At 33.0% G+C, this 72,089-nt stretch overlaps 3 protein-coding genes across 3 annotated transcripts; 2 read left to right on the forward strand and 1 right to left on the reverse strand.

The window, feature by feature from the left end:
• Window positions 1-22,664: 22,664 nt before the first annotated feature.
• LOC133338638 (growth arrest and DNA damage-inducible protein GADD45 alpha) lies at window positions 22,665-23,329 on the reverse strand. The gene has a single exon (XM_061546809.1). The coding sequence runs from the start codon at window positions 23,237-23,239 to the stop codon at window positions 22,745-22,747; it is 495 nt and encodes a 164-aa protein (XP_061402793.1). The 5' UTR covers window positions 23,240-23,329; the 3' UTR covers window positions 22,665-22,744.
• Window positions 23,330-31,495: 8,166 nt separating this feature from the next.
• On the forward strand, window positions 31,496-32,100 carry LOC133338658 (uncharacterized). The gene is made up of 3 exons (XM_061546829.1): window positions 31,496-31,657; window positions 31,709-31,882; window positions 31,954-32,100. Exons 1-3 carry the CDS (start codon window positions 31,496-31,498, stop codon window positions 32,098-32,100), a joined length of 483 nt encoding a protein of 160 aa, XP_061402813.1.
• Window positions 32,101-60,923: 28,823 nt separating this feature from the next.
• LOC133338647 (adenosine kinase) lies at window positions 60,924-71,064 on the forward strand. The gene is given in 4 exon segments (XM_061546817.1): window positions 60,924-61,086; window positions 61,282-61,447; window positions 61,529-61,674; window positions 70,347-71,064. Coding segments are annotated over 4 exon segments (1,188 nt in total). The 5' UTR covers window positions 60,924-60,928.
• Window positions 71,065-72,089: the final 1,025 nt, after the last annotated feature.

Raw genomic sequence — 72,089 nt, forward strand, 5'->3', positions numbered from 1 at the left:
TTACTAAGGAAAGGTGGGGAATACTCCGGTGACATGACATCTCGTCACCCTCGGTAAGTATTTGGATCCCGGGAATTGCTTAAATGGAAATTTGAACTTTTTCTATCAAGAATTATATGGTGAAATAATGGCATGATGATTCTTTTGCTATGTATATGTGCTCCAGGTACTTTACACCAAAGAACCTCGCCTATCCGACAAGAGCTAGTCGAAGAAAATCTAGCATGCCACCCTAGGTGTAAAGTACATGGTGATTCCAAAAACGCACGTAACATAGATGGCGCCCAACGAACAAATTTTAAATAAATTTTCCAATTATCTGAAAACCTTTAAGTAATTCCCATCCAAATACTTTAAGAGAAACTTTTTCAGTTCCATATTAACCAGAATCTTTACTTGATCCATGAACATATATGAGTCCAAGAAGCAACTCCTTAAAGAGTTCTACTAAGTGACCTTATTTTTCCTGGACCAAAGTATAAGAATTTTCACAGCAAACGTCAACTTTGTAAGTCCCATAAATTATATTAAATTGTAATTCATGGTGTTACAAAATTGAAGTAAGCAATGATAATATTTATTAACAAATGTGGTCTTAAAACATTCTCAATATAAAATATAAATATTGGCCATATAATCGGATTAGTAACCGACATATATGCAAATATATGATTCAACTAGCTAGAGAAAATTATACAAAAGCTGAGCGTTAAAATGTTCAATTTTCCTTGCTAGTATGAATTAAAAAGAATTATCATTATTTTGGCATCTTGGCAGGGATTTTAAACATTATTCCTTGTGAAAATTGCTAAAGTTATCTATTAACTTAATCTCTCGCAAAAATTAAATAGTTTTAGTTGTCTTAGTATTATGATAACCAGGTCAGAGTCCAGGAAAAAAAGTACCTTAAACAAAAATTCCCCTTCTATGCGTGGAAGAGGCAAACATATAGTGAGCAACATACATAATAGTTCCTTAGGTACCACAGAAGAAGCTTTTAGGTCAATGCCTCTCTTAGCATACTCGCCGCCACGTACATTTTCTAGTAGTCAACAGAATATTGTTGATACATTCCCAATTAACCCCTCTCCAGCTAAATCATCCACTTCAGTACGTAGGAGTAATCAGGAATTAATATCATTGGAACAATCCCTAGATCCACAAATAGTAAATACGGAAGAAACTAATCGTCCTAGTACATCTTCATCAGTTAATAATTCTGAAGCAGTAATCCCATTAGACACCGAGGAAAGTTTTCACCCTCGAACACCAACTCAAGATCAAGCAAGTGGAGTAAATCTTTTAGAAACGTCAATAGCAAACTTAACACATTCTGATTTAGAAAATTTTCTTCCGCCTACTGGTTTTATTGAGAAACACCATAGGTTGCAGGCACAATTAAATATGGCTTCTAACGGCAGTGACAGTACTGGCCCCTCTGCCACCCCTGCAATCCGCCAGAATGTCCCAGAAGTTGACGCACTTTTGTCATCTTTGCATCAAACTATTCTCGCCTCTCAAGCTGAATTTCGTTCAGAAATTAATGCTTTAAAAGATACCTTATCAAACCTGTCGATTGGTAGTTCAAGGAACATTCCGTCGACAACACTGGAAACCAGTTCCAACTCTCAGCCGTTGCTAAATAATGTTAGAAAAACTCCAGAACTCAAAGACTGGAAGGTGAATTTCGATGGAACAGGGAGTGTATCCGACTTTTTATTCAAGCTGGAAACTCTTTCCCAGCGAAATCAATGTAGCAATGACTTTTTATTAAGCAACTTTCAGGTATTTTTAAGTGGAAAAGCTGAAACATGGTATTGGCTTTTCGTGAAACAAAACAGAGAATACACATATCCATACCTATGCCATTCTATCACTAAAGAGTTCGGTAATTTAGAATCAGATCACGAGGTGATGATGAGGATTTCACTAAGAAAACAGCACCCCAGAGAATCTTACGATGAGTTCCATTCCTGTGTAGTTGCAATGAACATACGCATGCAAGACCCCATATCTGAAAGATCTCTGATAAAAATAATTAAAAACAATGTGAATCCCAACCTTAAGCTTATGCTTTTTAGTTCAGAACCGAAAGGACTTGAAGATTTGAGAGATATAGCTAGGAAGGCCGAAAAATTAATACGGGAAAATAAGGGTCAGACTAATTTACCAGCAGGAGCTAAACATTTAAATGAAATTGATCTTAGTACAAAAGATGAAGAACTTCTAGCTGAAGATATTGACCCTCAAATCGAGGCTGTAAAATTGTCAAGAACAACTCAAAATCCAGACTATTCCAAAATTAAATGCTGGAATTGCTTGCATTTTGGGCATTCTTATATATATTGCCCGGATGAAACCCGAAATAAGTTCTGCTACAAATGTGGCCAACAAGGGGTTCTCACAACTAATTGCCCCAATTCACATACGGGAAACATGAGACGGAGCGAGATGGCTACCGGGGACTCTCGTTACCAAAAATAAACCCCGAGTTGTTTGACAATTTAAGCTGCTATCTCCCACAGGAAGATACAGCTATCTTGCACATTGATGCAAAACATACAACCACTTCCAATATTCCATTCGTTAAAAGCAAAATTTTAAAATGTAGGAGACGTTTTTATGAAAGGAAAAAGTATAGGAAAATAATAGAATCGACCAAACTTAGTGAAAATGCAGATGACAGGCCTTTTGTCAGAGTTAAAATTTTAGATGATGAATTAACAGCTCTATTGGATTCAGGAGCCAGCGTTTCAGTAATGGGTAAACACTGTAAAGAATTTTTACTTAGAAACAATATTGATTTAAGACCCTTTAGGTCTCATGTGTCCACTGCGGACGGCTCAAGAAAGGAAGTTATTGGGCATTGTAAATTGCCAATAACATTTAAGAACGTAACCAAGGAAGTAAATTTTTATATGGTTCCTTCACTTTCTCAGGAAGTATACCTTGGTGTCGATTTCTGGCGGGCTTTTGCTCTTGCTCCAGAAATAATTCCGCAAATAGCGTCCATTGACGAGTCTGACATAGACCAGGAAGAATTGTTTTTTCACGATTTGAATCCTGAGCAAAAACTACAACTCGAAGGCGTTATTTTAAAGTTCTTCTCATACGAAAAACACGGTTTAGGATGTACCAATCTACTAGAACACCACATTGAAACGGGTGACGCGGTGCCAATTAAGTCAAAACACTATCCCCTATCTCCTCCTCGACAAAAGGAAGTTTATGAAGAGCTCGACAGGCTTCTTAAGCTAGGTGTTATCGAAGAGTCGAATTCTCCGTGGTGTAGCCCAGTGGTCACAGTTCGTAAGCCTGGCAAAGTAAGACTGTGCCTCGACTCTCGAAAAGTAAATGCCGTGACGAAAAAGGACTCATATCCTTTACCTCACATCAATGGTCTCCTTAGCAGGCTTAAAGACACATTTTTTATAAGTGGTATTGATTTAAAGGATGCCTTCTTTCAAATAAACTTAACTGAATCATCCAAAGAGAAAACAGCTTTCGCTGTACCAGGAAGGCCTTTATATCAATACCGAGTCATGCCTTTCGGACTCTGCAATGGTCCGCAAACCATGAGCAGACTTATGGATAAGGTTATACCATCCAGATTGAGAGAAAATGTGTTTATTTACTTAGACGACTTGTTGGTATGTAGTTCTACATTCGATGAGCACATCAAAATGCTCGAGGACGTGAGCAACTGCTTGCGAAATGCAAATTTGTCTATCAATGTAGGCAAAAGTAAGTTTTGCCAGAAGGAAATTAAATATTTAGGTTACCGCATAGGAAATGGGTGCCTGAAGGTAGACCCCGACAAAGTCGCAGCTATTAAGGACTTCCCTATTCCCAAATCCCCTCGTCAACTCAGAAGATTTGTAGGTATGGCAAATTGGTACAGAGGTTTCATAAACAATTTTGCCGATCTGTCAGGACCTCTAACCGACTGCTTGAAAAAGAATGGGAAACCATTCCAGTTGACTAGCGAAGCCATAACCGCCTTTGACAAACTTAAAGAAGCTCTTAGTAGAGCACCCGTCTTGGCCCAACCTGACTTTGCAAAAGAATTTATCATCCAATGCGACGCCTCTCGCGTTGGGGTGGGTGGTGTTTTGTTCCAGTACACCGATGATGGCAAAGAAAAACCAATTGCTTTTGTTTCAAAAAAATTAAACAAATCACAGCGCAATTACACGGTTACGGAATTGGAATGCCTTGCGGCAGTAGTGTCAGTTCAACGATTCAGACCATATGTTGAAGGCTTACCTTTTCGCATAATAACTGACCACTCAAGCTTAAAATGGCTCATGACCCAAAAAGACTTAAGCGGACGTCTTGCCAGGTGGAGTCTCAAACTCCAACGATACGATTTCACTATCGAACATCGAAAAGGTTCACTGAATGTTGTACCCGATACTCTGTCTCGCTTCGATGTGGATGAGATAGATTTGTCAACAGCTTTCCCTGAAATCGATATGGATTGTGATGAGTTTAATTCTCACGAGTACAACTCATTAAAAACGGAAATTATGAACAACAAATCCTCCCTTCCCGATTTGTATGTTTCTGGAAACCAAATATACCGCCGCGTTAAGTTTAGGGCAGGAAATGAAGATGATGAAGGTAGTCTCTGGCGCATTTGGCTTCCGAAAGCTTTGACGCAAAAAGCCATTGAAAATGCTCACGCCTCTACTTGCCATGGTGGCTATTTCAAAACTATGGCAAGAGTAAGACAATTCTATTTCTGGCCTAAAATGGCTAAAGAAATTCGCAAGTATGTCCAAGAATGCGAAGAGTGTAAAGAGATAAAACCTACAAATAGAGTTTTAAGACCCCCGATGGGAGAACAATTCAAAACCTACCGACCCTTCCAACGTCTTTATTGCGATTTCTTAGGACCATATCCCTGCTCTAAGCAAAGAAACACCCAGCTTTTAATAGTACTCGACCATTATTCAAAGTTCATATTCCTTAATCCAATGAGATCAGCTACTTCAATAAACACGATTGATTTTCTACAGAATCAAATATTTTCCACTTTTGGTGTTCCGCAATACGTCCACACCGACAACGGTAAACAATTTGTCTCAAACGAAATGCGTGAATTCCTTCAATTATACGGAATCACTCATATTAAAACTGGCCTTTACTCACCACAGGCAAATGCCTCCGAGCGAGCCAATCGCGAAATCGTTTCCAAAATTCGTCTCCTGCTCAAAGAGGAAAGTGATCACACTAATTGGGACAAATGTATTCCAAAAATATTAACTGTTTTAAGGAGTGATTATCACACCTCCATAGGGTTCAGTCCTTATTACGCATTATTCGGCCAAAACATGTGCTTACATGGAACTGCTTACTCCATTCTGGAAAGGTTGAATATGCTTGAAGATGACGTTATTGTTACACATACGGATCGGCTTAGCAAGGTTCGGGAGAAAATATCCCAGAATTTAGATCTTGCACATCAAAAAGCAAACAAAGTTTATAATCTTCGGTCTCGTGATATAATTTTCAAACCAGGACAAATTGTATTTCGGAAAAACCATACTTTAAGTAACATGCAAAAAGGGATAAATTCAAAGATGTTACCAAAATTTATAAAATGCAGAATTAAAAAAAGAATTGGGAACTGTTTATACCTAGTAGAAAATCTGGACGGAAAATACGTGGGTACATTCCATGGAAGCGATTTAAGAAGCTAACAGTAATATGCTTCCAAAAAGAAAAGCTATTGCCCGGCTTCGTGGGTCGAGCCACACGATTGGGCCTCGAAAAAAAAAAACATTTTTTTTCTGTTCGTTTACTCGAAATATTTCGATAAACGAAGCAGATTTGTTATGATGTTTTTTTTTGTTTTGCAATAAAAATATAAATCTTGGAAATTCTATCACTATTTCCCGGCTTTCCAGAAATTAGAGATTTAGATATTATAAAAATGTTTTAGATACATTTTCTTTCCAATTTCCACCAAATTTTCCAGTTGGATCCAGATGTATATTTTGAATGTACAGATTAAAAACAAACTCATTTTACCGGTCTGTTCTAAAATATACAGTGAATTTCAAACTGTAAATTCAACCATATGGTAACCAATTTGTTTACAAACAAATCGCCTTCCAAATAAACGTCAATAGAAATTACCATTTCCGCCCTAACTTCTGTAAAAGTAAAATTCTTTCTTTCTCATCTGGAACTCGTGGTGTAAAGACTTAATCAGTAGTATATACTACCTATACAAATATTTAACTAAGCCTTTAATAATAGTGCAGATTCTTAAAAACCTTCTAACAGAGTTGCTAAAAGAACACTCATTGTTGAGATATTATTTAATAAAAACGGCGAACATTTGTACTCCAAACTTAAAACTGGTAAGAAAAGTGAATTTCAAGACTAATATACATATTCGTCAGATAGGTCGCGTCAAAGTGCAAAATTATATATATTTTTCTTACTTTAATTAAAGTGGTCGGTGATTTGGATGGTGTCCAGAGAATTAAATTTGGAATCTCTCCTACTAGAGTTGTCCTGCCAACCACAGGCTGAGTAGGCGCAACCCATAACTGATTCACCATCCATATGTCCTATACAAATGTCTACAGATAGGTTTTCTTAGTGGAAATTTAACATCAAAGCAGGAAAGATACAGAATCCACTCACCTTAACACTCCAATATATGGGAATACGAAGATAAAGCAAAAAATCATTAATTCTTCCATTTGAGGAAATATTCCAGATATACAGGACGCATTAAATTCCCGAGAAATAGTTGGTAAAACACCCCAAAGTTTGTAGCACAAAGAGCACTCAGGTACATAATACTTTATTAATTCGCTTTAACAACAACAACACAATACCGAAACAATTAAGTTTGAAGACACGTCGCTTCAATCATAAAAAAACAACAACCGTAATTTTTTTTTTATTTCACGCAATTACTCCGAAATTTAATATATCAAGAAATACTAGTTAAATATTGTAATTTGTAATCACTAAATTTTTCCAAATTTGTAAAAAAGAACTGTTTTACTTTTATTATATTCTTTGCCATCTGCTTTCTTTATTACTATTTTGCATTCCTTTCCACATATTCCATTTGAGAATGATCAAACTTTATATGTAAAAAGAAGAAGAAGATAATCGATTGGCAAAGAATATAGTAATCAAAACAAACCAATATAATAATTAAGAATCACCAATAAGTTGACCTACATTTGAAAGAAGGAGAGTTGTAAGAGAATTATAAATAACTCGCATGCGATATTTTTTGTCTTGTATTAATATTAGTCCTGTTCCTACATACATACATTATTGCCTTATATTTATATATTCACCTTTGTAATGTATTTTTATAACTTATAATAAGCATTAGTTTATAATCAAAATGAATTACTAAATTTATAATAATCAAAGGAATATATGATTAAATGAACTGTCAAATGCCTAAAAAATGATAATTTATGGAGGGAGTAATCTGTTCCATGGAGTAAAGAGATTACTAAGGAAAGGTGGGGAATACTCCGGTGACATGACATCTCGTCACCCTCGGTAAGTATTTGGATCCCGGGAATTGCTTAAATGGAAATTTGAACTTTCTCTATCAAGAATTATATGGTGACATAATGGCATGATGATTCTTTTGCTATGTATATGTGCTCCAGGTACTTTACACCAAAGAACCTCGCCTATCCGACAAGAGCTAGTCGAAGAAAATCTAGCATGCCACCCTAGGTGTAAAGTACATGGTGATTCCAAAAACGCACGTAACAAAATATAGGCCCCTGTATCTACAATTTCTCATTTCAAGTACTTAAAAGATCTGGTCGTATTTATACCCTACACAACTATGTTGTCAGGGTATTATAGCTTTGTGCAGCCCCAAGAGTTTGTAACACCGCGAAATATTGGTGCTAGACCCACCTTTAAGTATACCGATCGTCATATCTGGACTATCTGAGTCGATCTAGACATCTGTGTCGGTCCGTCCGTCTTTGTAAACACGATACAGGCCACAGTTATGGACAAATCTTTACAAAATTTTGAATGTAGGATGGGTTCTGCCCTATGAAGACCCCAATTGTTTTTAGCAAAGATCGGTCAATATTTAGGATGAGATGGACCAAATATTTAATTTTTGTCGGTTTTTCTGGTCGCTCCAGAGGCCGCAATTATGGCACGCCTGTTTTTATAAAGATTGGTTACCATTTAGCGGGTCAAATGGACCCTGACTTTTGTGTAAAAAATTACAAAAATTGTATTCTATGACATATATATTTACCCGGGCCCGGGCAGTTGATAGTATATCCAAGAGGAGTGGTTGATCTTTAAATTGAAACAAATTATATTGTCGTATGCACTTGGATGTGGGAGTTACACATAAACATTTACAGGTGCTAACGATTCATATATTATTTAGTAACCCATTACCACACCAGAGGGCGGAAATATAGCGCTGATCGCTCTGAAATTTTCCATGATGTTCCAGTTATGGTCAAGAACAACGCCTATCATTTTGGGATGAAGTGGACCGAAAACATAATTTTCTATGTTTTTTCGAGATGATCTATAGGCCACAATTATAAGCCGAACATCACAACACAATCCACGGTGAAGGGAATCTGGACAAGTAATTATTAGTAATATTCGGAAAACATGTCAGTGTACGAAAGAGGTGCTGTTGACCTCTAAGCGGGCAAGAGGGTGCAAATTACGAAATATTGCCCAGGCCCAGAATAAACTTCGGCAGAAAGTTAGAGTTCCATGGTATTTGTGTCGGGTATCGTATGGTCAGCACAAACCTTTTTTACGGAAGTTTTTTGGTGAAAAAAAACTGTTTTTTCCTGTGTTTTACATTTGATCCTCCATAGGAATTTTCCGTCCTCTAAACAGTGAACATTTTAAATTATATAAAAAAATATTGATTTAAAAAATTCTATTATTTGTAAAAGCAATAAATTTTTTTGGTATCGTACAAAATTCCTCTATTTCATCCTAATCTTGGCAAATATATCCACTTTAATTCAGTGTAATCCGGATAGATATACGACATAGATAACGCAAAAGAGAGTTAGAAAATGTTGATTTATTTCATTTTAACATAGACTGCACTACTACACACAAACCAACTTACATATGTATGTTAATCATACGCAATATTTCACAGACAATTTATATGTATTATTTATTATCTTGAAACAATTATTCGGAAATTTTCCAAAAATTAAGTTAAATATGCGATAACATATTTTTGTGAAAACAATTAATGATTGTTTAGGTTTGTAAATGGGGTTTATAATCATTGGATATTTGTAAAGAAAAATTAAAATTGTAGATAAAAAATTTCAACATTAGAGGCATGCGCTATTCTGTGCGCTTTTACACCCAAACATTTTTAGTTGGATTTGATTTTTTAATACTTTTTCGAACTAATTCAGATTAGCGACTGATTCTATATTCTCTTGAATATATCGCATCCCATATTTGCCCAACTATGGTATTCGTGACAATAGGATGATATACTTATTCCCATTATGACCTCGAGAGTTGTTATCTAAGTCAAGTTTACTTTCTTACTGTACATACATGTATATGTATGTATATAAATCTATGTAAATAGAAAGAACAAATTAACACCAACTGAAACTGTACAGAAAATTGTCATAATTATTAAGGGAAATATGCCAATTGTGAATCTAAACAACAATCAGAATTTTCCATATGACTGACCACCTGCAATACCCCGCACAGCCGCTTCGAACATCTTTTATACGATTTTATAATCTGCGCTAATGAAACCGACTGTCGCATTTTACAATGTAAGTCAAACATTTCAAAATCACGTTTCAATCATACAATTGTTACACAAAAGAAAAAAAAAACAAATACGAAGGCGGTCAGGTAACTCGTGCATTGTTTATTAACTCGTTTAAACCAGACACATGTATACTACGAACATTCTATTGTCCACTAAGTTAACTTAGTTTATTAGAAGTGTGTTGCTGAACGTGCAAGAATTTACTAGTTTTACACATTTTTACAACATGTTAGTACTTTTGAAAAAGGGCGGTAAAGTAGCTACAGAAATTTATGAGGGAGAGGAAATCAAATTGATGTACTCTTGGCAGGGTGAATAGACCTTGATTTTTTTGTATACGTAAGAGGAATACTCACAAAGCGCATTGGTACAGGGTATAATGACTCTATGATTTGATATGTAATATGGAAACATGATAGACCCCTAGTTACTTCTGAGAATTTGATTCGATTTAAGCATGTCTATGGATCCGGCTTTACATTGAAGAATTAGCAAATTTTGATGCTATTTAAATTTAAAATACCTCTCATATATATTATTCATTATTAAAAAAATGATTTGTTTCATGTTAATTTAATCGGTACAGGTATACGTATACCATCCAAATATAATTTTGATCGATCTCATGTAAATGGTACATATACACGGTTACATGTTGGCAATCAATATCAGCTTTCGCACTGGCGACCCAGACACATTTGTGTGAAAAATATTTGAGAATATAATGGCGTGTTTAAATCGGATGTGTATGTAGTTCTCATATATGATTATGGGTTATAGCATGAATCTTTACATCATCTCCTGCGTATGCCCAAAGTAGTAGTGTATAGTCATTCCATTCGAATATATACATTTCCACTCGAATATATACAATTATGAACAGTATGGTTTTACGTACAACCAGGTGTTATTCATGTTACCGTAAAGAAAAAATCAAACTGCAAAAAATGGAATTAACTTGTGAATAGTGGATAAGAGTGCATCGATGAACTTAACTGAACCAACATATGACACTGTGAAAAACTGGCTTATGAACTCAATCATTACTGAAGATTAAAGATGTTCAGAACATTGATGGCCTAAATATTAAAAGATCTTTATTAAATATAGGTGTCATCGTCGACAGAATCGAATCTACATGAAAAATCTGCCTACGAAAAATTATCAATATTGGCTTATGTTTCGGGGTAACCCCTATATCGGTACCCCCAATATTCGGTATTTAGGGGATTTGTAAACATTTTTTACCGAATTTGCTCTAATTTGATTTTTCTGGTTATCATAGGGTGTCAAATCATCCTACTAGAAAATTATCAATATTGGTTGACTTTTTAGGGAATCTCTCATATAACGCTACATCCCATATTTGGGGATCTTGGGCACGTGCTTCAACCAAATTAGCTTCAATTTTACATTCTGTATTTTCATTGACCAAAAATGATAAATATTGGCCGAAGATTCCGGGTAGCCCCCATTCAATGGTATTTTGGGGGGTTTTCCTCAAATTCATTCTAATTTGATTTTTCAAATTCCTATGGGGTATACAATCTTCCTTCGCAATACATTATCAATGTCAGTTTACGTTTTGGTACAGCTCCCTAGAACTGTACCATCAAATATTTGGTATTTTGAAGACTTGAACCGCATTTTCCCACCGATGTGGCTGTAATTTGTTATAACTTATATACTTATATAGAAAATGATCAATATAAGCCCATGTGTTGAGGGGTAAAATAAATGTTGTGCGAAAATAGTCTACGTAGGTCCAAGATTTGATATTCCCACATAAAAGTTCCAACCCTTTTTTTGGTATTCGGTACTACCACATAAAGCAATAACATAGTCCCATATAAATGTCCCGACCGACTTAAGGCATTTTAATGTTGTTTAAAATGTTCGGCCCGTCCGAACTTAACGACTTTTATACTTGTTTTGTTCAGGTATGTTCAGTGTCTATTCTTTTACGAGTTAGATATGGCAGTCCTATTCTCTGCGTCTGTGGCCGAAACAGAACAGCTATCGGCCGTACAGGTATTCGAAGACTAGCCAAATCCAACATAGTTGATCGCGAATGAATCACTTCTACGTTTGCCCAAAGTCTTCGGAGAAATTGGAAAAAAATGTATTAATTGTGTTGGAGAATTATTGTAAATATTTGTAGCGTCCTCGTCTATCCGTGTATTTTTGTAAACAATGTACGCATTCAAATAGGAAATTGATAAATGGTTCATATTTGTGTCCAATATATGGTAAACGCACCTAATTCCGGCATGTACCAATAGTCGGCATCTGTTTTATATAACTTCAAATAACTACAATCTTCAATGACACCGCAATATATCTCTGTATAATATTTAATCGAGCCAAGTTAATTTATTCAGTCAAAAATTGGCATTTGGTCAATGAGGTTTGTTAAAACTAGCGATAATTCATGTTTCTTAAGAAAAAAATAGTGGGCATGACGATTTCAAAAGACTTGTAACTATATTAAAATTATATTTTTTCACAAGGATCTTCTTCATATTTGTAAAGGACATAGAGGAGAATACTTGAAAATTTAAAATCATTAAAAAATATTTCTAATAATAATATTTTTATCGATGCCGACCTTAGGAACAACAAATTTTAAGGTTTTCCTATAGTCGGCATATGGGTGAATAATAAGCACCTTTTCGATCATTTTGGCTCAAAATGGTGGAAAAAAAATGTTAAATAAGTACTCTTAATAACGATTATCTTATAAAAAAATTAGTTTTGAGTGTTTTATATAATAGAAGACACGATTTTAATCTCAAATACTTTTAACCTCTGAAATGCCTTATTTAGCCATGCCGAGAATTGGATAACAGGTTCCCAATGTCGCACCATGTTTTATAATTGTAATATTTTAATAAATAATATTATTTTATATAACTTTTTAAATACAGAATAGCAGAAAAATCAATTAAATATATATTTTTTGTTTAACTAAAATGTGACGTGCCGACTATTGGAACATAACATGCCGACAATTGGAAAAATGTGCCGACTATTGGCACAAAGGCACTATTTTGCATAATTATTAATTTAATCTACTTTAGTACAAGTTAATTAAAGAACTTTGTATTTGTATATTCCATCGGGGAGTAAACAAAATTTCGAAACAGATGAACCTAAATACAATATCGTGGAAAAGATGCACTTGGAATGGTGAAACGTTTAAAAATTCTTAAAGTGCCGACTATTGGTGCACTTACTCTATAACATGATTTTGTTGTTATATATCTTACATACGGGTAAGCAAGTATTCCAAGAAAATTGGCTTTAATTTTATTGTCTTGTGCCCAATGTATTAGAAAATCGGATTGGAAAATATTTATTGGTATGGGTTCTATTTCTTGGAAGTTTTATCCACTTTTTCCTACATATGGCGGAAAGTACTTAACGACTTTTTTCTTGTTGATAAACTGGAATAGATTTAAAATAAAACCAGTAACTTCCACTTTGTCGTATTTTCCATTTTTTGCAATAATTTCAAATTAACTAAATAATTTATTCCCAGTTCCTATTAAATAATAATTAAACATTCAACACTTCGATTAAGAGCCCTTCAACTCTACTGCCCCCAATTATATAATTGATTTGTATAACTATTGAACTCGAATTGGCACTGCCAGTCGTAAATAATGAGACAACAGATAGAAAAAATAATAATAATAACAACAACAAAACAAAATCACTGGAAATTCCTTGAACATGCCTATTCACAGTCGCGTGCTGGCCAGTGCCGGGGTTTTTTTTACTCTTGAAACTGTCTGCGGTTTTGTTTTTGTGTGTTTTTTCATGAATGAGCGAGATACGACACTTGTTATTTGGAAAATTGTGTTTGTTTGATGGTGCGCTTTTATTATTTTTCAATTATTACGATTTCGACATAAAAAGGCGTATATTTTCTGGCTGTAGCGTCCTTATCTCGATGGAATACTTGGGAACCGTCTGCTTTCTCTATAGAATATATAATCCATACGAAGAAAAACAAACAATGTTGTAAAATAATAATTATGAAAATGTAAATACTGACTAGAAAACAAAAAATGTTATAATGTAACAACACTTGTCACATTGCTGCCCCTTTGCAAATTAATTAGTGGAAGTGATTAACGCCACTTAATAGGTAAATAAAAAATTAAAACAAAAAACTTTTTTTCCCTCTTTACTGTATTCACACCTTGAACAGCTGGTTATATGACGATACACACATAGATATTTTGTTTCACCTATTTTGTAAGTGATGTGTGCTGAAAAGCAAAGTCTAAAGGGCAGATTGGTTTGTGCGGGCTATGAATTACCTGTCATGCGGGTTTTAATGTGACAACTGATAGGGCGAGTGACAAAAGGTATTCCACATCACCATCATATCGAGGGGTTTAAACTAGGGATTGTTTAATAACAATTTATCATGTGTTCTAAAACCTGTGAGAAATCTTATTTTTTCGAATTAGAAATGCAATGAGATGTCGAATGCACATTTGACACTCTCTGTATATACATGTGGAAGTATAATTATTACTCGTATACTAAACGGTATTAAGAAATTATAACCATGACTAGGTAAGTAAATGGAATTGGATATTCAGACAAAGGTTATTCAAGTGCAATCGTTTGATTCGTCTGATTGAGTTGATAGATGACTGGCTGATTTGTCTGTCTGTCTGACTGACTGGCTGATTGACTTATTTGCATGTTAATTGCATGTCGCTGTTTAGGTAGGTCTTAGCCATTTAGCGGAATTGAAACATTATACAGAAAATTCCATCAGAATATAAGAACAGAAATTTAATGGAAAATAAATTTCTATGAATACTTGTTTCTATCTCAGAGATTTGATACATGTCTAATGAGCATTATAAATGGAAATTATTTAATAAAACAGAAACCGGTTTGACAAGGAAAACTAAATGTTGGAAAATGTGTAAAGTTCCATTGTAATAACAACATTGGATATACACCAATTGATAACAAATGTTGTTTATTTTTCAGGGGATCATGTCATTCCAAATTTTGGGAGGTCATGAGAAACATGGTCTTATATTGAAGATTTTCTCGGAAGAAGTGGTTTACCCACCAAGATGCCAGAATGTCAAATTGCAGCCACTTCGTTGTCCTAGGGGCTATATCAAATTTTGGACCAATAATTAATGGCTTATTGGTTCAAGATTTAATATAACTTGATAAGCGCTTTACTATATTACTATTACTTTTTTACTATTACTATTTAATGTTTAGAAAATTAAATTTTTTTTCAAATGGAGATTCTTTAAGCATCGCATTGAACTGATAATTAACTTATATTAACTGAAATTCTTGAAAAATCATAAATGAGTTGATTGTAAACCTGCTATTACATCTTTCTTAGTCAGATTTATTTACATGCACGGTAGCATGAGATATTCATGGTTAATAAAAAAAACATTATCGTTGTTGCCACAAGATCATCAACTTCCTTGCTATAAATAATGCTGTTAATTGCATGAAGAGTTCAAACTCGAATTTTTTCGAATATTTATTTTCGGTTAAAACAAATAATTTTGTTTATAGAAATACGCACGCACACTCTTAATGCGATTATAACGATAACGAACAAAGAAGGAATTCAGACAATCATTTTTTTTTTGTTTTGTTTTTAAATTTGAGTCTTTTGACATTAACCGAAGGCATGCTTCCCCCAATGGGGAAGTAAGTGTTTAACGAATGAAATACAAACAACAAAAAATACAAACAAATTTGATTAACACAAAATTAAGATGGGACAACGAGTTCATTACCACCCCGAATATATCTTCTCACATAAATCTTGATAGGATAGTACCAAAAACACATGAGTTTGGGTGTGTGTGTGTTTTGCAATTATTATTTTGTTTATAAAGATTTGTGTTGTTGAAACTAATTGAGTTGTTGAACAGATATTCATAAGCATAATAATTTCAAAAACAAAACAAACTTTAAAATATTGAACCTGTTCAAACGACATTGTAATGGTGGAGATGTTTTTGAGATTTTCAAAAATTTCTAGAAATAACTGCTAATAGATGTTTATAAAGCAAAATATCTGTATTTCGATTATTCAAGTATTTTATATATAAAACATATGGACCTATATCGAAATACGGCACAATCTTACAACGGATGGAAAAAAAATGTTGGAACATTTATAATATTTCGTCGGAGCGGCATTACTTTCCGGAACACTGTGACGTGTACTAAATGGAGATAAAGTGTGCATTTCCGACAAGGAAAGCTCTCTAACAATGGATTTTCAACGGATTTATAGATTTCTGTTCTACCAAACAGTTTGCAGGGTGTATGAGCTTGTTCCTAAGGAGAGGGGATAGATATTCTGTCTAATAAAACACAGATTACGTCACGTTTTCCCTTGGCCTATTTTCGTCTTCATTAAATGACCTTTCGACACTATAATCACAGAGCAATGTATTTTACTGAACCATTAGGAAGCTGACCAAATCGAATATAAGCCCGAAATTAGGCCCCGATAAACCCCACAAACTAAACGTCTGATGTTTTACATCTGCACTCAAAGCTCGCACAAAAAAAAAAAAAACAACAATTTAATGCTTCGGAATGTCATACGACGTTAGTTTTAAATTCAAATCGAAAACGGTTCAATAGTTTTAATTTTCATTCCCTACAGACTTCCAACAAATTTCGGTATACAAATCCCGAAAAAAAAACATCAGATTATTACAGGACTTTTGGATCGCACTCGTTCGGAATCGTAAATTACCAGATCGATCACTAAGAGTACTGTCAAATATATTTTATTGATTTCTTATAAACTTTGGTATGCAAATGTTAGCGTCAGCAATGTGGCCGATAAATATGTACCCTTAACCCATGGTTTGCGTAGGTCTTTGGAATTACACACAGTCTCATATTCGGACTTGATCTAAGCATGGTAAAGGTGGTAGTTTTGAGCAAAGTTTGGTTAAGATCGGACATTCCATTCCAATCTAATGATTGTTAAATATTTAAAATTTTGAATATTTGTGGGGAGGGAGTGGACCAATAGGTCCCATTTTGAATTTTTTTTACCATTTTGTGTGGGGAGGTAGGAGAAGGTACCCCATCATATTCTATGACAATGGTCCGATATTAATAATTTGTAGCCTGACTAAACCAAAATTTCGTCACTGTTGATTCCATTGGAAAATATGGCCACAGCTGTTAAAATACCAATATTCGGGCTGTGTTTGATATATTCCAGGTCATGTCTTTGCTCATACGTCCTTGTTAAATTTGTGTAAGTATTTTGAAACAATGTTTGAAAACAATTCAACCATAGTCGTACAAGGTGTCTAACTGAATCCAGTTATAATCGCATTTACTAAAATTTTTCGAAATTAAATTTAAAACAGATCTGATTAACACATTTGGTATCTGTCAAAACCTGTTTGGTACATTTCACGTTTTTGACACATTTGAAATATATATTTTTAATTTGTTTAATTAAATAATAGTGTGACGCCGATATTTTTATGTTTTATTGCTGGTTTTATTAAGAATCAAATCTCAATTCCGCTTGGCACAACATTTTAATACACATTATACCTCACTAAAATATGGTTTTTCAAATATTGTGACGTCACAAATTAAGTAATAAATTATTTATTTTTTGGGATTTACTCAATTCGCCGGAACAAATTTTACGTTTACCACATGTTTAAGAAGAGCGCGAATGAAATCCAGTATTTCTTTGTAATTTTGAAAATTCGACATTTTGATAAAAATCCTAATTTACATATTTAAGTAATATTCTGGTCTCTTGCAATTCTCTGGTAATAAAAACTTTATGTCTATATTTAACCATGTTTAAAAACTGTCGAAGGGTTTGAATATCCCTTCTTAATATAACTACTTATATTAGATACCTATCATGCAAATAAATATCCTAAGAATATTCATCATTTTAAAAATATAACAACTTAACGACAGTTGTATCAAAAAAGAATTAATTCTTTGTTGGTTCTGTCGCCACAATTGGTCATCTGTTGGGGGAGTACCCCGAGACATGCTTAAACAGACTGAGCGTAAATTACGGAATATTTATTGTTGTCAATATTTTTTTTTTGCATGCAAATAGAATAGTTAAATAAAAAGCCGGCATAAAGAATACTCAGGCTTGAACGGTTGACTATTAAGCCAGTGCTTATTTTTGAATTTAAAAATTTCATTTTGCTTGGTGAACAGAAAACCATAAATGCACTGCATGCTGGCCACGATATTGAACATGGCTTGGGTTTTTATTAAGTTCATAAAAAATCCCCACAAAAAGTGTTTTTGGTATATATATTTTTGAAAATGGAGGTCAAATTGTTTTAGACTTTGAATCAAGTGTAAACAAATGCATATTGCAAAATTGTTGGCGATCAGCTAGGGCGGGGGATTAAATTCTATATTATTAACATATTACATGAGTGATTTTTCGAATTTTTCAACATGTTGAAATAAATAACTTCGTATGCTTAATCTTTGCCTACCACAACTGGGATTTTCACTGCTAGTTGCGGTTAGTAATATAATACACATACTTACATATTGCAATTTATGTATGTTTCTTTATGGGTTTTCCGCACAAACGAATACGTATACGACACACTTATCTAATAATAAATGTGAGAAAGTTGGCCACTATGCTGATGTAAAACGCACATTATGTTTGAGTATGTGAAAATAGAAATTAATTGAGAGCGAAACAAAAATTGCGTTATAAAAATGTTAATTATCTTATCAGTTGTGCTTCTATTTACTAATTCTAATAATACACCCACTAGAATGGGAAACGAAGAAGAAACTAAACCTTGACCGCCAATGAAAATAATTACGTATTAAATTTTATTTGAAAAAGTAAATAAAAAACATTTTGTAATATAAAAATTTAATAAGCAAAATATTAATGAAGGGATCGAAATTGAACAAGTCCTCAAGATAATAAGATACCCTGCACCTCCTAGGTTATATTTATAAATATGGGATCATTTGTATAGCTTAAATGTAAATTCAGGCATTAAATCTATCGGTAGAAGCTTTAAATTCCGAATCAATTTCATTAATTTATGTCAAATCATGGAAATATATCTGTAAAACTTTGTTTAATAGCTCTGGTTTGAACTGGGATTATTAACATCGCCCAAAAATTTCATAATGGCGGACCTATGAAATTTGCAGTTAGAATAAAAGGAAGATCTTGAGCGTTTACATACACCTTAGTTCATACGACAGCTATGTATGTACAACATAATGTGTTAAAATATGGAACGGATTAGATTATTAGTTTTTGAGTTATCGTGTTCGCCATTCGTAAAATCAATGTTTCGAGAATAACATGTTGATACTGACACAATAAATCGGCTATTATATCTTCAAGAATTGTTGAGATTTTCACCCGAAATTTTAAACCGAGGCTCCCTTAGAACCCAAAATGTCTAATTTTATACATATGTATATAGAATTTCCCTCAAAAGCACGCTTAGTTTGGAAAATACGGAAAATACCATAAGGTGGAGTATATATTAAATTTGTCATTCCATTTTCAACAACTCGAAATATTCACCGGAGACCCTATATATACTTAATTCTTGATTAGAATAAAATTCTATGTCGATTTATGCGTGTCTGTATGTCTGTAGAAATCGCGATATATATCGCAATATTTAAGAAAGAGCTCTGATATTTGTCAGAGGCATTGCTAATATGTTTGGTATTGCAAATGGGATATGTCGGTCCAGGTATTGGTGTAGCCCCTATATAACGGTAACCCCCTCCCCCAACATTGGTTATTTTGGGGATTTTGGACAATTGGCACTACTTCGGTGCTTTGGGTTATCATTGCATAACACATCTCCTTTCCCAAAATTATTGATATCGATCCCCAGTTTCGGAGTATTTTGGGGATTTGAGACACGTTTATCAATAGAATTAGGTGTAATTTGGGTTCTCATTGCTTAGCATAACTCCATACTAAACATCAGGGTAGCCCCCATATAACAGTACCCGACAATATTCGGCATTTTGGGGATTTTGATTTTTCAATCGAATTGGCTCTAATTTGGTACTTTGTTTTCTCATTTCATGGCACATCTCCGTGACAAAAATTATTAACCCTTTCAGTGTTTTTGTCGAATATATTCGACGTTTAAAAGTACTCTCTTTCTTTGCGATTTTTCGGTTATCCTATGTACCGTTACTATTGATGTTTTCGTTTTTGCTGAAAGACAGACGAACCGAGGGTTAAAATGAACATTGCTATTATTTCTAAACTCTGTGCCTTTATATGATCTTAAATACAAAATTTTAAAGGGTAGCCCCACTCTGTACTAAAATAATACCAAATACGATCAATATTGATCCCTGTTTTGGTATAGCCCCCTATTAGGTAATCATCTTTTTACACGTCTTTTTCGGTATATTCAAGGTCCTATCATCACACTAGTCTTTTCCTAGGAACCCCCTATTAATTTTACATATTTTGAATGTCATCCTCATGGAGAAGGATATGAAAAGTTCGGGCGGAACTTGTTAAACTTTACTTTCATGTTGAGTCCTATGGTTTGCCTGTTTGTGTATTTTTTGAAAACAAAATACAGAATACGAAATTTAGCACGATTCATTTATTTGGCTTATGGATGGACCATATTGAAAATGATGGGAGTGAGTTTAGATATAGCTTCTATACATGTTATAGTTCTATTTTATGAAAAGTTGCTAGAATGAATATACGTCTGTTCGAATGGCACGCAATTTAGCATTTTAAATGAAGTTTATAATGAATAGTTTGTACAGAAATATGTTGGATCGCCTAAGGTATTTTTTTGTTTTATTTTTTAAGGAAAATGCTTAAATTAGTGTAGGTTCGAATTCAATTCAACTGAAATTAATTTTTTGAAACCGAAAATTTAAGGGATATTCTTAAATTAGTGTAGGTTTGATTTAAAATTAGTTTTTTGAAACCGAAAAATTAAATAAAAAACTGAAATAAATTTTTTAAACCGAATATGTCAATAGCCTTTTCCCTTTGAGACAAATTGAGAACAAATAAATTATATAAAACTTCATTTCAATTGAATAATAAAAGCGATAGACAGATGGAGTAATGGACGGACGGACTTGCGTAGATCAATTCTGAAAGTGATTCTAAGTATAACTGCAAAAGTAATTAGGTGTCTATACAGTTTCATCTTAAAAATAAATACGAAAATACATAATACCGTGTAGTACACTGTGGCGGGGGTTATAAGCCATTCCCATGCCATTCTCTTATTAGAAATAAGCCATGTACTAAACAAAATTGGAGGCATTCACCTGTTGCCCTTGTTTTTGTCTTTGATGTACATAAGGTGTAATGACCCTATTTGATGTAAATAGACTCATGTAATAATTTACCCCCACCGAATGAGGCATCCACAAGTGGTCTGCCTTCCCTGTGTCTGTTCTATACTTGAAGTCTATTGACCCCATTCATATACTATATAAATACACATACACACTTCTGTATATATGTTAGTAGTGCAAATCGAATAGTAATGCCTAATACCTCTTGTAACATCAACATCAAGAACAACAACCTCATCTCCATCCCTCCTCAAGACCTCAATTAGATAAAAAGCAAGTACTTATTAAGGTTCGAGTACTCATTATTCTTGGCTACCTTTGTACAATTTATCACTGTCTAGCTAGTATTCAATGTTTACGTTTTAAAGGTCGCTGTATTGTCAAGTAGCATGTGCTTGCTGGGCTGGCTACTCGACAAAATACCCTAAAACCAATGACGACTGTAAAAACAATTTCGATTGAATGACCTTTTGTGTGAGCGGAATTTTAATTTGTTTTATACTTCATTTGACATCCCCCCTTCGGCTAAATGTTTATAAAAAATAATAATAAGACAATTTGTGTTTATGTTTTTTGTTGTTTTTTTATTTATAAATTTGTTTTTTTTCTTTTTAATATTTTTTTCTTAAAACAATAATATAACAAAGGGAATGCTTACGAAAAGCTAACATAACAATTACGATTTTGAATTAAATTCATTTAAACAAAAATTATTATTTCCAAGGAAAACATTAAAAAAATCTATTTGTTTATAACAAAAAGTAAAATAAAATAAACAATAACAAATACAATTTGTTTTCCGTTAATATTTCAATAACATGCTTTCGCATTTTTTCAATTTTTTCCATTTCGTAAATAAAATATAATATTGTTGTTTTTGTTTAGCTTAGATTTAATTAAGATTAATTAATTATTATATATTTTTTCTACAGTCTATAGCTGCTACTGCCGCTGCCTTGCCCCTTGGGTGTAAATGTTGAGTTGGAGGCTTGAAAAGTCCATCGCTTAAAACGAGATTGTATTTTTTTTGGTCTTAACTCGTGCTAATGATGAAATATTATATTGTAGTAGCCTTTGTTGTTGTTGTGGTTTTTTGTTGTAGCAATTCTGCTACAACAGCTGCATTCAGCTGCATTCAGCAACTGCCTTACATACAAATAAATATTTTTCCTGGAGAATGTAATCCACCTTGCAGGTTGCTGCTACGGCTGCTGCGGCTGTTTTTTCTAAGTAATATTCACTCCAGTATTGTAGTTTGTTGTAATTATTTTTTGTTTATAAAAATATTATCGTTACAATTTTGTTTTGTTGTTGTTTTTAATGAACACCATAAACGTCGGATTGTCGCTTCGGTTAACAAAGACACCTCGGTCATCGTGTAAAGTTATCTTCGTTTTTCGGTTTACAACTATTTTAAGTCCAAACGTTTTCAGCGTTCTCTCAGCTTTCTTTCATAATCTCTCAGGTAGTTTAAGGTACATTCCCACCAGATATGGGGAATTTTCAAAATATATCCTCGTACTGCTGATTACCACCACGACTAGCTCACACATTGGGCAACTCGACAACGGGGTTTTCGGCAGCATCCCAGTTGGCTTCACAGAAATCAACCAGCAGAGATTCGGGTTTGTTCAATTGTTCTTCGCCTTGTTCGCCGGTCCATGTTTTTTGGACCAAACAGCAGGACTCGACATTGGTCTTGCCCAGAATGCGGCTCAACTTAATGGGGCAATCCACCTTGATGACATAGATGTCGTTCTCATAGCAAAAGGCTTCCAACAGCACTTCATGCATGTGTGTGGCGGAATCGCCAGCTTGTGGCACAGCCATGAGGCAGAAGAGGGAACCTTCGGGGGCCTTGGAGAGTACTTTGATGGCGGCACTTAGGCCCACAATGACACGTGACTCTGTTTGGGCCTTCATCAGGGCACTTTTGACGGTGCGTCCAATTTTTGTGTAATCCATTTTAATATCCATGGGGTTGGTTTGGGGGTTTTGTTGTTGGTGATAAGATTGGATCTGCATAGCTTCCACGACCATGTTGTTTTTGTTGTTGCAATTTAAATGCTGCTTCTCGTATGAATCAATTTTCACAAAACTACTTGGAACCACTGGTCTGATAACACTTGACAACACTGTGTTTGTGGGTGTATTGGTGTTTGTTTGCTTATTTGCTTTGCTTTTGTTGTTAATTTTTTATTTTGTTGTTGCTTTCAGTTTATTTGCTTGTTGTTGCTTTTGTTTTAGTATTCTTCTTCTTGTTGTTCAATTGTTATGAAATTCTTTTCGCGCAAAATTGTTTTTGTAATTCACTTTAAATGTTCACTTTGCCGTTTGACGGAACGTTTTTACTTGGCTGCTATCCGTTACTGTGTTTCAATTTTGAGTGTTAATTTCACAATGAATACCCACTGCCGAAGAGCGCCAGCTTTTATACCCACAACTCTCTTAGCCCCAATCGCTTCCATTGAATTTCACAAGAAATCCATGAAAATACAGCAACAAACAGTCGGGCACATTCACACGAACACCCATAAAAGCTCTCTCTCCTCGCGATTCTCTTGAACACAAAATCGAGCAGAGCCCCCAATTATTCTCGTTAAAAGATACAGAGAGAGAGGGAAAGCGAGAGAACAACAGTAATTTGGGGGATTTTCATATTCTCTAATGGTTAGTTCAACAGAATTCCCCATAAATACTTGCGGAAACTTCCCAAAGGAAATTAGTTGCAGACAACTTGTGCGTGTCTATGTAGGCCAGATGTTTGTTGGGAATTGCCATAGATGTTGTTGTTGTTGTGGATATGGTAATTGGGCAGCAAATAGTAGGTGCTAATACGGCGATGATATAAAACAATACAAATTGTGTGAAAACCCCAGATCATTTAAATTATGTTTGTAATTTATCTTATTAAATGTCAATTTGTTTCGGGGGTTTTATTGATAGCAACTCCAAAAAATTATTTGAAAAATTCCTAAATTTAGGTATTGTTTTTTTATTACTATTTCATCTCCCCCTATCCGACAATTTGATTTCATTCATTAATGGAATTTCACATGATTGCGTTTTGTGGGCTTGTCCCATTAATTAGAGCTTTGGGGCATCTCAACGAGAGTGAGAGCAGTAAGAGGTAGATCTCCTGGTTGAAAAAACCCAAATTTTTTCTCTATTCTCATTTGATGGAATGCAAAAAAGTTTGATTGCCAACTGCTCAGTTGTCTCTTTGCACTCAATGATAATGTCTCCGATTTCAAACAAAAACTGGGGGAGCCAGACAGTTCAAGCAGAGAAATACGATAAGATGTTGTTGTTGATTCGAACACGTTTTGTTATCGCAGAGTCAAGCAAATAAAGGGGAGTCTTAATTGTTGGCAGGTCAGTGATTTGCATTTTCTAAAGAAAGACTAAAAGAAACCGGTCAAAGCCCTGGGAAAATTTCAAATTTCAATTGCAATGCAAATTCAAGAATATTCAACTTTCTCATAACATGCAGATGGAATGCAGTTAACCAATATTTTTCATGATAGGCATTCGCCACTAGTGTGTACGTTTGAAAAAACTTCAAATTGATGGCAGGCAGGTGACTCATTCAAATAATATTTAAAATGTTGTACTAAATTATGCAACTCTAAAAAGATCGTTGGAGGTTATAGTTTTAGCGTCTTATTCTTTAGGTTTTTTTTTGGGAATTCCCATCTTATACAAATCTGGTTTCACTTTAAAAAAGCCAAACTTAATTCTTGAATGGAAAATTTGTTTTATGAGTTTTTCATACAACATGATGAAACAGAAAGAGAAATATTAATATCGAGCGAGACAGACTATTTGATACTCTACACCATGAAACAAATTTTAAATTTTAAAACGAAATCACAAAAAGGTTTTGATTAAGAAAGGATTTATTTGCAATTTATTTTCTATACCAAGAAGAGTTCTAAAATCTTTTTTTATTTTTATTCAACTTTTAGCAATTTTCTTGTCAAGCTTCATCTTTAATTGTAAATCCTCGGCTAATGAAGCCATATGGACAATTTAATAATTTTAATACAAATATAGAATATACAAATATAGAATAATACCACAAAGGACAATATATTGACCATTTCAAGTAGCTATAAAGGGTATAGAATGTCGGATTTCACCTAGAACAAGTTCGAACATGAGGTCTATAGGCATACTCTTGAAAACTTATGAATTTGTATATTAATCGAATGAAGCATACACACTATGGCCCAGGAATCCAATTTTTTGTTGCACATAAAATCGCGTTTAGACTTTAATTGTCATTTCGAATGTCAATTCCATAAATCTTGATTCTATGAGCTTTGAGGTCACAATTTACAAATGACATGAATTCAAAATCAAAATTTCATATTTTTGTGAATATAATTTATATTTGAAAAATGTTATATAATATTGCCATGTCTCAAAATATTAACATGAAATGTCTGCCAATTAAACAGATGGAATTGGTGATTATAATGAAAGTGAAAAATATTGATGATTTGAAGATAATCATCACAAATTTTGTATAAAAAAGTCATAAATATGATTTTCCAAAAAAATTGAGTTTCAAAATCTAGTGTCAAGCAGTGCCAGAGGATATTTTAATGCTTATAGCAGCATACTACGCCTTGTCCAGAATTTTGCGACCGTTAATAAACTTAGGAGTTATTTTCAATAAATAAAACTGAATTTTAATAACATAAGTGATGATAAAATTGGAAGATATTGCCTCACCTGAAACCAGATTAGATCTAATTTCGTATTTAAAGTTCGGATTGTGTACCACATACTCTTAAGAAAAATTATCAGTTTCTTTCCACTATTTGGAGTAGCCCCCATATAACGGTACCGTCTAATGCTTAAGGGCGTTTTTTAACAAAATATATCGAATTTGTAGTGAATAAAAAACTTCCAGAAAATGTTAAATAAAAGTCTATGTTTAGCCCCAATATATTGTTCCACAACATTTTCGATAACTTTAACCCAAAAAAGCAATTGTAAATGATGTACATGACCTACATATAATGGGTGTGTTCCATTTTTGATGGTATTAGGCCCCTTTTTCTCATCGTAGTCGCTGTATTATAAAGGTTTAGGTTAGTTTGAAAAGAGGGGTGAAAGCCCCAGAATTGTCGAAAAACAATTATGGCTGCTGCACCAGTTATACATCGATCCTTGTACTGAGTGGCCAAAAAAAGAAAACAGTTAACAGCCTTAACCGACGCATTCAACGGACAAGGCTCCCGCTGACATTTTCCCGCTTCCCAAAACTAAAGACACCGGTAAAGGGAAAACGTTTTTATTTTTTAATGCGATATAATTTAAAAGATGTATCGAGATTAGTTCTATCAAAGTTGAACATATTTAATAAACATTTTATTGGGCATTAATTGATGGAAATATCCATTACAATGTTAAAAATTGCCAAAATCCCTAAATACCCCAATAATGGTGTAAATGAGGCTATACAAAAAATAGGCCAGTCGTGATAATTTTTATTGGGAGATTTTCTATTCAATAAGAATCCAAAATATAAAATTAGATACCGATCGGCGGAAAATTACCTGAAACTTCTGCCGATATTGACCATTTTGGGTGGGGAGAGTCCAAAAAATTAAATGACAGTCCATTTGATTGAATATGGACTATTTGGAGAATATTTCTAGGTGTTGCAAACGGAATGACAAATGTAGTAAGGGGATTAAAAAAACGCTTGCATATGCGTATTATATCTGAGGGGGTGTTACTTAAAAGGCTACGTGAATAAACGGTATTTTTTTGGTTAGACTCGTAATTCATTACAGAGAACACCTCTTTTACGCAAAGAGGTGGACAAACCTCTATTTAAGGTTCTATTCGTTTTACCTATATGGACAAACGAAAATAAATTATTTAATCAGTTTTCCCACTTTCACAACATTAATTCCCCTTACGTTTTTTGTATATGAAAATATTTCAAAATTTTTACTAAAAATTTGGCTCTGACATTCCAAGTTGATTAATCATCTACATGTAGGGTGTGTTACACGCACTGCAATCGCATGCCATGCACCATAAACCGGTTGTGTAGATTTCTTTCAAATGCATTTTCGTACATCTCCACATAAAATTTTTATGGAATTCCCCCAGATATATTTTTGTTTTTGTAATTGAAAGCTTCACCTTCGTAAAGTTATTTCCAAACAAAAAGAAACCCTGCCTACGGGGAATTTTTCCAAGAAATTAAGTTTTGTAAAAGAAACCACCAAACGAAGACAAAAGCTGATACCATGGCTTAGTCTTGAGCATTTGTGGTTTTATTCCTCTCTCTCTCTCTCTCTTGGTAATGCTGCTTGTTACTTTTGTCTCAGCCTTTGTTCTGTTAAAGATGTGAAAACATTATGGAAAACTGCATTGTGTGTGTTTTTTTAATGATAGCTTTAATCGTAAATTGAGAGCGATTAGTAAAAAAATGTTTTTGCTTGTAATCTACATATCATCGGGGATGTCCCGATGTGAGTTATTCTGCGGGTTATTCCCAGGATTTGTGTGGTTTATTTGAAATTAACTAGCAATTAGAGAAAATAAATAAATTATCCCCACATAAAAGCTGGCTTCTTTTTGGGGAATATTCATGCAGGGCAATTGTTTTTATATGGGGACTCCCATTGTCGCATAATAATAATTATTTTTATTATTATTTTATGAATGGTTATGTATATACAAATGCAATCGCTATCATGTGTGGCTCTTACATTAATTTTATTGTGGACCTTCCCACCTTTACGATAAGCTAATTTTCGCACAAGGACCTTGCATTAAAAACTTTTATTCAAATGAAAATTTTCCCAAAATTTTAAAATATATATTGCTTTAAGAAAAACGCATTACACTTGCAATAACAAGAAATTCTAATTGCTAGCAAGGTCGACAATATCCGAAATAAAGGCAATTTACTTAAGTTAAATGAATAATACAAACATATGTTGACTATACATGTTTAAGTACAAAATTTTAAAAAGAAAAAATACCAATTCTCTTGAATTCAATGTCATCGGAATTATCTTTAAAATAACATCCTATATTCTTAAAGCGAAACGAAATAATTTTTAAAATTTAACGCCAAGCTATAAAAAAGACATTTTCATCTCGAAGACACTTGTTTTCATCCGAATCAGCTGTATCATCACGTTATTTTCTGTACCTTGCCCGTCATGGTCCCCCGCCGTATCTTCATACTTGATCAAATCAATTGGATTCGTGCCAATGGGATGGAGATGGGTGGGTTTGCTCAGCATCACCATTGAAATAATTCTATTTTATGAAAATGCAATGACGTTTTATCAAAGCGGGAACGTGAATGTTGCCCCATATGAAAATGTGTGTGCTCGCCGAGAACGATGTGTACGTTTCTATGGTCAGGAACATCACAGTCAGTCTGCTATTGAGAAAGTATAAAAAACACTTTTGACGTCAACATAAAATGATGTATGTATGAAGTGTTTTGCATATAAATATTTCTCGATGATGATGAAGATGGCTTTCTCACATAATCAATATGTTCGTATGTTGGGATGGATGTTGGGATGGGCAAATTCAATTGTTACGTAGAACATTTATTGGCTACCGCATAAAAAATAAATGCGTCTATATGGTATTGAGGTTCTGGAACAAGTCGATGAGAAGAGAACGGTTGGAAATCGAGCAAAACATAAAATTATTACAGTGGAAACTTCTCATGGGATGAATGAACTTATTTTGACTACAAAAGGAAGATAAATAAATAACTTGTTGTTGTAGAAAACTAAAAGTAATTTAATTCCATTCATTATTATTTAATAAAAATAACAAGCCTCAATGTTTATATTTTATTCATATATATCAGAAAAGCAGTTATATATTTAAAACTTAAACATTAATGTTCGAAAATAAAAAAATTCAGATCAAAATTTATTAAAGCATAAAGAGGCATAAAAACAAAAATTAATGCGGTAAGAATTACAGTTAATTTCATGGTATTATTAACCCATTTGAAATTTGAAAACACCGAAGTGAAAAGTTAACAATTCTGTTATTTACTCCAGATTACTAGGCATGTCCAAAGGAAGATTGGTTACGGGAGTCAAAAATCAGGGTTTTGTAATGACAATCATAAATCTTCACCCTATAGAAAATCTTTGTAGTATCATGGAAACCAAAAGAGATTCAAAAACAAACATAATCAAAAATAATTTTTATTCTGTTCATTATAGCAAAATTTACATATTTATAAGAAAAATCAAAAAGTTTCTTTAGTTCTGATCAAGTACAAATTATATCATTTTATTTCCCATAGAATATTTTTTATTTCAAAAAAATTGAGTATATATTTCTTGTTTTTGAAAAGTGAATAAATTACCTATTTACATCTGAAAAAACCTTCACTATAAAGTTATTTTTAAAGAGGTTACAGGTCATTTATTCAGTTTGAAATTTCAGTTGACCAGAGGCTGTCACCTCGTGTGCGTAAATTTTGTCATGTCGGCATTATATCCCGGAATGCTTGGTCCGAACCCTACTGGTCCCTGTCGGGATTGAAAGAAACCCCGGTCCTTGCTTCTGTAGTGTTTACAGAAACCGCATTAATCTCGGTGAGATGCAATAGATGTAGAGAATTGGTGCATTTTTATGTTTGCTGTGGACTGAGACGGAACCAGCATGAGTTACGTAGCTTCATGCTGCGCTAGCTCGTCTCCCAATGTGTCTCAGGAGTCGTCGTTTGTCGTCATAATCGTCGTGCGATCCAGGAAACCAATCTGATCGAGAACTGTAGCTGACAGCGTCGCGATTACAACGTTGTGTGGAAGGATCGTACCAGAAGCGGAGGTGAGGAACTTGCATTCATATTACACCATTCTGTCCAGTACAGACCTACAGTTGCGAAAAATAAAATAGCACTAGCATGTATGCTATTCATTTTGTTAAAATAATCTTTAAAATAAAAAAGTTGACACACCATTCTAAGTATTGCTTGTAAGGGTGGTGCTATTTTCGTTTTCGCAGTTGTATCTCGCTTGAGCTAGAATCAAGTGACCCATACATTGAATGTATAGGCGTTGCGGTAAAGCGTGGAATGCCGAGGTAGAAATGCTAAATGTTTATATACCACCTATGAATAGCTGTACACCACGTTATTTACCCTGATATCCGCTTTTAGAAGGTAATAACCGCCTTGTACTAGGGGATTCCAATTCCCACCATGAGCTGTGTCATTCCGTCCAAGGTAATGACCAGAGGGGAACAGAGCTGGCCGAGCAAATTGATAACTCAACATTTTGCACGGTTAATGTCGATAATGATGACAGGACGGCTATCACATTTAACGACGTAACTGTGACAGACCCGAAGAGGTGCGCGAGTTATTTTAACCGGCACCGTGAGAGTGGCAGGGTGAAAAAGTAGTGTACTACGTCGCATAAGGACACTCCGAGCCCATGAGGTACCACCGAAATTTGCGAAGGAGGACGTTGCAGATGTCATCAAAAATGCTAAATCATAAAAACGTTGGGCCCGGACGGAATATCCATGGTAATGCTTAAGAAGCAGGATTAACCCGGAGTTGAGTATTTAACATCAGCCCTCAACTTATCATTAACCACCCACATAGATACTTAAACCTGAAAAATAGTCAGGGTGGTCCCGCTACTGAAGCATCTACCTATCTACCTTTCTGATATTCCACAAACATCGGACGGAATAGAGATCGTAATGTATGCGGATGATTGTACGATCATGGCGTCGGGCCCCATTATTGATGACATATGTGAGAGGTTAATTTACTTCATAGCACACATAAAAATGTACGAAATATTTTAAATCAATGTTGTGTGTGCCAGTATGAAATTATATGGCGGTTTCGGAAACCATCTTTGGTACCTTTTTTATACCTTCCATCTTCTGGTGGAGAGTATAAAAATGTTTAAATTTGTTATTTTGATATTCATATTTTGAGTCACCTTGTACAAACATTTTTCACAATGATCAAAAACAACAATGAACTGAAATGCATTTAATTCGATCGTAATAAATAGATAATAAAAATGTTTTGTTTTAAATAAAATAATATACAAATTTAAATATCGTTAAAATTCGGATAGATGAAAAACAAAATCGACCTTAAGCGTGCAAATTAAACAGTTCATCTGGAGGTTTCATTCTAAAAGCATGATTTTACCAAAATTATGGCAAATCTGTTCATTTGTCGCCCTATTAACAAACGTTGTGATTGTAAGTTGCTAATAGTCCATATATGTATATAGCTATTCAAAAATTATGTCTTTAAAGGCCGACATAAGGATATCGAATTTACGTTGTACAACCAAAAATGAGAGTTTGGGTAAATTTCAAATGTGCTCCCTGAAAGCTGTCAAACGGAATGTTGTCGAAATCAATGTACACTTTGAACTGTTTAAGAAGCCAGTTAAGCAGGCAGATGTGAGTAGCGAACGCTATCGAATGCATTCCTTTTTTTAATTTCCCAAAAAGTTTTTATTACGTTTCAAAAAACGCGGTGATATTGGCGGAAAGGCTCTCTATCAGTACAAAGTTGATTTGTGTGAATTTCTGAATAGCGATCGTCGCAAACCATTGGCAAATTTATTCTATAACTTTTTTGAACTGCAACGCTATTCCAATCTGAATCACTCCTGCCCTTATGATGTATGTATAGTGGTGGTGTTTTGGAAACTATTTGATATTATTGATTAAATTATTTTGTTCATATTTTTTAGCATGATATAATTGTAAAGGGTTGCCGTCTGAACGCTAAATTATTACAAGTTCTGCCAATTCCGCCCGGCGAATATTCAATTTGGACAAGTTGGATTATTTTTGGTCGTCAAATTGCAGAAGTTGAAGTTGCTTTAAAATATGAATAATATTATTACAATTCTATAGAAATTTTTAAAGAATTATAAAAACAAAATATAACAAGTTAAAGGGTGATAAAAGTGGTAAGTTTGTCGGAAAAAAATGTTGCCCTCAATTCGATTGCAAATGTGACTAACTGCAGGGTTTTCTAATAATAGGTGTTATTTTGGTATTCAAAGAAAAATTCAATTTTTAAACGAATTTTTATTTCACAATAAAGGGGAAATTATGCCGTTGATACCGAAACACTATCAACCAAGTGACTATTACAAGTTAGCTCATATGAAATTTTGTATAAACAAATCGCAAAGTGGCTGCCCCATGTCCTCGACGATTTCGTATGAAGAGAAGTGACAGAAGCTATTTAAAGCTAATTAGCAAAAAGCTGTTATACCTAAATTTCACGTGTAACAAATCGAAGTAGGTACGTTACAAGCAATACCATCTCACCCCCTTGAAACGTTGTTGGACTTTGAAATCCGAACATTTACTAAGTGCATTTACAATAACGACCTTGTCACTTGAAAAATTGTCTAAGATGTTTGGAATCTTCCATATAAAGAGATGGTCTGTGTGCGAATTTTTAGGATTTCGACTGTATAAAAAGGTGTAAACGTCAGAAACGTCATATACGTCATTTTTCGACTGTCTAATAGGATGTAAATGTCAGAAACGTCATATACGTCATTTATTTAAATATTTCACCATATATAAAAATATATAAAATTATTACATATTTCGGACTATTCCTTACTAGTCCTGATAAAAAATTATATTTTTTTTTTGAGAAGAAAATTTTGAAATTTAATTTGAATTTCAGTAAAAGATATGCCATTTTCATATTCTCTAATGGGAACAACTCTTTTGTCAGAAATCTAATGGTTTTGCATTGGATTCCGACGTTTCTGGCGTATGCACTGCCTCTGACGTACCATCTCTGGCCCCAGCCCATTTTCGACATTTTAAAGCTTTTAGACGGCTTTTAGAAGTTGTTGTAATTTGAAACATTTCGACATAGATTTGATATAGCCCTCATATAAAGATCTCGCCCACTTCGGTCAAAAAAATCAAATACAGATTTATGTTTTAAAAAAGTCCCCTTAATTTTCGATAATTTGAAGTTGGGTTTCTAATTTTCTTAGATCATAAACAACCTACCAACACAAACTTTACATGGACATAAAGGCCCTGGCCGATTTTACAATAAAATTCTCAACCATAGTTCCCTGTAAAACAGTTAGGTATCATAATCATGTAATTTTCAATCTAAAATGCGCTAGATCCAGTTCATTGCAATAATTGGTAATGAAGTCGCGAACCACTTTGAAGAATGCGGTAGGGATCAGTTAACTCCTGTAGGTCACAAATGACAGCAGTACAAATAAGGAACAAAGGAAAATAAATCTTCCCAATAAAGAATGAATGAAAAGGGTAGTTAAACATACCTACATGTGATCAACTTTTCTATATAAAACGCCGCCAAATTGTGACACATTTTATCACACATTCCTGACAAATTCCGATTTATTTACACAATAATTTCCAAAATATCTAAAAAGGGGTAAGGCAGGGAAGACTATAGTTTCGGATAACGCCACTGATCCTCATCAGTTCCCTTAGTTTTTTGTTGGGTTATTCTCCCCAGAAGCTATTGCTTCTATACAAAAAACATTTCAAACCCAAATGTCAGGGTGTCGCGACTAAAAACTAAGGGAACTGATGAGGATCAGTGGCGTGATCCGAAACTATAGTCTTCACTGCCTTACCCCTCGGCAAACAATGCCATACATTCCCCACTAATAAATAGTTGTTTTTCATAAAAACAACAAACTGGGATTCAGCCTGACTATTTTGCAAAAGCAAAATACAAATGGTATCCCAAATAAACCGCCAACACTACTGAATTTGTGGAAATTTTTTGAGGCCCCTATTTATAGCACCAACCTAAATTAAATTCATATTTCGACCAATTTTAGTCTAATGCGTAATTGGAATGGACTCATATTATTACAACAAAAAGATGATAAATTTCACAAGTTGTTGTCAAATTTCCATAACTCCCATCGTCAAACGTGCAAGAAATGCGTGAACTTAGGCGAAAATATGTCTCGTTTGAAGTAACTTCAATGGCCAGAATAGTGTGGTATACTCGATGTGATAATTAGTCGCGACACCCTGGCCAAAACGTGAATTTCATTCACCTACTATCCGTTGGGATTTCAGAAATGTGAATCACTTAAATAGACAATTTAACAGTAATGTTCTGTTAATTTATCATTAAAGTTTTGTTAATCTACCTCAGGGATGGAAAAGTCTCTACAATAGAACTTTTCATTATATTTTTACTCAAACAAGTACCTCCGCGACCATTTTAGTACAATTCCAATCATTTATTAGGCCTGACAAAAGAATTGTAAATAAAGTTATTGATGCGATTGCAATATTCCTCTTGACAAAATAAACGGGTTTACGACTGATAGCCTTTCAGTTATAGTCATGGACAATGCTTATGTTTATTAAATTTATAAGCATTGCAATGAAATCTCAGTTCTAATCTATTAATTAACCGGATATTTTGATACACTTACTCTGCTACGTTTGTGCTATCTCCTGATGATGAAAAATATGCATATTTTTCTTTGAGGATTTGAATTGATGCTGAGTCGTTAACGTATACCTTGCCTTTGCGTGGCGCCAATGGAAAAAATAGCAAGGAATCTATTATATCTAATGTTCAAGTTAACAATGGTCTCAAATTACGCAGTAAAAAATGAAATATTAAATGACTATCTCCCCTTTAACTTAGCCTTCCGGCCCTAGTTTCGACAACAACTGCGACTTAATTTTATTATACAAAATGGCGGTAAATTATAACACATTTTATAAAATATTCCTGACAAATTCCATTTTATGCACGAATTAAGTTGAAAGGAGTTTAAACATTTGCCCTTCTGGTTATTATTTAACTACTCTAAATACATTCGCAAATAATATAATTGTGGAAATTTTCTGAAATCCCTATTTATAGTTTTTAATGCCAGAATAAAATAAATTAATATTTCGATCAATTTTTGTCTATTATATGAGCAAATATGATAAATTTCACAAGTTGTTGTCAAATTTCCATAACTCCCATCGATAAACGTGAAATCGGGCGAGATTATGTCTCGTTTGAAGTTTGTGATAATTAGTCGCAGCACAAAAAACTTGAATTTTATTCATCGTCTGTACATTCGGATTTCAGAAATGTGAATTTTTTAAATAGATATTCAAGTTAATTTCAGCGAATTCTATAGAAAAACGTGTTCAATAATCCCAAAATACTGAAAATTTGGAGGGCACATAGCCCATCTTCGAACTTTATCTGCGTGCAGACAAAATAGAACTCTATGCTAAATTTTGGCAATTTATCTCAATTCGTTTAGTAGCTAAAGTGATTGCAATAGACAGACGGACATGTCCAAAATTTTACGCTGATAAAGAATGATGAGTTACAAACGCAAAAACCAGGGGTTATAGGTTATATTGGGAAAGTTGTTACATAAAAGGAATCTAAAATAGCAAATTATATCGAATTTGTTTGAATACTGCGTTCAAAGATCCTAAATTGGGGGCTACCCCAAAAAATTCAACAATGTTGACCATTTTTGGTGTGAAGGTTTGGTACCCAATTAGAACACAACATACCTAATTACAGGAAATTCGATTGGAAAACTTGCCAAATTTCCTCTTTATTCAGATATTTGGGGATTATCGTTATAATTTTTAAACGGGAGATTTGTTACAAATGAGACCACAAAATAATTCAGACAACATGTCCAAAATCCTTAAAAGCCGATAAGCCAAACGTGGACCGATATTGCCCATATTGGAACTTGATCCGCCTGCAGAGCAAAGACAGCAAATCGAAAGGTATATGCAAAATTTCAACACCCTATAGCGTGATTATAACATACAGACGGATGGGCATGGATAGATCGTCTTAGAATTTTACCCTGATCAAGAATACATATAATTTATAAGGTCGGAAATGAATCTTCGTAATCACTTACAAATGGAATGACAAAATTAATATACCCTCCATGCTAGTGATGTTATAAAAAAGTAACGTCTTAATACAAGATGAACAAAATCAATAGCAAATACCCATCTGCCTCTCGTTAAATATACATTACTATAGACTAACTACGACATAGTTTTATCATATAAAACATATCTTACTTAATATTCCTGACTAATTCCATTTTATGCACGAATTAAGAGTTCAAACAATTGCACATCTGGTTAGTGCTGGTTTAAATTTAACTACTCTAAATATATTCGCAAATAATATTATATTTGTGGAAATTTTCTGAAATCCTTATTTATAGTTTATAATACCTGAATACGTTTAATTAATATTATCACCAATTTTAGTCTAATGCGTAATTGGAATTATATTATTACAATAAAAAAGATGATAAATTTCACAAGTTGTTATTAAATTTCCATAACTCCAATCCAATTAAACGTGCAAGAAATGCGTGAACTTGGGTGTGAATACGTCTACTTTGAAGTAACTTCAATGGCCAGAATAGTGCGGTGTAGTCGATGTGATAATTAGTCGCGGCACCCTGGCGTGATTTTTATTCACGTCAGAGATGTGAATCACTTAAATAGACAATTAAACAGTAATGTTCTCTTAATTTATCATTAAAGTTTTGTTAATGTACCTCAGGGATGGCAAATTCTATACAATAGTACTTTTTCAGTAAATTTTTACTCAAACTCCGCGACCATTTCAGTACCATTCAAATCATTCTTTAGGCCATGTTTATACCCTTCACACACTGTGGTACAGGGTATTATGTCTTTGTACATATGTTTGTAACCGGCAAAAGGAAACGAGATAGACATATGGTTCCTTTGGAGAATATGCATAGAAGCACTTTCTGAGTCGATTTATGCATGTCCGTCCGTACGTCTGTCCGTCTATAGATGCTAAATTGTAAACAAAGTACAGGTCGCATTTATGATCCGATTTGGATGAGATTGGCACATGTTACTTATTTGGCCCAAAGACAACCCCTATTGAAGTTGGGAAAAAATCGGTTCAGATTTAGATAAAGCTCCCATATATATATATATATATATATATATATTCGTCCGATTTAAGGTAAATGGGGCACTAAAGACCCTATATAACATTCGATTTGCACGAAATTTGGCATAGAGTACTGAATTAGGTCCAGAATGATGTGTGCCAAGTTTCGAGAAAATCGGTTCAGATTTAGATATAGCTCCCATATATAGTTTCGTCCGATTTAAGGTAAATGTTGCACCAAAGTCCCTATATATCATTCAATTTGCATGAAATTTGGCATAGAGTACTGAATTAGGTGCAGAATGATGTGTGCTCGAGAAAATTTTCGATATATAGCTCCATATATAGATTTAAGGTAAATGGTGCATATAGTCTCTATATATCATATGCACGAAATAGAATGATGTGTGCTAAATTTCGATAAAATCGGTTCAGATTTAGATATAGCTCCCATGTATAGTTTTGTCCGATTGCACCATTTACACCAAAGTTCCTATATACCTTTCGATTTGCATGAAATTTGGCACAGCGTACTGAATTAAGTCTAGAATGATGTGTGCTAAGTTTCGGAAAATCGGTTCTGGTTTCGATATAGCTCCCACATATACATATATATTCGTCCGATTTTACATAAATGGTCCACCAACCTTTAAATGTTTGTCCGATTAACACGATTTTTTGCACAACATTTCAAGTTGAGACTTTTATAACGTTAATGCGTTTTGCTGAAATTGATGTAGATGTTGTCATGGCTTCCATATGTATTTCGAATGGATGTCTGAATGAAATTAAAATTTTAACAGTGCGGCGACCGAATAGCGTGTATTAATTTTGCTATTAGTCGTTTTTCATAAATTTGTCCCATGGTACGAAGTCGACTTTAAATCTGCCCGAATGAAATTAAATTTATCATAGGTTACAGGAAGGCTTGCGTATGTTCTTTGGAGGGGATACATATGTACAATATACCCAAAGTTGTGAAGGGTATCATATAGTCGGCCCAGTCCGACTTTACTGCTTTATTTACTAGTTTTTTTTATTATAATACATTTTTATTTGACCGCAAAAGAATTGCATATTAAGTTATGCATGCGATTGCAGTATTCCTCTTGACAAAATGATCAGGCTTACGACTTATAACCTCTCAGTTCTAATCTATTGGTACGGGATATTTGTGATACTTTTTCTCTGCTACGTTTGTGCTATGTCCTGAGGTGGACAGATCGATGAAAAATATGCATTTTTGTTCTTTTGAATCAACGTTGAGCCTTTGGCGTATACCTTAGCTATTGCGTGGTTCCAATGGAAAAAGTCACAAGGAATTAAATAAAAAGATGTCGATCACCTTTTCAGCTGAAAACATTGTCCGGAAACTTTTCAAGTAAAATATTAATAGTTTCGTAGATTGTATGGAATGCAGAAAATGAGACAAATATAACATCCACTCAAGACAAATATAAAAGGTTTTATTTGTTTTCAAAAAGCCCTTATATAATGCTCCCTTTAATTTTCGATATGTTTTAGTTCCCAGCGCAGTTTTTCAAACTGATTGCCTGTAGTTGGGTATATAAAATGCCCTGGTTCCAGGTCATTGCAATAATTGTTAATGGAAAGACGAACCAATTGCCGTAGACTACAGCTAAAGAATTGTCTACGCCTTTTACCTCATTGCAGTAACAGTAATCTAGTGATTCAAGTTAACAAAGGTCTCAAATGACGCAGTAAAAATAAGCAATAGTAAATGTCCATTTCCCTGCAGTTAAACATACTTTAATAGTCTTTCGGCCCTGCGACTTAATTTTTTTACACAAAACGGTGCCAAATTTTAACACATTTTATTAAATATTCCTGACAAATTCCATTTTATGCACGCCTTAACTTGAAAAGAATTTAAACAATTGCACATCTAGTTAATGTTGGTTTATACTATTTAACTACTCTAAATATATTCGCAAATAATATAACAGTGGAAATTTTGTGAAATCCCTACTTATAGTTTATAATACCTGAATACAGTTAATTATTACAAAAAAAAATGATAAATTTCACAAGTTGTTGTCAAATTTCCATAACTCCCATCGTTAAACGTGCAAGAAATGCGTGAACTTAGGCGAGAATACGTCTCGTTTGTAGTAACTTCAATGGCCAGAATAGTGCGGTGTACTCGATGTGATAATTAGTCGCGGCACCCTAGCCAAAACATGAATTTCATTCACCTGTTGTCGATAGGGATTTCAGAAATATGAATCACTTTAATAGACAATTTAACAGTAAGGTTCTCATAATTTATCATTAAAGTTTTATTAATGTACCTCAGGGATGGAAAATTCTATACAATAGTACTTTTTCAGTACATTTTGATCGCAGTGCCCCCGCGACCTATTTAGTATCGTTCCAAATATTCATTAGGCCTTGTTTTTTATTATAATATATTATTATTTGACTGCAAAAGAATTGCATAAAAAATTATGGATGCGATTTCAGTATTGCTCTTAACAAAGTGATCGGGCTTCCGACTGATAACTTCTCAGTTATTGGTAACCGGATATTTGTGACACATTTTCTCTGCTATGTTTGTGCTATCTATTGAGGTGGATAGATTGATTCAAATATGCATTTTTGTTCTTTGAAATTTGGAATCGACGCTGAGCTGTTGACATATAGTCACAAGAAATTAAATCAAAAGTTTTGGATCACCTTTTCCAGAGAAATCATTGTCCGGAAACTTTTCCAGTAAAGCATCAACAGTTTCGTTGATTTTATGGAATACTGAAAATGGGATAAAGAGAATATCCACTAAAAACAAATATAAAATGCCATTGTAATTAAAAAAAAAACGTTATATAATGGTTCCTTTTAATTTTTGATATGTTGAAGTCCCCAATAATTGGTAATGAAATACGAACCAATTGCCTAGACTCTAGCTCACGAATTGTCTACGCCTTTAACCTCATTGCAGAATTGTAATATAATTCAATTAACATATAATTCAATTAATAAAATTCTCAAATGACGCAGTAAAAATAAGCAATAGTAAATGTCAATCAACCTGCAGTTAAACATACTTTAATTTAGCCGTCCGGCCCTAGTTTCTGCGACTTAATTTTATGATACAAAACGGCGCCAAATTTTAACACCTTTTATTAAATAATTCCCGACAAATTCCTGCACGTATTAACTTGAAAAGAATTTAAACAATTGCACATCTAGTTAATGTTGGTTTATACTATTTAACTACTCTAAATATATTCGCAAATAATATAATTGTGGAAATTTTTTGAAATCTCTATTTATAACATAAATTAAAGTAGCATTTCCACCATATTTAGTATAATGCGCAATTGGAATAAAATTATATGATTACAAAAAAGATGATAAATTTCACAAGTTGTTGTCAAATTTCCATAACTCCCATCGCTAAACGTGCAAGAAATGCTTAAACTTAGGCGAGAATATGTCTCGTTTGGAGTAACTTCAATGACAATAATAGTGTGTCGTACTTGATGTGAATATGAGTCTCAATACCCTGGCCAAAACATGCATTTCATTCACCCGCTGTCCGTTGGAATTTCAGATATGGAAATTTATTTTGAAAACAATTTGACATGATGCAACAAACATTAAACATTTACATAAGAAATATTAAACGGCATTTACATTACAACTTTTTACCGGGTTAACCTACTTTATGAGGATTTATTTGACATGTATACAATGGAATGACAATTTAAACCCACTGGGTTAATGAAATCCGGTACAAAGTAAACTTACTATTATATGTCCCAATTTAGATTAGGCGAGTTTACTTGCAGCAAGTCTTTGTTTGTGGGAGAGAGGGGCAAGGGGAATAGAAATGAAAAAAATTGCTCGTACCGACAATTTTCTGGCAATTCGTTTTGTGTATTTCGTATTTGTTGACATTTTATATATATTTAAATGTGAAAAAACAACAAATAAAAAAATATTTTGGAAACCGAATTGCCTTGTGTAGACGCATGAATCAAGTTCAAAAGAGAACGATAAAAATTGCCGCAAGTAAACTCGCCTAATATAAATCAGGACTATCGTGTAATTTAATGCACATATTTATGTTATCGAAAGAGTTCAATGTATATCTATGTGTAAATAATTAATAAATAAAACAAACGGCACCAAAGTTCGTTTTATTTACATATTTTACATATTTTTATTTACATATTTACATATTTTTATTTATATTTATAGGATCATATGGATCAAAATATTTAATTTGACCAATTTTTCTAGTCACTTAACTTATGATTATAGAACTCACCGAGCATTTCGCTGCGGAAGGTGATCTGGACAATTTACAAGGTTTTATGTTTCGTTGATGATCTAAGATTACTGAAAGTTAAACTCCGACGGTAGTTGTACAGGGTAACTATAATTATAAATTGGAAACTAATTTTTAAATGTAGCATGTAAAAAATGTTAACATTTTAAAATTTGGTACATATTAGAATCACGATTGAATCTTGGGCTTGGGCTTACCGATGTACCTGTGGTCACAAAACTAAATAGATAAACGTGCCGTCCGGGTATGGTAAAGGCCTTGTTTGGTTTTTCCAACCTGAATCTTAATTTGGTATTTCGCTTTCTCAGATGACAATCAATATAAAAAAATTAAACATCATGTGTTTTCTAAATGGAAAGCGGGCACTTGAACCTTGTGAATAGGTTAATGGTATTATATTTATAAACGCAATACATAATGTGCTTTCTAATAAAAATTATATATTTCTACAAAATCTTATAGACATATAGTGGTGAACATACCTCTCTAGCCATCCATGACCATTATGTTTCGACTGATATTTTTTCGATAAAATCATAGACCAAATATCAAATCATCCAGCGAGCACATTTAAAAGTAAATCTCTGCAACTACATTTATTGTCAAAATTTCTACTTGGAGCGAAAATCCGATTTGGAAATAATTGTTTATTTTCCAAATTATAAAGCGCGCAAAACACAAATTGGTCACCACACACATTTTTCGGAAACAATTCATTTGATTTTTCAAGATATGAAATATAATTTTTATATTTTTTTTTGTAAATTTTTTTTAGAATATAAAATCCATTTCAGAATTTTTGTAAATGTATACTATGTTTTTTTATTGAATTTCAAATCAAAACAACATAGTTTGACTAAATATGTAGATATCAGCTGTCCTTGCTGGAGGACCTAATGTAGAGCCCTTGATTTAAACCCAAAATATATTAAAGCCACATTTGCTTCATAATGTACGTATATTAGGCGGAACCGCAAACCTTCACATACAATTTTATATGTCCAATATACAAATTAAAAATCGGCGATGGAATGGTTTTGGCCAGAAAATTATATTACATGCTTGATCATTCCGGCAATGCAGATTTTTATTTTTGTTATGCTGCAATATAATTCACTCCGTTCTTTTCATTTACTCAATTCTACACGTCACCGTATATTTCAAAACCACCATTCAAATAATTCGCATTTTTCCAAACCTTCTATACGGCATTCCCTAAATAAATTTCAATAACATTTGAACTTGTGCAGAAATTTTTTCACACCTGACAATTAGTGTTAATCGATTTATGGCATTTTACTTTTTATCACTCAAATATGAAATATCGGGCAGCAATTCATTTTTTCCGGGTCTTTTGGTCAAGAATTTGTGTTAAAAGAGAACAACCTTTTCCAATTAACACCTAGGCTGAGTCTATTCAACCAAACACAATTTTGTGTAAATCATTTTCCCTTTCTTTCGTTGGCAATTTTCCGTGAAATTCGTGCCTGAAAATCCAGACAGTGAAAATTACTAGATTATTATATAAAAGGCTGTAATTTGTTGTTATATGGGTCATAATTTGTAAAAAATATTTGTATATTACATTATTCATCGTTAGCTTCTATTGTAAGATGTGCTAAAACATGAATCTGTGCAGGGTTACCTCGTTTCGAAAAACCAATACCAAAAGTGCAGTAACTGTGATAATGAAATTTCTTACAATTATTTAGTTAAATATTTAAATATATTTTTAATATTATTTGCAATAAATGCCTTAAATATTGAAAATATTCCTTAGGTGGAGTTTAAAGAACTTATGAAGTCGGTTGGGAAAATTAGCGAGCAACAACGGCATAAAGATTGACGAACTTTGCCTACATATTTTGCATCCTATTTTTCGGGTTTAGTCTATATGTGATTATTATTTTTTATTGGCTGAAATACCGATTCGTTTTATTCTAGGCATTAAAATCAGTGAGACTAATTCCCACACAAAGGTCCACGTTATGGAACAATTGGCTATAATTGTTCATTGGGCGTTAAACCTTTTTACAATTGTACACACAAAAAAATATTCGTGTATTACATGAATAGTGTTCAGAAAGTGTTACCAATGTTGGGATTTCTGCATTTTATGAATGCAATTCATAAAAATTTAAATGCAGGTTTCTTGCAGGGAAAGTTAAAAAACAACTTTGGGGTATGTGTTCTTGGTGTTGGTGGAGTGTTTCTACGGCACATAAACCCTTTGTTGTTATTTTTTCTTCGGTTTGGTTTGTTGTTCGTATAAACCTTTACTTCATATATTTTATGTAGAAATTATATCGAAATAATTTGGAAAATACATATGCGAATTATGTAACACCAAGGCAGAGGTCGGTAGGTCGGTGTCTGATAGTATTGTTTAGTAGCGTTTAGTATTGTTTGTCTTTTCAAAGGAAAGGATTACTTCATACCTGTGTTTTCACATCGTTATAATCTTACAATTTTGAGACGAATTCTGACGTACTGGAAAATGGGCAAAAAACAAGACCAACATACAGAAATTTGAAAAATAGTACCAATGTAAAGATTTGTCATTTTGAAAGACAGTTTTATTTAGTTATGAAATCAAATCCAACCTTTTTCGATCTGATGGACGTTCATATGTCTGGAGAAGACCAAATGAGGAGCTCAGAGAATGTAATTTTCGAGCGACTGTTAAGAATGGCGGTGGATCGATTATGGTATAGGGTTGCATGTCAGCTGATGAGCCTGTACATTTTTGTATTATAGTGGGAAATATGGATGAAAATTATATTTGGATATTCTTAAAAATATTGGCGATAATTTCTATCAAGACAACGATCCAAAACACAAAGTCTTGAATGTGAAAATTTGGCTCAAATACAACTTCCCCATGTTTTGGAAACGCCAGCACAATCTCCCGATTTGAACCCAATCGTGCATCGGTAGGGTCATCTGAATTGAACCTTCATACTGTCTAAACCTGATGAAGTCTATGGAGGGCTTCCTACGAAGTATTAGAGCTCAAAAAGGATATAAAACTATATAACATAGAAGTGAATTTATAGTGTCCCACTTTTTTTGATGCAAACCCACTATTTGTTATAATTTTGTTTCATGCAACCTTAGATAAATGAATTTCTAAGTATGTTTTAAAATAATAAAAATAAAAAAGTTAAGCTTTAAAATCATGGATTAACATTTAAGGAATATGTGTTTGTGTTCATATGAAGTTTGAGTGATACCAAGCTTCACAAGTGTCCCAGTTTTATTTTGACCCATTATATATTAATTTATTGTAGAAGTCGGATTCTGACGACTTCATCCTTTTTAGATCTGCTGCTCCTATGTCCATTTGCAGATATTAGCAATCGTGCCTCAAAAAATATTTAGCATACAACATGCATAAACCTACCACAGGCATATAGGTCAAAAATCAAACATTTCAAACAATGGGCCAGAATGTTCAACAATAATTCATTAATTGAATGCACGTCTCACGAAAGTGATAAGGTTCAGTTTATTGGTCACCAAATAAAAAACCCCATACTTGGTTCATTGAACATTGATAACAAATTGTTGTTGTTTGTTTCAGCCAAATAGCAAAAACAACAAACAATAACAGCAACAAATGTTCTTTTGTTGTGATTTTAGGGAATTGGTCAATAACCTCATATTTCTCTGTTTGTTATTAACTATTTTTAAAACAGGTGCCGATTCCCAAGAAATCACTGACCTTCCAGCTGACTGTGGAAATGCATTTGTATTTGTAGTTATGAATCTAAAAATATAGTTGGACTTACAACTAAAGAGTTGTTGACCAATAAAGGGCAATTACCTCGTCGTTTATGAATTTGAATTAAATATTTAACTAAAAAAATTATTAAATTTTGCATTGCAATTAAAATTTGTTAGGGTTCGATGACTGACTGCATTTCGTAGGAGAGAGAAGAGAACAGCCTGTGAAAATTGCGCGCCAAAAATTTTTATCGTTAAGAAATGTAAACAAACACTTTCGAGTCTATTTTTGTGCAGGGTGAATGGCCGCAACTTCGCCGTGTAGATAAAAATAAAAACTGCAATAGTGGCATTTTGAAGTGGCCATAGATATCTTGTGTCTGAAGTAATCGGTTCGGATTGAATAGAATCGGTTTAAATCGATTGTATCTTTATCATATGTTATTATCTTAATTAATAACAATTTCAAGTGGAATGGTTATGGTCAATATTTTAAGGTAATTATAACTAAATTATGCACTTCTAATTTGTCTCTGTCAAAAAATGCTATCAAAAGACAAAGCATTTGAAATTGTTTGTCAACGACATTGAAAATATTTTTCTTACCCTTCTTGAAATGCGTATTAAACTCGGCATATAATTACGCCAAATCGACAAAAAAATATATATATGGGGGCTATTTCTAAATCCGAACTGAATTAGAATAGGGGTCGTACTTGAGCTTATTATGTGATCCTTGCCAGATTGGAAATTCCCCTGTAAGACAAGTAAAAATGTTGTTAAATTCGGTCGGCCCGAACTTTTTATAACCTCCACCATGTGGAGTGCATTTAAAATTTCTTAAATCAGTGAAGATTGTTATATGGAATTGTGTTATTTCATTATGTGGTAGTAGGTTGTTAATCCTCTGAAAAATCTGTTCTAAATTTAACCAGGAAATTCTATGGAGGTTTAAAAAAATTATATTGAATAATTTCTGGGAAAACGGTTTTAATTCACCGAGTAAAGCCATCAAAATACTGAGTTCAACACTTATATAGAGGCTATGGCAAAACATAGACCTATATTGATCATTTTCTGTATATACAGTGGTGGTCAAAACATATGCAACTGAAATTGACTATGTGGAAATATGTAGTAATCTCTTTATTTGGAGTAAAAAAAATAGGTCAACTTGATTTGTTTTCAACGGTTTAGGTTCAATTGAAACTGTTGTTGTAATTTTTCCCAGAAATTGTTGGTATGTTTGCTATAAAATTTAGTGATATTGTGGTTTGTTATGCCAAAGTGATATAGAAAATGCGTGAATGTGATGAATTGAAAAATAAAGAAAAAATATATGCTAAAATCCGTTTGTTTAAAGGTGAATTTTACAATATTGGCAAGAAGAAATTTATGATTTGTGAACGAATCAATATCTAAATCATATTCTCAACTCGATTTTGAAAAGAAAACCTGGAATTTTTCGCGTTTTTTGGTAAAATGTTGTTGCATTTGTTTTTATTAATTCTGTCATTATAGTCCTCAAGGTAGTAGTGTATTTTCTGTTTGTTGACACCATTACACCCGATTTTTGGTAGGGAGATTTTCTAATGAATGATAATCCAAAATATAAAATTCCAGTCAATATGGTTGAAACACTTGCCAAAAGCCTCAAACTATCGAATATTTGGGATTACCGTTATATGGGGCCTACTATAAAAAGTGGACATTATTTTTGGTGTTTGGCCATTGTATAGTGAATGACAAATATATTTGTATGAATTGTGGTGAATTCTCTCGAAATAAGTGTATCTTAGAAATGTCCATCTTTACACATACTTTACATATGAATATTAGGGTGTTTCGAAATAAATTCGATTTTATCTTAAACTATTTACATTCCTCAATGCTATTTGGGAAAGAAAATTCAGTACAATAGTACTTTTTACGTACTTTTTCCAAAAACCATAGTACTCTCGCAACTATTTCAGTACCATTCCAATCATTCTTTCGTGTACAACATCTCGAAATATTCACGGGAGACCCCACAAAGTATATATATTCTTGTCTGTCATTGACATCACGACACAGATCGCAATATTTAAGATAGAGTTCTAAAATTTTGCACAAACATTGCCCCCATATAACGGTACCCCTCAGTATTCTGTATTACGGGGTTTTTGGACATGTTTTCCAACCAACATAGCTGTAATTGTGTATTTTGGGTTCTCATTGTATAGCACATTTCCGAACCAAAATTTATTGAAATTGACCCACGTTTGAGGGTAGCCCCCAAAATAGAACCACCCAATTGGGGATTTTTGATACGCATTTCAATCTCCGCACTAAAAAATATTGAGAATTTTGGACATGTTTTTAAACCGAATTGGCAGTAATTGTGTATTCTCATTGGTTGTCAAATCTCACTACCCAAAAATATCAATATTGGTCGACGAGAATTTCAATCATTTTTTCCTCACGTATTCCTCACGTATTTGAGGTTACAGTAATATGGGGGCTATTATAAAAAGGTGGACTAATGTTTCCCATTTTCAATAACAACCATCCTTTTAGTAGTAGCAGTGTATGTACATATGTGCAAAAATGTAAAGCTCTATCTTAAGGGAACCCCACCCATTCTCGATTTTAATTTTTCAAGAATTTCAATGGGCTGGTAAATCAATACCAATGCTTGTTAAGATTTGTGACTTTGCACATATATATTTGAAGATTTAAAAGAGAAGAAAAATAATTTACAAAAAAATTTTGTTATTGTTTTGTTGTTGTTTTTTGTAATTAAAGAAAAGTCCTTATTTTTGATGGCGGGCATGATAACTCCTCACTGGAACATCGGAATCCGAAAATTCCAACGGTGTTAGAAAGAGTACATGTCGGGCTCTCGTATGAACTAGGATTATTGACTTCGCTCTAAAAAATATTTTTGGAAAATCGCCGATTTTTGACCAAAAACCAAGTTAAAAAATAAGGAAGATCTTCACCGATTGACTTTATCCTAGTTCATACGAGAGCTATACACTCCCAGAGAAATGCTGCAAAATTTGGAACCGATTGGACTATTAGTTTTTGAGTTATCGTGCCCGCCATTCGCAAAAAAATGTTTAGAGAAAAACGCGTTTAAAGTTTGAGAAGCCCTTCAGCCGTCACTTGATGCTGACACAATAAATCGGCTATATATTCAAGAGTTCTTGAGATTTTCACTTGAAATTTTGTAGAGACATTCTTTAACCAGTGTAGATTTGAATTATATCAACAAAAATTTTGACACCGAGAATGGGGGGGGTCCCCTTAAATAAACATTTGTTGTTAAAATATTGTGTTTTTCCTATATATGAAAATATTGATTCTTTGAGTTCGTTTTTATCAAGAAGTGCCAAATAATAATATTTATGGTGATTGTCCATTGCATAGTGAATGACAAATACATTTTTATGAATGGTGGTGAATTCACTGGAAATACGTGTTTTCTAAAAATGTCCATATTTACACATAATTTGGACAATGAACAAAAAAATATGAATATTAGGGCGTTTCGTAATTAATTAGTCTTAATCATAAACTATTTTTATTCCTCAATGTGATTTGGATAGTCCGCCTCAGGGATTGAAAATTCAATACAATAGTACTTTTTTCAGTGTTTTTTTACATAGTACCCTTGCGACCATTTCAATACCATTCCAATCATTTATAGGGCCATGATACTTTTTTATTAAAATCCATTTGTATTATTTGAAAGGCAAAATAATTGCAAATAAAGTTGTTGATGTTCGAGCTTACTACGGATAACTGTTCAGTTATGATAGAAAAATAAAAAAAAATATTAAAATTACAAACATTACAACGAAAGATACAGATACACACATATTATTACCATCAGAAAGATGGATTAGGTGACGATATATTGAAAAACAATCTTAATGATACTGAATAATAGGTTTGTTTTGCGTTTTCCTGAAAAAAGTAGGGCAGACTGGAAACATTCGGCACTTTTTTAAAGCCCTATATTAAAATTATTAATTTAATAAAAGTATTACCAAAAACATATGATAAATTAGTATTAGTTAAATATTTGTATAGTGTTGTCAAAAAAGTTAAATTTGCCCCTAACCGGGGTAGCTTCGGCAGTTGATGGGGCACATTCGGCACCATAATCATAGCCTGGTAATTATTCTCTAAATGTTCTATCTTACATTAATATGCCACTTAATGTTTGACTTTTAAGGTTATATTTTCTAAAGGCGGACGTTGACTTCTGAAGGACACAGGCACCATCTAAAATAGTTTTTTTCTATCGCATTTTCGTCAATACAAGACCGTTTGATCTTATATATGTACATTCAAACCACATTAAAGGATTATTTTTAAAGACAAACTCAAAAACATTGTAAAGAAACAATATTGCACTATCTCTGTATATGACCGAATGTGTCTCACTTTGTCAACCTCTTCCATCTATTGTAGATATATAATCATCTGATCGTTAATACACGGTGGGATATCCGAAATCCAGTAAATTACCCTAATTTCACACGAAAACAATATTTAAGCATCAAAGTATTAATATTAACATTAAGTATCCAAATTAGTGTCATAAATTTTCGGAGATTGACGTCACTCCAACCTCTTGGATTCTTGGTAGACAAATTGTGACCAAGGCGACTATTCCGCAAAGTGTCACCACAATAGGCAATATTCATGTTTATTTTCTTGAATTGTTCGATCATCGGGTTGTGGGTGATTTCTTAACAAATTTACTGGGGCCAACTTGCCGCCAAATTGGCTTACGTCCAATTAGATTCATATGACAGATGGTACGATCAATATAAACAAAAAAAAAACTTGGATATAACAAATTCACGTGAAATCACAAGTGTTCTGTGAAAATCAAAAATAAAATTGTTCATAAGAAAACTGTTTTTGTCACTAAAAAGTCTTAGAAAAGAAGGTGGAAAATTAGTCCATGATTGTGAAAGTAGGTCATATTGATAAAATACGAAATACTACAAAAATATCAAATAGATCTGAATGGCCTATGTTTTTATAAGAATTTGTACCTAGTGTGACTAAATTTCGGGATTATACTTTATAGAAAATGTTCAGAATTTTACATTATAGAAAAATTCATACATATACACATACAAATAAGGGCAATCACTGAGTTTGAAAAATATTTTTATGAAATGTTTTGACATAGTCCCATATTAATGTTTCCCTTAAGGAAAGCCCCCCATTCTCGGGGTCAAAATTTTTTTATTTAATTCGATTCTACACTAATTCAAGAATGTCTCTACAAAATTTCAAGTGAAATATCTCAAGAACTCTTGAAGATATAGCCGATTTATTGTGTCAGCATCGAGTGACGGCTAAAGGGCTTCTCAAACTTTAAACGCGTTTTTCTCTTTTGCGAATGGCGGGCACGATAACTCAAAAACTAATAATCCAATCGATCCCAAATTTGTACACGTTTCTCTGTGAGTGTATAGCTATCGTATGAACTAGGATAAAGCCAATCGGTGAAGATCTTCCTTATTTTTTAACTTTGGTTTTGGTAAAAAATTGGCGATTTTCCAAAAATATTTTTTCAAATTCCGCCATTTTGTTAATTTTAGAGCGAAGTCAATAATCCTAGTTCATACGAGAGCCAGACATGTACTCTTTCTAACACCGTTGGAATTTTCGGATTCCGATGTTGCAGTGAGGAGTTATCATGCCCGCCATAAAAAAGAGGACTTTTCTTTAATTACAAAAAACAACAACAAAACAATAACAAAAATTTGTTGTAAATTATTTTTCTTCTCTTTTAAATCTTCAATTATATATGTGCAAAGTTACAAACCTTAACAAGCATTGGTATTGATTTACCAGCCCATTTAAAATATTGAAAAATTAAAATCGAGAATGGGTGGGGTTCCCTTAATTTAAATTTTATCTTTGCAGATATATTTGGATATAGATCCATAATTTAAAAAATCCCATATAAATGTCCCACGCCCTTTTCGGTATTTTTTTATATTTTAGCCGTATTTTGCTGTAATTTGTCATGTTTTAAGTAACCCCATACAGAAATCCTGCTTTAGTGTATGTTTATTGTCTTTATTATTTAAATTGCAGTTTTATGAGCATAGCATCGTGTTCTTCTGTAAAGCTTTTGAAAGCACTTTCAAGTAAAACAAAGTCCACAAAAAAGTTGTATTCGATATGGTTCTTAAAAAAATAAAGCTTTAAAAGCTCTCGCTATTACCAGATACAAAAATAATTATTTGTCCATTATTAAAAAAATCAAACCAATAACAATTAAGTTTTAAAGTCGTTATGTTCAAAATTGATGGGACGTTTATAATAAGAAAGATATATCATGAAAACACAATTTTATGTGTGTTTTATTTACTTTGACTTATGAGGTATCGAAATGTGTATAATTCGATTTTCTATTACAAAGGATATGAGCTATAAGAAGGTTGGCATTTCGATTTTATCTCCTTAAGAAAATCATTAATGAGCAATATAATAAAAATATGTTCTTTGTTCAGTAACGACTAATACGCTCCAAGGGGAAGTATTATATATTGTTCACCAGAAATGCAGTTAACCGCGGAGGTGCTGGCGGTATATATATTGTCTATATTCCAGGCCAAATATTAGGGAATTATTCAAAAAAGAAAAGAAACTCAAAACAGTGAAAAAATAACTTGTGGGTAATGTGGACTAGTAAGTTAGTTCTCCCTATGATAAATTTATATTTATTTCAATCTTGTGTAACAATGAAAGCAAAAATATATGGATTTATGTTTTGGAGAAGCCCCCATTTAAGGGTACATAGCTTCATTTTCCAACCGAGAAATCTGTAATTTCGCAGAAATGTTCGTAATATGGGCCCATGTTTCGAACTAATGCCCAGGAAACTTTTTTTTTATTTAAAAAAATAATTTTTGGCTTAAAATATAAATCAAAAATAAAACTCGCAGATTGTAATTACAGCTAAACGCACGTTTTTGTGGTGGAAAAAAGACATATATAACTTCTTTCTATTTGAGAAAAACAAATTGTTTGACTCTTGTGGAAAAAAAGTTTTAAAATCACAGATTTTCATCAGAAATTAACAAAATGTCACCATTGCTATCATGTATTTAAAATCATGTTAGATGTTTGCTTTGACTTATTAGGAAACATATATCAAGGCGGCATTGTCATATTTGAATATATGGTGGTGGTCCACATTACCCAAAGTTCCTCTATTTGGAATTCAAAATCTCTCGTCTTTTGTTATTTGGTTAATGGTTTGATAAAATAAAGACGAAATAGACGCACAAGGAGTGGTATGTTTTACAAAAATATATACAATGCTGGCCAAAACTATAGCAACTGAAATTGCAAACTAATAGCCTAGACAGACGACAGCCTTAATTTGCATTAACAGCCTTAATTCAAATTAACTTGTACATTATCCTCATTTTTAATGCACAAAATCAAACTGTATTTATACTGAATTAACAAATTTCAATATGGCAATGCTGTCGAAAATCAATTAATTGTTGTCAAATTTGTTTACGTTTATAAAAATAAAAATTATAAATAAAGGCAAATTTCAACATTCTTTCAAATTGGGAGCTGTATTGCTAACGTCATAACTGCTACTCTTCATGTATGCCATGTATCCATTTCATAAAGACGTTATCCCGAAAAATATTCGAAACAAATCCCAAAATTGTCTTCCTACACACAGACAAACAATGGTTTTGAAACAAAAAACTGTTTTGTAAATGCAGAAACTCTCGTCTGTCAGGGTTAAAAATTAATTCAAATTAAGAATTTTTTAATGAAAATTAAGGCTGTCGTCTGTCTAGGCTATAAATAAATGACCTGTAACTTTTTTAAACATAAACTTTTAGAGAAAGTTTTTTTTTTTTAGCTAAAAATATAAATCCAAAATTTATTTCGAAAATAAAAACAATCTATGGAAACCTAAATTGACCCAATTTGTGCTCTTTTGATTTCGCTAGCTATGATACTCCAAATTTTTTTTAATAGGGTGAAGATCTGATAACTGTGCTGGCCCTTATTTTTGACCCCCCGCAACTAATCTTTGACATGTTTCGGTGTATGTTTGTGGTTATTGTCATTCTGAAACACCCAAACAAGCAGTATATTTTCTTCGACGAAGGGAACTATAGCTTTTTCAACAAATTTTTATAAACAATCTGATGCATTACTTCATAAATCTCGTAAATAGAACTCCATAAGAAGAAAAACAGTTCAATACCATTCTTGATCCACCTCCATGATTCACAGTACCCATGCAATACTGAGGCCTGAGTTTTTAGTTTTTAGACCTTCTCACGGCAAATTTGTTTGTATTTGAGCTTTCAATATTAAATTTTAATTCATCCGAGAAATGAATCTCCAATGAATCGGATTCCACTTGATATGAGCTTTTGCGAATCGGATTCCACTTGATATGAGCTTTTGCGAAAGTTATGGTTTCCTTGGCGTCTTCCTGTTACCACAGTTCGTCTACGCTCTGTTCTTGAGGTTATATATAAAGATAACCCTCTAGCCAATTCCGTTGAACCCCTTAATGGTTGGATTTTACTTCTCTGGCATTTTTACTTGTTGATTAGTACGAACTGATGTTCTTTGGCTGTCTTCCTCCCTGATAAAATGTCATTACTGATCTATTTGCATAAAACTTATAATTCGAGAAATCACTGATTTATTCATGGAATATTACTCCAATATAATTTTTTGTGATAAATTATTTTTATAATCCCCGAAAATTTGCTGTTTTATAGGTGTACTGTATTTCTAGATATAATAAAATCCTTTTAAAGGTAATCTATAAAATCCGAAATAGGTGTTGAAACTTAAACATTTTCTATCTATATAAATAAAAATGAATTGCTGTTTGTTATTCTCGCTAAAACTAGAGAACGGATTTGTCTTATCTTAGTATTGGAATGTTCGTGGAGGTCTAGGAAAGGGTTAAAACGTGAGAAAAAGTCGAAACCAGCGAAAAATTTGCAAACAAAATTTAATAAAGCTTTTTTGCATTTCCGCGAATTTAATATAGATCTATTTTTATTGCACCACTTCGTAGTTGTTATTTTGAGATATTTTGGGCTGGAATTGGTAGCGTATCATTCATTAAGCCTTCATTTGTCAATTATTGAAAATGATCAAAATATATATTTCCAGTTGGATTGTCTTTGTATTGAAACTAATTTATGTATGTGAGAATATAAACAATAATTGTATGCACACTTTTTTCATAGAATGCACGTATATTTTGAGTCAAATTCAAGGATGGAAAATCAAAAGTTCTTTGTTTGAACATAATAGTAATAATTCAATAGACACATGTTGTTAAAGTATCTAAAATGAGCATATGCCACGAAATATATAAAATCAGGTGGTACCATTATATGGTGGTTATATCGTATAATCGTTTGTGTATATATTTGAACTTATAAACACTACACCTCGCACATATCCGATACCAAAATAAGTATTACAGAGAAAACTAACATAAGAAGACATTTTGAATCAACAATTTTCTCTCACTATCCTTTTCATTTGCAAAATTCGACCATTTAACTCCAATGAGAACAACTAACTATAAACTAGCAATATAACAAAATGCATAATTAATATAATTTTAGTAAAAATTGAATTATTTGGAAAATAAATGAAACATACTATAAAGACATATATATGTTAGACATTAAGAACCCGAATTGTAGAATTCCTGAATATTAGATGAATCGTATTTAATTAAATTATTCCCACAGATATTTATGAGACTTCCTAATAACGGTAGCCTAATATTAAATAAGTTTGTTATCAGATGTCCTCATTTTATATATCGGAAGTTTTGGTATATCATTGGTACCCTCATTAGTAGTCCGTACCTATATTAGTAGACCGATATCTATAACTTTTGTTAAGATGATTTGTTACTCAATGGTTTATTACCCATCTTTAAATATCAAATTGCAGCGAATTGGGTTAAAAATGTGCCTAAACTCCCAATATTATTATTTTGGTAGAAAGATTTGCTACCATATAAGAATTGCAAATACTAAATTATAGTCGAATTCGCCAAAGACCCCAAAATACCGAAATTATTCATTAACAATATTGCTAAGGTAAGACAATGTTTGCCGGGCCCGCAAGTAGTATATAAAGGTACAAAACCTAAAATTTTAGAGCTTGTGTGTTTGTACAGTAGAGTTGTTTTAGTTTTATCCAAGCAAAAATTGTGTCTATTTCGTTTTCCATACATTGATATTTATTATAAAATGAATTTTGCATTTATGATTTTGAATAAAGTGTAAGTGAATAATAGTACGTTTATATTTAACCGGATTTCGTTAATCCAGTGGGTTTCAATTGTCAATTCCTTTGCATATATGTCAAATAAATCCTCATAAAGTAGGTTAACCCGGTAAAAATTTCGAATGTATATGCCGTTTAAAGTACCCTGTTTAAAACTGAAAAATCAAGCACTAAATGTTTATTTTTGAAAAAGTTATACGGCATTTATTATCTTTGCCATTTCAATTGCTTTAGTTTTGGCTATTTTCGTGAACTTTGGACGTACCAGAAAAAAATTAATAGCGCCGTAACCTCAAAACTTGACCTAAAGCGAATATACTCTACTGGATTCTTTTTATACTTGCGAGGAATTTGTTTCTTCATGTAATGTAATTTGTTTAGATTATCTTTAACTCAGCAAATAAGTTTTCTTTATTATTGACATTTTGTTAATAAGAAAAAAATTATGTACTCACTGAAAACAAATATATTAACTTCAACAAAAATTCATATAAATAATATTAACATTTACTACTGTTACAATTTATTATTCGGATACTGTTGACGAAGCTTTCTAGAGAATACATTTAGTTCAGCGTTTGGGAAATACCGGTCTCATTGGGAGCGAAAGCTTTCGATGTGCGAGTCCAACAAAAACGTGTTTGGGGAGACAAACAAAAAAATGCCATGTGAATTTTAATACATCTGTTGGTGGCGATGACGTAGAGTTGCCATGTGTGTTCGAAAGCTTTTGTTAAGGTTAAAAGTCAGTTTGTCTCGTGAATTGGAATAATAATTTCTTGTATACATAGCAACAACGACAAGGTATAATGTAATGTAATAAATACAGTCGCTTGATATTAACATTGTTTAATTAGGTACAATAAACTATAAATTGTATAAATTGCAAAAAAGTAATTGTTAGCATTAATATTTTAAATCTATTTTTTATCAAAAAAACATCATTGTCTTAAAGGTAATTATAATGATTTTATTTTGATCTTTAAATAAAAGAAGTGTTATCTACCAAAGTAAATATAAAATAAGGTTTAACTTTGGAGGTGGGTGTAAATTTTACCCATTTGAAATAAAGCTCTGATTTTTTTTTATATAAATGAAGTATGTGTAATGATTTCAGTTTATTTTATTATGTAAGTGACACATTAAAAAAGAAACAATGGAACATATTATAGAAAAAGTAAATTCTATAAAAACAATTCAGAAAATTTACCACCACGTCCAAAAGTATATTCTAAATTTGTCAACTCCCATGTTAAAGGTTAATCATTACATTTAGGAAATGACCAAAGATATCACCCATTTTGTTTATCCATATGCCTTCACGTGCTTCGAATAAATTAAATGTCCCCTTATATACTTATCTTTACGCGATTGGGAAAGTTGTTTGTGTACACACACGTTCTTTTGAACACGATCAGTCTCGATACAAAAAAATCGAAACAATTCTTTGGTGTGTCATGAAAAATGCATTAATTCGACGGGCCGTTGCTTTTAAATTCAAATTGGTGCGATAATTTGTAACTTACTTTGGGAAAAGTGGAACAATAAACTTAAATGACATTTGGATACATTTTTTACATCGAATGCGTGAGAAATAGGTTTATTTAATAGCATTAGCTATGTTCCGCGTCTAATAAAAGTAATTTGTAATACTTCCTGTAATTTAACACTCGTTATTATTTTTGTAACAAACATTTTTTTCGAAAGTAAAACATGGCTTTATATTTAAGTTGTGTGTCCAATATACTGAATTTGTCCTATTTTACTTAATTTGGTCATTTGAACTGACAGTATTTAAATTGTCAGTTAGAAAAATACGTGTTTATTGAAAACTTTTATCTTTCAGACGTTGACATTATATATCTGCATGTGATTCATTACACAGCATTTTAGGTATTTGTTTTGGAACATTAAAAAACCTATTTTGGTATGTATTGAACGATAATATTCCCCTGAAGTTCAAAACGTATAATGTGATCGCTTTAGTAAATATTTTTCGGGGATTTCTGTATGGTAACATTTGATATAATATTAATATATAATCCTACCTTGTATAATTGTACCATGGATAGACCGGTTAAAATTTAAAAGTGTTGCCATTATTAATTTCCCAAATGAGACTACTATCCACAATTATGCCATGCTACTTTCATTATGTTTGTAACTTAAACAAATTATGATTTGCGACCCTATAAAGTATAGGTTTTTGATCCTATGACGACTCAGTAATGTCCGCCCTTCCGCGTATCTGTTGTAATCACACTATCTTCCGAAGGCATATAGAAATTTTGTACACAAATGTCTTTTGACTGAAGTCGTGTCAAGTTCGGTCGATGTTTAGGTATTGTCCGACATAACGGTATACCCAAGTTACAGTTTATTAAGCCGAATTTGGTAATTTTTAAATTCTAATTGAGTAAAAATGTTGTTATTTCGTTTGCAACACGTCGAAGTATTCGTCGAAGACCACATACAGTAGATATATTCTTGATCAAAATAAAATTATATGTAGATTAACCATATTCGTCTGACTATTGAAATAACAATAGAATTCGCAATATCAAAACTATAGCACCAAAAATTGCAAAGATAATAAATGCCGCATAACTGTTTTTCAAAATAAACATATCGTGTTGGTTTTTTCAATTTTTTCAATAAAAGTCGATTTTTAAACCTTTCGATTTTTTCATTTGACTAAAAAGTTGATTTTTCGATCTTTTGATTTTGTCAAAACTGTTCGAAATCGATTTGATTTCGAAATAATTAAAGTCAACAGATAAATTAAGATCTGGAATGTGTAATTTTTGGGCAATTTGTGCTTTGCGATAACAAACCAAGTATTTATAAAGAAAATCGAAGGTTTCAATACATAGTGGTAGTTCATCACGGATGAAGACTGCAAAACAACATAACTTCGTTTAAATCAACAAATTGTTAGATAAGTAAAAAAAAACTCCAATTTATAGTTGGATATAACTTCAAGAACAGAGCGTAGACGAGCTGTGGTAACAGGTCTACATACCAGAAAACCGCGAAGAAAGTTATTTATATCCCGAAAAGAATCCGAAAGCCATGTTGGCTTTTGCAAAATCAATCGAAATCCGGCTCAGTAGATAAATATTATGAATTAAAATTTATTATTTAAGTCTCAAACCCAAACAAATTTGCTGTGAGAAGGCCTAAAAAGTAAAGGCTCGGGCCTCTGTATTGCAAGGATTGTTTACAGAAATGTGTTGGAAAACGGAATGGTTCCCTTCGCTTAATACCATAGACAGACGACAGCCTTAATTTGCATTAAAAATTTCTTAATTTGAATTAATATTTACCCCCGACAGACGAGAGTTCCTGCATTTACGAAACAGTTTTTTGCTTCAAAACAATTGTTTGTCTGTGTGTAGGATGAAATTTTTTTACATCTGTTTCGATATTTTTCGGGATTACATCTTTAGAAAATAGATACATGACATAATGGAGGAATAGCAACTATGATCATAGCTAAAGAGGTCCCAATTTAAGAAATGGTTGAAATTTGCCTTCATTTCTTAGTTTTATTTTCATAAATAAAAATATATTTGACAAGAAACAATTAATTTTCGACAGCATTGCCATATTGAAATTGCCTAATTCAGTATAAATTCAGTTTGATTTTGTGCATTAACAACACATAAAAATGAGGATAATGTACAAATTAATTTGAATTAAGGCTGTTAATGCAAATTAAGGCTGTCGTCTGTCTAGGCTATAAGAAAATATACAATATATATATATATATATATAACCTCAAACTTACATCGAAACATGTCGAGAATTGGTTGCAGGAGTAAAAATAAGGGTTTTTTTAACGGTCAGCACAATCAAAAAAGAGTTTCACAAACAAACAGACATAACCTCTTCGCAAAGGTTCAGGAAGCGAGGAATAGTATACCCTAGGATCAAATTGAGCATTTTATTTATTAAATGCCGCGTATGTGTGCTGCCGTAATGTAAAATAATGGTGATGATGTCGATTAACTAAGCAGAAAATTATTTTTAATGAATAAAATAAATTACCTATTTATTTATAAAAAAAAACACTTTCATTATAACTTTGTTTTCAAAAAAGTTACAGGACATATATTGAGTTTGCAATTTTAGTTACTTTAGTTTTGGCCAGCAGTCTATATCTAAATCTGAACATTTTTTCCATTTCAATAGGTTTGTCCCTGAGCCAAATAAATGGGCTGAACCAAATCTCATCTCATTTGGATCATAAATGCGACCTGTAATTTGTATAAAATTTGACATGAACTGACAGACGGACGGACATGCATAATCGACTCCAAAAGTGATTCTATGCATATTCTCAAAAGTAACCATGGGGCTATCTCGTTTCCTTTTGTCTGTGCAACAAAAACATGTGCACAAAGACATGATAGCCTGTACCACAGTATGGTGAAGGGTATAAAAACGAAGATGATGTAGATGCATAACAATGATTTAAGGCTTTGGAACATAGCAACATATTATACTTAATTTTTTTGGGGTAATGTATTTAGTTTACCAAAAAATATTAAGTTGACTTGGCAACCCATTTCTTTTTTCTCACATAATGAGCAGCAGCTCCACAAAAAATCTATATTTTTTTCATAACAATGGGAGTTTATACAGTAACTACGTAATGATATGAATAATACAAACCTTTAATAGATTTGATCCCACTCACCGTAACTGACAGGTAAAACAAAAAATAATAACAGAAACAATAAGACCACAAAACAAAAAACACCGACAAATAAACAACACACGAAAGAACAACAAAATAAACTGTTCCAAACTGTAGAGTGGGGGGCAGCAGCACCAGCACCACGTTAGTTCACTCACTCTCCCACAATTCACTAGCGAGAGACTTAATCAGCCGATATACGGCAGACTACTCAACAGAGTTCCGCTAACCATCCAGTTGTTCGGTCAGTGGTTGTTTGAGTCGGTCGATTGGTCGTTGTATCATTTCGAGGTATGTGCCGCTCCGTTGCAATCTAATATCGCGTCGCCTGTGAAATGGGGGGAAATTTTTAGAATTTTTAGCAGTGGTGCTTCAATGTGAAGTGTTTTCAGTTTGAATAAAAAAAAACCAAATGTCATTCATATTTGTGAAAATTCATTCATTTTACAAGTTTCGTTCGGAAAACTACATACAAATCGGCAGAATAACAAGAACAAGCAACAATCCCAACTGCTGCTGAAGAACAAGAGTGTATCCAATTGGAATTATCGATTAAACAAAATAATCGTCAATAAACTATTACAAATACGTTCATCGTTCCTATATATCCGGCCAATCTGGTATCGTGATATATTTAAAAGGGTTCAAAATAATTTGAAAGTGTGAGAAAAGCAATTAATGCAAAATAAAGCTGTGAGATTAACAAAGAAATTACCTTTACCCTCATCATCGCCCCACATTTTAAGCATGGATTATTTACAAAGCCTGTATGCCCGCATTATGGGTATTAATTTTCAAGAGATTGGTTCTTTGGGCTTCTCATCCAATGACTCCATGTAAGTTTCCGCCAGTGTTCTTCTTCAAGTGACTTTTATTTTTGTTCTTTACCTTGGCAAATGATGTAATAGCGGCAAACAATTTTTAATGTTTTCTTGTTTCTTGTGTTTTTCATATCTGCTTGGCTGGCTGTTTTGTTTTTTGCCGATTCTCTACATAACAAATGGCAACAAAAACAACTGAATTTTATTCAGACCACGCAAAGTTGTTGCCTTTGGCAATGTTCTACTCGACCAGACGGCCCATTTGACTGACACCCAATTGTTGGAACGTTACAAATTATCTTTAAATACCAGAGCAGAATTAGATGTGGAGACCTTAACGAAAGTGACGACCGAAGCCATTAGTAACAATAAGTAAGTAATGCCTTTTGATTTCATTAATGTTGTCATTTTTTGATATTTTAAGTGCTCTTCCCTTTATTTTAGCAACCAACATGAGGATCCCCATCTGGGCGGTTCGGCCTTAAACACCGTACGTATACTCAAACGTTTGGGCACTGAGGCAATGTTTTTTGGTGCCGTCGGTGATGATAAAAATTCCGTAATTGTTGAGGATCTATTGAAAAAGGATGGCATGGATAATATGTAAGTGAAAAATAAACACGAAATGTAGACCATATTGGGTGTCCCACTTTTAAAATTAGACACATGTAAAACTAAATAAGACGTTAGTCTCGCATGAGTGAGCTTTTTATAAAATTCGTGAAGAAAAATGTATTTTTTTGAAAATAACTTCGTTCCAACGGTAACAATAATGGTGTTGAAACAGTGCTTCCTGCTACACAATCGACTGAAAAACTGGTTTGAAAATATAAATGAAAAGTCGTTTTTGAGATAAATATTTGTTCCATCTTTAAAATTTTGAGAGGGTTATCCATTTCGTGGTTTCAAAATTAATCGTAAATATATTTTTTTATAATTACGACAGAGAATGCAATATATAAGATAGAGAACTGAGAAGTTTGCACAGACATTTCTAGTACTCCTAGGATGTTTGGTATTGCAAATGGTATATATCGGTCCACGTTTTTGTGTAGGCCCATATATAAGGTTCAAAAATGTGTCTATAAAAAAATATCGAATATTGGGGGTAAGGCACGTTTTTCAACCGAATTTGTTGCAATATGGTATTTGGGGTTTTGGGTAAAAATATTAATATTGACCCAAATTTCAGGGTAGCCCCCATATAACGGTACCTCCCAATATTCGGTGTTTAGGGGATTTTGGACATTTTTGACAGGTTTTTCCACAAAATAGGTTGTAATATGGTACTTTGGGTTCTCATTGAATAGTACATCTCCGTACTAAAAATTATTAATATTGTCCCATGTTTCAGGGTAGCCCCCATATATCGGCACCCCCAGTATTCAGTATTATGTAACGTCTAAGAGTAGCCCCCATAAGATACCCCCAAAATGGCGATTTTTGAAACGTTTCTTCAATAAAATTGGCTGTAATTTGATATTTTGGGTTCTCAGAAATGTAGCCCCATTATTAGATATTCTGAGAATTTCAATCATATTTTTCTCACGTATTTTATGATATGTTCAAGTCCCTTTCATAAGATTAATTAGTTTTAGATATTTTGATTCTCATCCTCATATAAAAAGTTGGGCCGGTCCGAGCTTAACATGGGTTTTACTTGTTTATTAAAGAAAATATATCAATCACGACAGATTGAGCATGAAGAGATTTTATTTTGGCTAAAATAAACCCGAAGCATACATCAAGGATATCTTAAATATTTGTCAAACGGTTAAGTCGACATTATTCTATCCAGAAAACATTATTTTTTCTGAGGTAAAAACTATTTTGTACTTATAGATACATTACCTGATATATGGCAAAAGTATACCGCATTTCTTCTTTAAAGTTTTTCAAAGTCGAATGGGTCCTTTAGGTGAATTCTCAACTTTAAAGTTGTTGAAGACCCGTAGGTACTCTCCAGGTCAAAAACAGTGTGGAAAAACTAAAAAAATGTACCCCAAATTACCTTTTTGCTATCTACCATAAATTTAAATTTTTTAGTAATATACAGGTCAAAGTGGGAAAAAACCTTTGCAATTTGTAGCTGCATGTATGTATATATCGAAACTTTGATTTTTTTATATTACCTACGTGAACTCATTTTATTGCGAAAGCCTGACTTCATAACAAATTATTGCTGTATACTTCTGCAAAAGAACACAGCACTATGAGTAATGGTAATTCCAAAAGTACCTGATAATCTCCATCCATCTTTTTTAATGTAGTTATGAATAAAGAAAGAATCCATGTCCATGAGCTTAATGTCTTCCAATAAAATATTTATATCTTACACACATACCACTCATGTTGATAATATTTTACCCCAAGAGCTATAATCAGACCAACAGATTTAAATCTGTCATCATTGTTGAAAGTACTTAACATAAACGTCATTCCCAACAAATCTGTTTTTGTCTGTTGCTGCTGCTTTCTGTTTACATTACTGGAGTAGTTAGTAATGGGGTGAGTGTATCACAGGTTCTTTGTTTAAACCAAAACAGACTATGACACTTTTTTCGAAAAAAAAAACAATAAAAAAAGTATCCTATTCTATTTTGGAAATGATGATATCATGACTAATTAATCTACGGGAATCATAAAAATTTTCAAGACTGACATTTGTTTGTCTAAAATATCAAATCTTTTACTTCCTAATTATAATCATAGTCATTAAAAATTGTATAAGGTAACATTTCCATTTCGGATTTATTTACTTCTTTATCTGACTATGGTGCGAAAACTCACTAAACAAACAACCATATTTTGTGTATAGAGCTTTGATTTGTTTTGTATAAAATCCCTGTATGCGAATAACTTTCCATGACCTTATTTTTTTTGGCAATTGTGGTAAACAAAGAAGTTCGAAACGAACAAAGGGATTATAAATGTAAATACATACATATTTTCAAAAGTGGGAAACAAAAAAATGTAAACAGTTTACAGATACAGGCAAAGCAACCCCCTTACGAAAAATTGTCTATATAGGTCAATGTTGTTTTTCACAAGTCCGCTATATAGGAGTCATAAGGTAAATTGGCTGTATTACAATTACAAAATTTAAAATCATTTGACCTCGCAATATTTAAGAATTTTGTACATACAATGCTTCTACTTATATGATGTTTGGTATTGAAAATGGGACACATCGGTCTACTTTTGGAATAAACCTATATAACGGAATCCCTAATATTTTGAAGCGTTTGGTATTTTTGGTACATACTTACCTAAAATAAACTGTCACTATTGGGTCCACTTTTTTGATTAGCATTATATAACCTTCATTCGGTATTTTGGGCGCGTTTTTCAATCGAATATACTTCATGTTAATATTTTGAATTCTCATTGAATAATAAAAAATATACATTTATTTCCAATTTTCGGTATTTTGAAGGTTTTAGCCGCATTCTCCCTTTGAAGTGGCTGAATTGGCATTCCGGCTTCTTGTACGGTAAAACACATTTATCCAGAAAAAAGCTCTACATAGGTTTAAGTTTGGACATATCCCCATATAAAGGTTTCGTCCCACTTACGTACCTTAAATGATGGGAAAAATGTGCCTCATCGAAGTATTGGTTTTATACCCCATGTTTCTTTGGACCAAACCCGTTTCAGACAATTTGGAGTCGATTTACAAATGCCGCTCCGTCAGTCTGTCTGTCTGGCCGGCAGGATCGCAAGATAAATCTCAAAGGGAGTAACCGATTTCATCCAATCTATACACATTGTAATATTTCTACCAAACTTAGTTCAAATTCGAAGATGGGGAATATCAGTCCAAACCTTCTGGTACCTCCCTCACAAACTAGTGTTAAACATTAATTTTATAAGATCATGCGAAAGGACTATCCGATTATAACCAAAGTTTGTACAACATATTATCTTTACCAAAACTAAATGAAGTTCGAAGATGGGACCCATTGGTCCACACCTTCTGGTACCTCCCCCACAAATGGTCAACATTTTCAATATTTAAAAAATCCAATATCAGGCGAATTGAATGTCCGATTTTAACCAAAGTTTGTACAATATTATATAAAATTTTAAATTTTATTTAAAGCGAATTGATTACCCGATTTGATCAACATTAAATCCGAAATCAATTTGATAAAAACATATACCTTATATAAAACGAATAATAAAACTTGTGTGTAACTACGCGTATGTATCTGTCGCCAACACCGACTGACACTTTTTTACTTGTTTATAAAATTAATCAAATGTATGAAAGAATATGTAAATGCACGAATCCTCATAAACTCTCACTATTCCAGGAAATTTGTCCCAGAGAGTCGTTCTGTCTGCCACAACTTATATTCCATACACAATGACTGATTTCAATATTTAAGTCCAGAAAAATTCGATTTGTATACCATGTTTCAACCATAATATAGTAATTTGTTGGATACTCCATAATAAATATGGTTTCGATGTCAACTTGCTAAAATGCGTTATTGCAAATACCGTTAAAGTGCAAATTGTTTATGTCCACATTTATTTAGTTAACTACAAGGCCTGATGCGGGACTTTACCTTTTATTATTTGAGTGTAATTTTTTGGATTTTGGATAATTCATTCTCATTATTCAATTATCTTATCTTCTGCCAGGTAGCTCCAAATGATTGCTTGTTTTATTATTAAATTATTCAGTAACCTGTGATTTGTTTTGCATTAAGTCAGTGTCTTGCAACGAAGGGTGAAAGGAATTCCGCTTGCTTATTTAACTCCACAACCCAACGAGATGAAGTCATAAGAGTCTTGAATTGATCAAAAACACAAAATATAGCAGAGGTTTCAAATATAGTATGTATATTTAAAATATTTATATATGGATATTTAAAGTATTTATATTTTTCACATCGTTGCTGCTACATGCATATATAATGACATATCGGTCAACTGATTGATATGACCTCTTCATGACGGTCCGTTATTCGTTATATTTAAGGTTTTGAAGATTTTAACCTGCCATAGAAAAAGGCTGTAATTTCTTAAAATACACTTTTAAGCAGAAAAATTCCTATATTGTTAAGAAATTAATTCGATTTTATCAAAATACACAACCCGTTGTTTGCTTAGAGGCTAAACATATTTATAAACAAATACAAAATGTCAGTCGGTATTGTCGACAGGTGTTGTATACCCTCAGTCTATGGTTTTCAGAGGTCTATAGAATTTTTATCTAGTGTCGAGATTGTGGAGGAGGAACAGATTGTGGGAACGAATCATAGGTTATGGATCTATATGGGAAATTACAAAATTCTTTTAAAATTCCATTAAAAAAATTTTGAAAAAATTTTTTGCGAGCACATTTAGATTTTTGGTACATAGGTTAAGAAAAATATGCTAATTCGAAATCTGTTCGCGTTCGCAAATTCGGATGCTGCGCACATAAGTTATAGCGGTTTTAAATCTTGTATTTTAAATATAAATTAAATGGATTCCTATTCGTTGTAATTCGCGAATTTCTTCACAAATGTTTAAACACCATTGTTTTCTTTGCATACTAGTCAAATCACACTGAAATACGGTTTAATAGTTGCGAAAAACAAATAGAAACATGAAGATATCGGAAAATAAAATAAATTAATTTTTGAATTAAAACAATTTTTTTTTGAATTTTCGATTTTTTAGTATGGTTAAGAGGATACGGTTTTGCCTTAATATTCTAAAATATACGACGCTTTCTTCTGCAAATTCTTTTAGATGATTGTTAAATATCGGTAGATTCATCTGATAAGAGTTTCGACGTCATTAATGGCTAAATATATTGCACTTACAATACATAAAAATGATCAATATTGAAAAGCTTGCAATTCGCGAATTAGTTGAAATCAGTTGATGCGCATGCGATTTTCGTATAAACCGAATCAATGTCTTTCAATAATTATTAATTTTTCGATGTTTAATTTAGCGGTCAAAGTGTGCCACTCGATGCACTTTACTATGCAAAAACCCTAAAAATGGCTAAAAATCACGCAACGTACATACGATTTTTATGCGCATCCGACTTCAGTAATCTCCTATGAAAATACGCAAAAGCACACCTATTTTAAAAGGATCGGTTAAGAACCGCGGATGTGCCTCCACAATCAATTTTGGATAAAATACGCATATTATTCGCGTATCGATGTATTTTTGACATATTTCCACACAGATTCGCGAATTTGACAATACAAGCATAAATGCATGTAAAATTAATTCGAAGAAAACCGGGATTATTTTCGCGAATTTGTCAAAATAAGTTTTTGCAGTTTTTCCCACATTCAAGGTACCTATATCCGCCGTTTTATTGGACGGAAGTGAACATGGATGGGCTCATTAGATCCGGCACGTAAAAAAACTAAAATCACGGGGTTCCATGGAATTTGAATGGACTTTCATAATTTTAGACTCAAAAAATATGTTTTTTATAAAAATTTACGCACCAAATTTTTGTCGTTGGGACCCAATTGCAAAGAAGCTACAGTGAGCACATTCCTGAGATATACACTAAACGAAGCAAAATCACGAGTTATACAATCCTATAATTAGGTTATTCTATTATCTGGATGCGCATCCTAATTATAAGAAAAATTCAAAAAACACGGAAAATCCGGCTTCAAAATGTCAGCATCCATTTTGGGTGGATGTAGTGATTATATCGAAAATTCATACATTAGGACCATATTGTCCATGGGGTATTCTGCAACATAGTCACTGATCACATGTGTGTGAGTTTAGCCACAAATCGGGAACGAACCCAAAAAAACTCGTTGGCTTCAACACATTTTCACCCATTTTTTACATTACCACCATCACAGCTTCCACGCAACTTATTATTTATTACCAATATTTTAAGATTTTGACAAGAACACTTCATTTTATAGAATTGAATTTAAATTATATGCAATATGTTTATAATTCGCGAGTTATAACCTTGCAAACCTCAGCTTCAAGGAATTTAAAAGGTTTTTGTAATTTCCCATATATCCGATAATTGTATTCAATCTATATTTAGTATTAATATTAAGCTCTTCCGTGTGTAGACCAGGTTAGGTTGAAAAGAGGGGTGGTTGACACCACCACAAGTCCACTATTAAGCCTGTAAGTGACATGTTGTGCGCTTTAGAGAAGAAATGAATTTAGAAGGAGTCATCTTTGGATTTGATTGTACTAAACTTCTGGGAATTCTGTTTTGTTTGTGAAGTCCTTCAGTTTTGTTCAATTTACAACCCCTAAGGTCGGTTATTTCTCGAAATGTATCATTTACTAAGAATTGGGTTCAGTAGCTTGAAAAGGCTGGAAATGTTCTAACGTTTCATTGTCTTCTCCACGCGCTCTACGCCAGTTGCTTCCCTTTATTTATTATTTATGGTTTTTATATATTCTAATAGAGTTTTGGATTTAACTGTTTTAGAGTTTATAGTTTTTATGACTGCCACTATATTAATTATATCCTAACCAGAGTTTGCACTAAATCAGTTCAGACACTCCGTTATAGTTTGAACCTACGCCAGTATGATCGTGTTGGGATCTGGTTGCCGAAGTCAAATTTCGGTTTTCGGCTCTTTGATGAAAAATCCCAGTTCCGACTTTCCAGCTAGCTGGGAGTCATCAGTTACCAGGGGCGTGTTTGCTAGTGTTCCGCTATCCCATAAGTCCCTATCTGGTATCACAGTTTCACATGTTTCAGTTGTATTTGAGGATCCGATTGTGGACTGTATTACATATTTGTGTCCGGTGTCGGTCCACTGGTTCATAGCTTTAAGTTTTAAGCTGCGACGGCCGCTTCAAATTTAATTGGATGTCAATTGGAACTATATACACTATAGTCTCCAAAACTGTCGTTGGTGTTGTCCGTATTTTTCTACATACGCCTAGGCAGCATGTTCTGTGGACATTCTCTAACGATTTTACATGAAATGTTTTGTCCATGGCTTTCCATCAGAATGGCGACGTTTGGATTCGTCTAATAACGCTCTTATAAATCCAGGTATCATTTATTGATTGAAATCACATTTCGAGCCTACGGCTTTTCTACAGAAGGATCAGCAGCTGTGGGCTTTGTATACCCGTTCCTGTATGTGGTTTTTCATTCTAAGTTTCCTGTCTACGATTAAATGGCTATCACTGTGTTTTGAAAGATCTCCGTCTTGGTCAAATTTACGTTAAGGCCCCTCGGACTCGCCCAATTATAGACGATGTTTAACACCGTTTCAGGCTTCCTACATAACAAGTTAGGATTCTTTCCCCTCAGAAGTATTATAACGTCGTCTGCATAATAGACCGGTTCAAACCCTCTTCAGTTAAGGTCCTTAAGAGACTATTAATAGTGGTAACCCACAGCAGTGGTAATAAAACCCCCTTCCTGCAGTGTCCTTTGTCCTACTTTGTACCAGATATCAAAGAATTGACCATCAGTGGTGAGGTACCAGAAAGGGTGGGCCATTGGGTCGCATCTTCGGTCTTATGTAGGTTTGGTAAAAGTATTACAATTTGCAAATCGTTCATTTCATTCGCTTAATATAGCTTTGACAAATATTCAAAATGTTGACAACTTTTGGGGAGGTAACAAGAAGAGTTGACCGATGAGTCCCATCTGCGGAATTGATCTTATCTTGGTAAACATATAATGTGTAAAGTTTAGATAAAATTTGAATAAGATTTACAAATTTTCAAAATTTTGACCCTGAGGGCATAAAAAGGTCATATCAGTATAAGATCTAGTAACATTATTATTAAAATTGGCAGTCCATTTAAGTTCATAGGATAGAAAATGCCGCTAGGCTGTACATTATTAATCAGATATGTTATCTTATTATAGTACATATATTCTTATGTTCCTTGATTTATTAATATATGTTTCCAGACTTTTATGTATATATATATGGGTGCGAGCCTAGATAAGAATAGATCTACAGCCCTATTTCCTATTCAGTTTATGCAATAAATCTGCTGTAAATGCTGCTATCATCCTTCCTAACAAAAACACAAATAGTAATAATGACTTGCATGGCATTATTACGCTGCACTTGATAGAATGGAAATCTTCCGTAATGTACTCCCACAACAAAGTAAATATGAGGACAGCCTACAAATATAATAAGCGAATTGTTTGCTCATAATTAAATGAGTTTTTGTTTTCTATGAGCTATTCTATTTCTAATTGTATTCAAATTTATAACAATGACATAGTATATCTCACTAATTTATTATTTTATCAACTTGTTTTTCTATTTTTATATTTGCAGTAATTACAGATTGCAAAAGGTAGCCGATACACCTACGGGCCGTTGTATTTGTTTGGTACACAAAGATTCATTGGCGTTGTACGCCAATATTGCAGCTTCGGCGAAATTCTCTGAGAACTTTTTGAGAAAAATTGAACAAGACGAGAAGGCGTTTTTCCTACGCAATGCCGGCAATAAACAGATCTTCTATATCGAAGGCTTCTTTGTGCCGCAGCGAGAGGAGGTGGTGACCTATGTGGTACGCAACTATATTCGTGGTAGACGACGTCTGGCACTGAATCTAAGTGCTCCCTATATTGTCGAAACGAATTACGAACAAATGTTGTATTTGGTCAAGAATGCATTTTTCATATTTGGCAACCGAGATGAATTTGAAACATTCCGCAAATGTTGGGGTGCCCAAAGTATTGATGATTTAGCTCTGGATCTGCTTAAAGAGAGTTCAACGCCGAAAATACTAATTATGACCAAAGGAGCTGAGGGAGTAACTCTGATAACAAATTATGAGGACGAATTCTCATCACCTGGCGAGATACGTTTTGAGAACTTCAATGTACCGCGTGTTGAAAATATTGTCGATACGACGGGTTGTGGTGATGCTTTTGCTGCTGCATTCCTACATGCCTGGTTGGAGAAACGTCCTTTGGGCGAATGTGTTCGAATGGCTGGTGATGTTGCGGCCAAAGTGGCAACACAAATTGGTTGTAATTTACCCTAAAATATCTAATTCTGCTGCTTATAAATGTATTTTGGTGCTGTGAGAAAATATTCATTGAAAATTGCTTGATTCCTGGTGAACCAACGTATTTTTGATTTTACAATTTTAATTTATTACTAGATTTAATAATATTATGCACTGCTATTACAATAATTAGTGTTACTATTACATATCATTTGCATAACCATAATTTGAATCTCCATGCAATTATATACGTACATACATAGCATATAGTATTTATCACATTAGTTTTTCTATATTACCATTCATTCATTGCCGATTATTTATACGTTTTTAATAAAAAAGACTTAAATTTTATTTTTATAAACGATTTGAATGTTTTCGTTGAATATTTGTATTAATGAATTACTAGAGTAAATGTTAGAAAAGCGGAATATACATTCACAGAGATAATAAAAGCATATAGAAATGTCAAGTGTTGCGAAAAAGTTTCCTTCTTCGACAAGGAAATCCGCATTGAAAATCCTTTAGTTAGTATAGATTGGGAACAAATGGGGTACGCAAAACATCTAGACTATTCTGTGAATACGTCGATAGCGTAAACAAAGTATCTGAGGTCAAGAATTCATAACTTAACCGATATAGTGGTAAGCGATATATAGCATTTCCACATAAAATGAAACCTTTTACAAATTAAATGAACCCTTTTCCAAATTAAATGAAACCTTTTCCAAATTAAATGAAACCTTTTCCAAATTAAATAAACCCTTTTCCAAATTAAATGAACCCTTTTCCAAATTAAATGAAACCTTTTCCAATTGAAATGAAACCTTTTACAAATAGAATGAAACCTTTTACAAATAGAATGAAACTTTTTCCAAATTAAATGAAACCTTTATTCTTATCTAAGGAAATATAATATTTGCAGTAATTTTTAACCAATAATTGAAAATTAAATCAAAGAATAATAACAACTGTAGTTGTATGGCTATGTAATTAACATAAATATTCTTTAATTCGGTGTGATTTCATTTAATATCTTTACTACATAAAACTAAATAAAT

The sequence above is a fragment of the Musca vetustissima genome, unplaced genomic scaffold (assembly GCF_032173495.1).
Source record: "Musca vetustissima isolate MV318-11 ecotype Yass unplaced genomic scaffold, APGP_CSIRO_Mvet_v1 utg1743, whole genome shotgun sequence".
Lineage (NCBI taxonomy): Eukaryota > Metazoa > Arthropoda > Insecta > Diptera > Muscidae > Musca > Musca vetustissima.

Excerpts from the sequence above, each read along its gene's own strand:
- LOC133338638 (XM_061546809.1), bottom strand. The coding sequence starts at position 23,239 with ATGGTCGTGGAAGCTATGCAGATCCAATCTTATCACCAACAACAAAAC.
- LOC133338658 (XM_061546829.1), top strand. The coding sequence starts at position 31,496 with ATGTCTTTAAAGGCCGACATAAGGATATCGAATTTACGTTGTACAACC. Across the intron at positions 31,658-31,708 it reads AGCCAGTTAAGCAGGCAGAT|TTTTTATTACGTTTCAAAAA; the intron begins GTGAGTAGCGAA and ends TTTCCCAAAAAG. Across the intron at positions 31,883-31,953 it reads ATCACTCCTGCCCTTATGAT|CATGATATAATTGTAAAGGG; the intron begins GTATGTATAGTG and ends CATATTTTTTAG.